General features: G+C 38.4%; 5 protein-coding genes across 5 annotated transcripts; all 5 read right to left on the bottom strand.

The window, feature by feature from the left end:
* Positions 1-33780: 33780 nt before the first annotated feature.
* On the bottom strand, positions 33781-34878 carry LOC133795218 (protein FAR1-RELATED SEQUENCE 5-like). The gene has a single exon (XM_062232674.1). It carries the CDS (start codon positions 34876-34878, stop codon positions 33781-33783), a length of 1098 nt encoding a protein of 365 aa, XP_062088658.1.
* A 10276-nt stretch (positions 34879-45154) lies between these two features.
* LOC133796597 (uncharacterized) lies at positions 45155-46122 on the bottom strand. The gene is made up of 4 exons (XM_062234179.1): positions 46016-46122; positions 45794-45934; positions 45520-45708; positions 45155-45413 (listed from the first exon to the last, which is right to left on the bottom strand). The coding sequence occupies exons 1-4, from the start codon at positions 46037-46039 to the stop codon at positions 45159-45161; spliced, it is 609 nt and encodes a 202-aa protein (XP_062090163.1). The 5' UTR covers positions 46040-46122; the 3' UTR covers positions 45155-45158.
* Positions 46122-47397, bottom strand: LOC133795217 (uncharacterized). The gene is made up of 4 exons (XM_062232673.1): positions 46646-47397; positions 46447-46531; positions 46176-46311; positions 46122-46138 (listed from the first exon to the last, which is right to left on the bottom strand). The coding sequence occupies exons 1-4, from the start codon at positions 47395-47397 to the stop codon at positions 46122-46124; spliced, it is 990 nt and encodes a 329-aa protein (XP_062088657.1).
* Positions 47398-47485: 88 nt separating this feature from the next.
* On the bottom strand, positions 47486-48632 carry LOC133795216 (uncharacterized). The gene is made up of 2 exons (XM_062232672.1): positions 48021-48632; positions 47486-47935 (listed from the first exon to the last, which is right to left on the bottom strand). Exons 1-2 carry the CDS (start codon positions 48630-48632, stop codon positions 47783-47785), a joined length of 765 nt encoding a protein of 254 aa, XP_062088656.1. The 3' UTR covers positions 47486-47782.
* Positions 48633-52265: 3633 nt separating this feature from the next.
* LOC133796596 (methylenetetrahydrofolate reductase (NADH) 2-like) lies at positions 52266-56095 on the bottom strand. Its single transcript, XM_062234178.1, has 9 exons — positions 55456-56095; positions 55025-55342; positions 54732-54905; positions 54535-54635; positions 54338-54449; positions 53691-53771; positions 53429-53606; positions 52936-53273; positions 52266-52806 (listed from the first exon to the last, which is right to left on the bottom strand). Exons 1-9 carry the CDS (start codon positions 55870-55872, stop codon positions 52723-52725), a joined length of 1803 nt encoding a protein of 600 aa, XP_062090162.1. The 5' UTR covers positions 55873-56095; the 3' UTR covers positions 52266-52722.
* Between the last annotated feature and the right edge of the window lie 15994 nt (positions 56096-72089).

The following is a 72089-nucleotide window of genomic DNA, read 5'->3' as shown; positions in this document are numbered from 1 at the left end:
TCTTGGAGATTTTTTTCGTTTTGACGTCTACACGTCGTTGGCCAAAAACGCGGTCAACAGAAACGAAGAGGTTTCTATTTTCTAACTTCAAGATGAAGGACTTTGGAAATGTTGATAGCATGTTAGGTATTAAAGTTAGAAGGAATGTTGATGGATATGTCTTAGGTCAAGCTCATTATGTTGAGAAAATACTTGATAAGTTTGGTCATCTCAAAATCAAAGAGGCAAACACACCCTTCGATTCAAGTCAAAAGCTTGAAAAGAATGAAGGGAGAACGGTGGCTCAACTAGAGTATGCAAGTGCAATTGGGAGTTTGATGTATGTTGCCCATTGTACTAGAGCGGACATTGCATTTACGGTTAGCAACTTAGTAGGTTTACTAACAACCCAAGTATCTTACATTGGAAGTTCGTTGAAAGAATATTTGGATACCTTAAAATGACCAAAGAGTTATGCCTCCAATATTCTAAGTTTCCTAAGGTACTTGAGGGATATTCTGACGCAAGTTGGATATTCAGTGTTGGAGATAATCTCTTCACAATCAGTTGGGTATTCACCCTTGGCAGGGGTGCGGTTTCTTAGGGTTCTAAGAAACAAACACGTATATGTCACTCAACCATGGAGTCCGAGTTTGTAGCTCTAGCGGCAACCAGTAAAGAGGTCGAGTGGCTAAGAGATCTCATGTTGGAGATACTGAAAACTGTTGTTGATGTATCAACAATTTTGATACATTGTGATAATCAAGCCACTTTGATTAGAGGTTACAACAAGATTTATAATGGGAAGTCTAGACATATAAGTCTAAGACATGACTATGTGAGGGAATTGATTGATAAGAGTATCATATCAATTTCATATGTGAAATCATGTGAGAACTTAGCGGATCTGTTTACCAAACCTCTTGGGAGAGATTTGGTTAGTTCCACAAATAAAGGGATGAGACTAAAACTCCTTGATATATATTTGTAATGCCCCAAATTTCCTAATAAGGTTTAAGACCTTGATTAGGAGGCCGGGAGAGGCATAATTGATTTATTGTGTTATTAAATGATTATATGCACGTTTAGGTGTATTAAATATGCATGTGAACTCATTTCTAAGTAATTGGGTGATTTTCATATTTTGGCCATTTCGGGCATATTTGGCATATATGTGATGTGTGTGTGGTGCTTTATTATTATTTGGTTATGCCAGGGTTACCCAACACGAGACAATCCTAGGAGGTAAGCTAGTGGGAAAGTCACAACGAGATTTATTCTTGACTCGGAGTGAGTCAAGGGGTATTTAGAGCATTACTGGGTTATTGGGTAATGGGAATAAATATTTGGTGATAAATTGGGAGTTAGTAAGATCAGGGGGAAATTCTGGAGGTTTTGACTATTTTGCCCCCGAGAGTGTTTTTGGGACCCTGAGCGTTAGGTTTTGTTTGAGGCTACTTAAGCTTGAAGTAGCCTTTTAAAGAAATAAAAAGAACGTTTCGTACGTTCTTTCTCCCTCTAAGTTCCCTTTTCGTCTCCCGATCATATGTTCGAAGGTAACTTGAGTTCTAGGACTCAGAATCAAGCAAGGATCAAGGCATAGCGATCCTAGGAAAGATTAGAAGCTTATTAGCCAGAGGATTTAGTTGGAAACAACTCAATTGGAGGTAATTCAAGTTTTAAGTTTTTAAAGTTCTTAAGCTTGAATTGGACTTTGTGTTTTGATGAGTTTTTGTTAGATTTAAAGCTTGGGTTTTATGGGTTTTGGATCAAGGGGGATGTTTGAGAACTTTGATTTTTGGATTTGGAGGTGTTTAGATATGTTTTTGGGAGGTTTTAAAAGGTTAAAATCGGGGTTATGGCTGGTTTTGGGTGGGGGGTCGCGGCCCTGTTCTTGGGCGCCGCAACCCTAGTTTGAAGAAGCAGGTGGAGGAGCTTTGGCCTTGCTGGGTGCCGCGGCCCTGTGTGAGGGGCGCCGCGGCTCAAGGTGCTAGGGCTGCGGCTCAGGCAGGGTGTTGAGCCCGTTTGAGTGTTTTGACCTTGGGAACTTGGTTTTAGGCCTCAGGATCATTCCTACTACCCGGATTGGTGGGGTTTGATGTCTTGGAGGCTAGGTTTTAGAACTTGAACTCATTGGATCACCATTTGTGGTTGTGACTAGGTTATCACTAGAGGCTTGGAGTAAGGATCGTGCTTGTGGCTCGTTTATTGGTAACCTGTGCTTGGACCAAAGGTAAGAAAATTGCACCCTATGTATATATGACATGCATGGTTATTCTTGATGCATGTTGGATGTTTAAATGTGACATGCATGGTTATTGTTGAGGCATGTCAAGTGATTAAATGTGATGCATGTGTTGCATGAGAAACATGTGATTAGGGCATGCTATAAATATTGAATATGAGATTGTTCAGAGCTTTAGCCTCTGTGTTTATGCATGGTCCTAATTATGCTAGAAATTGTTAAGTAAGCATGATGAATGCCCCATATTCAGATATTTGACTTATGATATATGTTTGGTAGCATTGCTTACTTGTGTATGGCACTGACTAGTCAGGGATGGCACTGGTCGCGCATCACTGACCTAAGAGCCGAAAACGGCATAAGCGTCATGAATGCAGGGCCGTTAAAAGATTAGATCTAATCGATATCAGCGTTGAATGACTCTAGAGCATTAATGTTGGACCGACCCTAAGGTCGATGAAACTTATAAGCGCTTGACTAGTCTAAGAAAGTTACTTAGAGCCAGGGCCTAAGGCCTAGGTGACTGTTTGTCACATGGCTAGGGAGCGAAATCCCATGGTTATGACTCTATGGTCATGAGGTAGGTTATGATGGTGACTAGTCATCATGCACCTATCATGTTTAAGCTAGTGAAATGATCACTTATCTATAAGCCCGGTGATCCTATCGTCACATGGCTATTGGGAACGGAACCCACCTTAGTGACTATTACAACTGTCATTCTTCTACTCAGGGCTATAAGCCTAGTATGGTTACCAGAACCACCAGTGTTATCACTTATCTGATTGAGATTGACTTGATAGTCATCCATTCAGGAGGGCAGGATTCTCTATCCTTGATACCCATCATTTCGTGAATCAGTTTGCCTGCTTGAATAAGGCTATATTTGCTAGGCGTGTGACTTATGATTTGATGTCATTATATGACTGTTCATGAGCATATTGAGTTTTCTTGCTGGGCTTCGGCTCACGGGTGCTATGTGGTGCAGGTAAAGGCAAAAGAAAGCTGGACCATCCTTGAGTTGGAGAGCTTAGGTGATGATGTGTACATATGCAGCTGCTCGACCACCACGGCCGAGGTTTGAAGAGGAACTAGGGTTAAACCCTGTTTTGCCGCTTAGATCGGCCAGTTGTAAATATTTTCTTGTAATAGACTTTTAAATTATATTTTTGGGATCCCAATGTATATAATAAACGTTTTAATGAAACGTTATATCGTAACCAAAATTTTTAATCCCTAAACCGCTAATCATACTTAGTTACACGATTTTGGCCAAATGACTCGATTAGCGAGTTTAGTACTGTTTACAAGGCACACCGTAACGGTCCCTGGAGTTTAGGGTGTTACAATATTCCCCAATGACGGCAACCCAACTAAAATCTTGTTTACGTCAAGTGTAGATTTCAATGAGTAAGAACAAGTCATTCAATAAAGGAATAGATACAACATTAACAACTTAAAAGTCTCATCAAGGGTGAGTTAAGGTTGGTTGCTACCAAAGTGAGGGTTGAGCCTAGTGATTTTAATGAAATTCAGTTGAAGAGAAACAAGCATCTCTAAAGGTAACAAAGATGTTGTAAGAATTTCACCTATGTGAACCTAGAGGTGGGTCGCCTCTCAAGAGAGTATGAGTTTTATCTCCGGATGGTACATGAATGGATCAAGCACAAGGTCACCAATAGTGCTAAGCGTGAACAGTGGGAAATACATAAGTAATCAGATAGATGTGTGTAAGACATTACTGGTTGTAACGCCCCAACTCTAGGGACTGTTACAGTGCACATTGCAAACAGTGCTAAACTCGCTAATCGAGTCGTTTGGCCATAAACGTGTAACTAAGTATGATTAGCGGTTTAGGGGTTAAAAACTTTGGTTAAGGTATAACGTTTCACTAGAACGTTTCATATATACATTGGGATCCCAAAAATATAGTTTCAGAGTTTATTACAAGAAAGTGTTTAGAACAGGCCGTTCTAAGCGGCAAAACAGGGTTCAGCCCTAATTCCACTTTCAAACCTCGCCCAAGTATTGGTCGAGCAGCTGCATATGTACACGTCATCACCTAAGCTCTCCAACTCAAGGATGGTCCAGCTTCCTTTTGCCTTTACCTGCACCACAAAACACCTGTGAGCCGAAGCCCAGCAAGAAAACTCATATGCTCATAAACAGTCATAACATGATATCAAATCATATCTGGCATGCCTAGCAATCATAGCTCTACTCAGCATGCAAATGGATTCAAATAGATGCTGGGGTATCCAGGACTTCTGATTGGAGGACTATCAAGTCAATCCTAATCAGATGAGTGTCGTAGCACTAGAGGTTCTGATAAACCATGCTGAGTGACCAACAAGCAAGTCACTGGGGCCTCAGTGCCCAAGCCATGCATATGACGATCAAAATGATCATGCAGAGCTCATAGCTCTGATCAGATGAGTGAATATCACTTGAGGTTCTAGTAAACCATACTGAGTGACTGACAACCAAGTCACTAGGGGCCCAGTTCCCATTTCCCGCAATGGCTCTACATGGCTAGCCCTTGGCTAGATAAATGCTTGTTTATATTCATCAAACTTGAGGTCGGTCCTGCATTAATGCTCTTTGAGTCATTCAATGCAGAGGGTCGATTAGGTCCAATCGACATAACTTGCACTACACACTAGGGTTGTCATGACTAGTTAGTTAGCACAATGTGACCAGTGTCCAGTACCACTGCCGAACCTGACTAGTGAGTCACGGCTTCACAGTTGATACTAACACCTTTGCCAATTCTGACTAGTGAGTTAGCCCTGTGTGACCAGTGCCCAGTACCACTGCCGGACCTGACTAGTGAGTCACAGCTTCACAGTTGATACTAGCACCTTTGCCAGATCTGACTAATTAGTCAGTGCGTGACCAGTGCCCAGCACCACTGCCGAACCTGACTAGTGAGTCACGGCTTCACAGTTGGTGCTAGCACCTTTGCCAAACCTGACTAATTAGTTAGTGCAATGCACAAGTAAACAATGCTATCAATGTGTATCATATGCCAATTATCCAAGAACAGGGCATTCAGCATGCTTACTAAACAGTTGCTAGCATAATTATGATCATGAACAAATTCAGAGACTCAAGCTCTGACCAATCTCATATTCATCATTCATGGCATGCCCTAATCACATGTATCTCGTGCATCACATGCAACGCACTTAATCATCCAGCATGCCTCAACAATAATCATATGCAATTGGGCAAGATTGCCAAGCATTCATTATGTTATCCATGTTTACATTTAGACATCCAACATGCATCAATCATAGCCATGCATGTCACATGTGGGGTGCAGTTTTCTTACCTCGGGTTCGAGCAAGAATTAGTAAAAGAACGACCCTTGAGAATGATCAATCCTTTGGTCCTTTAGCGGTCACCTAGTCATAACCAAATATGGAATCCCATCAATAAAATAAATCATAGAAAGGTTTATAATCTAAAACCTCACTCCCGGGATCCATCCCACACTCTCGGGACTCTCAATCTACCCAAACGGGGTAAAGGAACCAACTCCCGAGCCTTAAAAGCCCTCCCGAGCCCTAAAATATGCTTGCTGGAAAGTGCACTAGCGCTGGGGCGCTGCCTAATGGCGCTGGGGCGCTGCCCCAAAGTCAGAGAGCTCCAGAAACAGCTCCGCCTAGCGCTGGGCTTCCAGGAATAGCGCTGGGGCGCCATCAGCAGACCAGAAACTTTTCTGGTCTTCTCCCCTGTGATTTCCCTTGAAAAACAAGCCTCCAAATCAACCCCAAACATCATCAAAACATCAAACTCAAACCCCAAACCTCATCTACATCACACCCTCAACAAAACCCAAGTAACCACACTCAAGAACTTCCATTAATTCTCATAACTAACATCTCAAATTCCCAACTGAAAACTAACAAGAAAAACAGAGTAAAGCTTAAGTTCTTGGATGAAACCTTACCTCAAGTTGGATTTGAGTCCTCTTCAATGATTAAACTAAGTTCCTAAGCTCCCACCTTTGATCTCTTAGCTTGGTTCTTCAAGTTGGCTTCAAAAATTCCAAAGGAAGATGGAGGGAAGAACATGTATGGGAGGGAGAGAAAGTGATGAGGTTGATGCTCTGTTTTGGTCTATAGGTTTCTACAGCCTTGAATTGATATATATCTTAGGGGTGAAAAGACCATTTTGCCCCTAGGTCAAATTAAAGCTTCTAAACACTCCCAAGGGTAAAACCGTCCTTTCCCGCCTATCTCGTTAATTATAATTAACACCCTCCATTTCCCGTTATTCTCAAAATTATCAAATACCAATAAATCATATCCCATTACCCTTTAATTCCCGGTAATGTTCTAATCATCAAAATGACCCCGAGACTCACCCCGAGCCTCGAACTTAATCCCGTTATGACTAGACCGAAAAATTGCATTCCCATGACCGTCTCATGCCGAATGGCTCGAACCAATCCACATATAATGTGGTAAAATTATAATTCACCCATATGCATAAAATTACTCAATCACGCCCCCAACGGCCAAATTACGAAAATGCCCTTGCAATTAAAATATGAGCCCATATGCATGCATTCACCATCATATAATAATATAATTCACACAAACATGCATATAATCATTAAATACCATAATAAATCAATTATGGCCCTCCCAGCCTCCTAATCAAGGTCCTAAACCTTATTAGGAAATTTGGGGCATTACACTGGTTTTTATCACTAGGAATGTTGGGTTCAATCTTTTAAGAATACCTTACCATTTCAATTTAAGCTTTGTAGTGTTTTGACTAAGGTAAAGTTCAAACCCAAAAGGTACTTTACTTTATGCACTAATATCGTTGGCTAGAGAAGCGAGGATGTATTTAACCAAGTATGGGAATGTTGAGATTGGTTAAATACATGGTGAAATTGTTTAGGCACGAAGAGATGCTAATACAATAACGATTTCACAAAAGTCAACATGTGAAAGTTGACTTTCAGTATAGGCATTTATAAATCAACTTTTTGGGTCCAAAATATTTATTTGGAGTATATAAGAGCACCCAAGAAGTTTGGGAGCATTTGGAGGTGTTTTAAGACAAGTCTTGGAGTGCCAAAATAGAGGCGTCGGTGATGCATCGCCAAAAGCTTGGAACCCTTGTCTGAGACGGACTAGGTGATACATCGTCTGGTAATAGGCGATACATTGCCTAGTGCTAGGCGATGTGTCGCCTAGGTTGTTACGAAAAGTCTGTACAATTACGTAAATAACCTCCAAAACTCAAATTTAAATGCTCTAATCTCATTGGTTGAGCCTAATGAGGGTTTATATAAGTTAATTGGTGAATTGATCACTCACATGTTTCTCTCTCTAAAAGAAGAACTTTCTCTCTAGCTCCAAGATTACTAGTTTTCTCAAAGATCTTCATCAAGAAAGCTTGGCTTGTATGAAGGATCAAGGCTTGTGTATCCCAATATCATTCCATTGTTGTAGCTTCAAGCATTTCCATAGAGAAGGCTAGGAATAGAAATTTTTGGACAAAAAATCTTCATTTGTGTCAAGCCTTACAACTTTTGTGTTTTACATAAAATCATAGCTTGTGATTTTATGTTCCTAGGGTTTGTTCTTCAAGGAAGGTCCACTCTAAACTCTTGCCTTATTGTGTTTAACTATTCTCAAAGATTGATTTACTTGTATCTTTAGTCTTGAGTTGTATCACAAACCAAAGGTTATCTATAGCCTAACCCCCAACAGTGTACACCCCTACATTCGAAGCCAAACTACGTCCATTCGATAACAAACTCGGTCAAGTTCGATGCTAGACTAGATCTATTCAATAACTAACTTGGTCTATTCGATGCCAAACTAGATCCATTTGATGCCAAACTAGGTCCACTCAATGCCAGACTGGATTCTTCAATGAAAGACTCGATCTAGTAAGATGGCAAACTATATCAATTCGATTACAGACTTGCTCTGGTACGAATCAATGTTATACATGACCCATTCTATGCGAGACTTGCTCTAGTAAGAATCAATGCTATATATGATCCATTCGATACCAGACTAGGTCTTATTCGATGCTAGACTAGATCTATTGGATACCACACTGGGTCCATTTGAAGCCACACTGGGTCCATTCGATGCCAGACTGGGTTAATACAATACCATAATGGATTCACTCAATGCCAAACTGGGTCTAGTTCGATACCAAATTAGGTTCATTCGGTACCAAACTAGGTATATTTGATGCTTGACGTGATCCATTTGATTAGAGACTCGGTCTAGTTCAATTCCATACTAGATCCATTCGATGCCAGACTTGCTTTAGTTCGATGACCGACTGGGTCCATTCGATGCCAAACTAGATCCATTCGATGTCAGACTTACTTTAGTTCGATGGTCGACTAGGTCCATTTAATGCTAGACTAGATTTATTAGATGCCAGACTTGGTCTATGTTGATGTCATATTGGGTCCATTCAATCCCAGACTGGATCCATTCGATGTCAGATTGGGTCTAGTTCGATGCCATTCTGGGTCCATTTAATGTCAGATTGGGTCTAGTTCGATGCTAGACTTGATCTAGTTCGATCCCATATTGGGTCTAGTTAGATGTTAGACTTGATCTAGTTTGATGCGATATTGGGTCCATTCGAAGCCAGATTATGTTCATTCGATGCTAGACTGTGTTTAGTTCAATGTCAGACTGGGTCTAGTTTAATGCTAGACTAGGTCCATTCGTTGCTAGACTCGGTTAGTTTGATGTCGTGTTGGATCCATTGATGCCAGACTGGATCTAGTTCGATGCAAGAATGGGTCCATTGGATGTCAGATTGGATCCATACGATGCAAGACTCGGTCTAGTTCAATGCAAGACAGTCATTAAGCCCAACTAATAGGTTTGGAGCTTTTAAACACATCATTTGGAGCTTAAAACACGTGTATGTACGGTCACGTCAAACGATGTGTCGCCTGTCAATAGGCGATGCATTGCCTCCTAGGTGGCGACGCAACGCCACTTAAGCAGTTCCAACTTCTCAAAAGTGACCTTAAACACGCTCCCAAACTTTTTGATGAACAAAAAATTGAATATAGCAATATAGTTGCTAGGCAAAATAGTTATGTTTTTGTGGGGGTGTTCATTGGTTGGTTTGATCGGGTTATAGCATATTTTAATCAACCCAATGTAAAAATCGGGTTGAAAAAATCCAACTATAACCCGTCCAATTAACAAAAAAAAAAAGTTAAATTCGTCCAATGTTTTAGGCGATTTGGTCAAGTTAACCCACCCAAACCAATCTTAAGTTTTTTTTTTTTTAAAAAAGTTCAAATAATTAGAGTCAACAAACTAAAAGTATAGTATACATTGTACATACTTAGACATATTATTCTAAATTGAAACTTTAAAACATTATTCTAAGTTAATATATGTATAATATATGTAATATATGTATATATATATGAAAGAAAAACAAAAACTCTAATCGGTTTATTTGGGTGGGTTGGTATAATTCTCAAACCGCCCAATATAATAATTGGGCGGATTGAATTTTTGTTGGGTTATTCAGGTTGTATTTTTTGTCAGTTTTTTTTGTTTGATTTGGGTAGTTTATTCGGGTTTGGCAGTTTGCAAAAACTTTTGCACAACCCTATGTTTTTTTTTTTGAGATGTTAATTTGGTGAATTATGTGTGATTTTAGTTAAAATTTTTTTTTAATTAAAATCGGGTTTATGAGTATTTGAACCATTTTATAAAACTCAGTCCAAAAAATAATTTGTCAAAATACAGGTTCCAATAAAATATAATTTCCTTAAATAATTATATAACTTAGTGAGGTTAAAAAAGTTAACAAACAAAATAAAATATAATAAAACAAGTTAAAAAGTAATTATAAAACAATAAAAAAATCATAAAATTTAAATAATTAAAAGTGGGGCTGGAAAATTTGGCTAGCAACCCATTTACAATTTAAGGAAAAAGAAAAGAGAAACTAAGGCACAAACGGACAAATGTCCTTAATAACTATTCATCTATATATATAGGGAGTAATGATATGCACTTAAATATTACACAGTTTTATAAATGTTATTGGGTGAGTTAAACGATTTGTCACGTTACTATGAACATTACTCATATATATATATATTCATATATAAGAATTCTCATCAGGTTTAAGTCCATTTAAGTCCTACCGGTGAGACTCTTAGTGTTTTTGACCCGCGAACAGTTTTCGGCGCAAATTTTTTTATGACCGTGTATATTGTAACTATTTACAGCATCCTGCAAATTTTCAAAAAATTATGAATAGTTTACAGTACCGAAAACTATGTTCAAACATGTTGCACGCGTGACTAATTTTTTTTATGCACGTGCATGTTTGAACCTAGTTTTTGGTACAGTAAACTATTTAGAATTTTCTGAAAATTTGCAGGATACTCTAAATAGCTACAATATACACAGTCATAAAAAAAACCGCGCCGAAAATTATTCACAGATCAAGAAACATTGAGAGCCTCACCAGTAAAATGAAGTCCCTGTTATAAAAGAATTGTCATATATATATATATATAAATAGGCAAGTTCTTAAGTCCCTCACGGGACTTAGTCCAACAAGTGGGACCCAAAAAAATTGCCAAGTGTCAAGCTATTAGATTATTTGGTGTTTTTATTATTAAATTTTTTTACTTGATGAGCCGATGATGTAAACCGGTTGTTAAAAAATATTGAATCATGGTCTGAAAAGTATGAGCAAAATAGTAATTTGCAGGTAAAAAAAGTCTACAGTGGAGGGCAATAAGGTAAAATTAGTATTGTGTTCAAACATATTTACGAAATTGGGAAAGTAATGTTTAGGAGTCACTTAGTAATTTTTAAAGCAGTAGTCAGGAATAACGTTGTATGTAAAAGTAATGAATTTCCCAGTAACTCATCTGCATATAAGTAACATTTTGATGTCAGTAAGTAATATTAAATAGAGTGGTTAGTAATAACATAATAGTTGAAAGTAAAAAAACCGAAAGTAATTATTGTTTGTTTTTTTGAGAGTAACAAATGAATTGTCTTAGTGAATATCTCAGTTTTGTTTCACTTGTTTAATGGTTAGAAGAATGAATTACCATTGATTATGTAGCTTTAGGTTGTATAGTTAATTTAGAATGAATTTTGGCCATTATATGGTATTTGGTATGTAAGACTTTCCCTTTGCATAAGTTATTTTATAATCTCCTGATGTGTAACACAATTAGAGTATAATAATAATACCACTAAACGTACCATATTTAAGTTATAATAATTATATGGTTGCTCAATTAGGAGTCACTACTTCGTTAAAAAAAGTGTGATTAAAATATTTCTATCATAAATGGAGACTAAAAATTTAATCTCATACAATATAAAAAGATGATTAATTGATGAATCATTCATACTATACTTTTGTAAGTTCATTTTGTTAGAATTTTATATGGACTAATATAATTACAAACATAATTCCATTATCACAATCATTTTCTAGAGTGCCTACAAATAGTTAAAGACCATAATGGGATGGTTAATATTAATCTAATTGCATTTGAGGCACATGGTAGCACCCTAAAGACTATAGGTTGGCCCATTAAACCATAGTGCACCATATCTAATAATATAAGCCCAATAGGCCCAATATACCCCTTAGGGTAAGAAGGCATACGAGACATATATATAGAACATATATGTTGTTGGGTGGTGACAAGCATGTGGTTTTGGTAAGGGTTTCTCTCCATAAGTTCTTTCTTGTATTGCGATTTTCTAATTTTGTTTGTGTAGATTGTGAGAGATTCAAAGATGAACATTGGAGACTCAATGTCAGGTATGTTTATCTCTATATATTCAATTCAATACCCTAAATAAAGTTTGGTCTTGCAGATTACATGAGCATGGTTTATTGTTATTGATTTCAGAATTGATAATGTTATAATGCTCATATGTTAGAAATATTTACAATTGGTATCAGAGACAGGTTATTTGATTTTAGGGATTGATTTAAGACATAAACTCATTTTTCTCAAAATCTAATTTTTGATGTATTAATTTCGAAATAATGCTATGTTACTTTGGGTAATTATATTTGATAATGAATACTGGTTTTCAACTTGTTTTTTGGCATTTTATTTATGAAAATATCAAGCTTTTTTTTTTAAAGCTTAACAATGGAGAAACCCATTTCAGATTTATGGGTTTTTTCATCTTTTGTTGGGAATAAATGAGTAATAGGAAGAGATGGGGTGATGGGTGACGATGAATGGATGAAAACCCCCACAAAAGGCGCTTGAAATCGGCCTAAAATGGCCAAGAACCAGCCAGATCGAAACCGGGTCGAAACCAGACCCGTAGATCTGATTTTCAAGGACAGGGACAACAAAAACAACACGTCGTTCTGCCTCTATCAGGAAGAAAAAAAACAACATGTCGTTTTATAGGTATTAAAAAACGACACGTCGTTTTTCAGCATATTTGTCCTGTCGTTTTCAGAAAACTACATGTCGTTTTTATGGTTATTTAAAAAAAAAAAAAAACAGATTTTTTTTCTTGGTGCGTGGGGACATGTGGGAGGTCCATTTTGGACCATTTTTCTCCATTTCACTCCAATTTTCACACCTTAACATATTTATATGTTTATGCACAAGATTAATCAATAAAATTAATTTCATAATTGTATTTGTGTTTATTTATTTTGTGGCATGAACATGTTTTCGATGGCAATAGTGAATTTTTATTTTCTTGCCTATCGTAAGATTAAGCATGATAAACTATTTGGTTATGAGGAACATTTAAATATTTATTTATTTAAATTTTGCTTTTTCCTCTAAAATTATATTAAGATCCATATAAGTAATTAATTATCCTATCGATTATAATTATTTGGTAAGGATGCTTAATATGGTGAAGAAAATCTATTAACAATTATGAACCACAATTTTTCTATCCTCTCGATAGTAAATTATCATGTATTTGGTTATAATGTTCAATAGATTCTTCTTACCTATGAATGAGTTCTATCTTTTGTTTGTTTTAAGAACTCTAGCATATACAATGATCATTTGTTATTTTTGAGCGATCATTAATTTGTGAGAAAATAGCACAAATGTCATGAACATGTTGTAACATGCATTTAATAGTTATTGCTCTTGTTTTTCAATGACAGCTCTAAACATTCCTAGATCTCCTGCCGTCTTGACGCTGAATGCAACCAACCACAAGCAGTGGATTGAAAATATCACGATGAACTTGACCTTCATGAAAATGGACTTGGCCTTGATAATTGATGCACCAGTTAAACCTGTTGATGATGCTGATGAGAAGGATAATAAATTTTACGAGGACTGGGAACACTCCAATCGTTGTTGCTTGATGCTTATGAGATATCACATGGACGAATCCATTCGTGATAGTATTCCCAAGTCTGAAATTGCGAAGGATTTTCTTACTGCCATTAAGGAAAAGTATAAGAAATTCTCAAAGAATGAGAAGAATGAACACTTGAACATGCTACATCACACTATTTATGATGGTTCAGGTGACATTAGAGCTCACATTGACAAGCTCATGGGCCACTATCATAAACTTAAGGCCATGGATATGGACCTTGGTGAGGATTACATGGTGTGGTTGGTGATGGAGAACATTCCATCTCAGTTTGATTCAATCAGATCAAGCTACAATGCTCAGAAGGAGCAATGGACTGTTGGGGAGATGTCTGCTATTCTTGCCAAGGAAGAGGAGGACATGAGAAAGGGAAGGGCAAGAAGTATCTCCATGGTGACAAATCCCAATAATTCTCACAAGAGAAAGTTCACTCCTAGTAACTCTAGTGACCAAAAGCATCATAAGAAGAAAACAGTTAGTTCTAAAGGGAGTGGACAGTCAGTCTCATCTTCTACTGGTCATAAGAGTGAGTTTTTCAAGGGAAAATGCAACTTTTGTCAAAACTTTGGGCACAAGAAAGCTGATTGTCGAAAGCTCAAAGCTCACGTATAAAATAAAGGTAATTATCATGTGATGGTTTGTTTAGAGTCTAATATTATTGATGTGCCCTCAAATTCTTGGTGGTTAGATACTGGAGCCACAATTCATGTTACAAATTCCTTGCAGGCAGTGACAAGTCGAAGAAGACCGAGTAGTTTGGAGCAGCATGTGTACATGGGAGACGATACAAAAGCTAACGTTGAATTTTTGGGGACAGTCAGATTACAATTGATACAGGACACTTCTTGGAATTACAGGATGTTGCTTACATACCCTGTATTAGGAGGAATTTGATTTCTGTATTTATTCTGGATAGACTGGGTTATAGTCTTCATTTTGGAACTGGAAAACTTAATTTGTATCGTGACTCTCTTTTGGTTGGCAATGGAATTTTATGTGGAAACTTATATAAACTTGTTTTGCATGATGTTACTCCTATTGTTTCTACTTCTCTTAATACTGTTGTTGGTTCTAAACGTGCAAGGTTAGATTTAAAATCTTCTATGTTGTGGCACAAACGTTTAGGCCATATCTCTAAAGATATAATGCAAAGGTTGGTGAAAGATGGGGTTCTTCAAGATCTAGATTTTTCAGATTTTACTGCCTGTGTTGATTGTATTAAAGGAAAGTTAACGGCCAAGGTTAGAAAAAGTAAAACAGATAGGTGCACACGATTGTTGGAGTTGATCCACACTGATATATGCGGACCTTTTGTTCCATCTGCTATGGGTGGTTATAGATACTTCATCACCTTCATTGATGAATTTTCCCGGTATGGTCATACACAACTCATTCATGAAAAATCTGAATCTTTGAATGCGTTCAAGATTTTTAAGACAAATGTTGAGCTTCAAAAGGGGAAAATGATCAAGGAAGTTAATTCTGATAGAGGTGGAGAGTATTATGGGCGTTATGATGAGAATGGAAGGAACCTTGGGCCTTTCGCTAGGTACTTACAGGAATATGGCATTGATGCAAGATATACAATGTCAGGAACACCCCAACAGAATGGAATCGCTGAAAGGAGAAATCGCACTCTTCTTGACATGGTGCGATGTATGTTGATTCATTCTAGTTTGCCAGAGTTTTTATGGGGTGAAGCATTAAAGACTGCAACGTATATCTTGAATCAACTACCCAGTAAGTCTGTCCCAAAGACACCTTATGAGCTATGGTCAGGTAAAAAACCAAGCTTGCGTCATTTTCATGTTTGGGGGTGCAAAGCAGAAGTGAGACCCTACAATCCACAATCTAAGAAACTTGATCCGAAAACAATTAGTGGTTATTTTGTAGGCTACACCATAGGATCAAGAGGTTCTAGATTCTATTGCCCATCTCACACTATCAGAGTTATCGAATCAGATAGAGCTGTCTATTTTGAAGATGAATTTGGTTCAAGTCAAGGGTCAAGAGAAATTGTTTTCAGGGAAGAACGCATTTTTATCCTTGTACCTGTCGCTTTCGCTCCTATTGATGACCCTGTAATTGAAAAAATTCGAGTGGAAACTCATGATGAACCTCAGAATCAAGAACATGATGAAAATATTGATGTTGGGGATGATGAAGTTGTGGTGAGAAGATCACAAAGAGCTCACAGGCCTGTTATTCCTAATGACTACCTTGTCTATTTACAGGAACATGAGTTTGATGTGGGAGACATTTTTGAGCCAGTTACCTATCAAGAAGCTATGAATAGTCCTCAATCTGTGTTATGGATGGATGCAATGAAAGATGAGTTGAATTCTATGTCACAAAATGAAGTTTGGGAGTTGGTTGAATTGCCAAAAGGTTGCAGGCCCATTGGATGTAAATGGGTGTATAAGATTAAACGTGACTCGAATGGCCAGGTGGAAAGGTATAAGGCTAGGCTTGTGGCTAAAGGCTATAGCCAGAGAGAAGGAATTGATTTCAAAGAAACCTTTTCACCTGTTTCTACCAAAGATTCATTGCAAATCATTATGGCTATAGTGGCTCATTTTGATATAGAACTCAAGCAAATGGATGTAAGGACCGCTTTCTTGAATGGAGATCTATTTGAAGATGTTTACATGACACAACCTGTTGGTGTTGAGATGTCTGGGAAGGAACACATGGTATGCAAGCTCAAAAATTCTATCTATGGGCTTAAGCAAGCATCAAGGCAGTGGTATCTCAAGTTTGATATGATTGTCACCTTAAATGGCTTCAAGGAGAATGTAGTGGATCAATGTATATACATGAAGGTCAGTGGGAGCAACTTCATTTTCTAGTATTGTATGTGGATGACATTCTACTTGCATCCAATAATTCTGACTTATTATTTGAGACAAAACAACTATTGTTTAGCTACTTTGACATGAAGGATCTTGGTGAGGCCTCTTATGTGCTCGGGATTCAGATTCTTCGAGATAGGGCTAATAGTATTCTTTGTTTATCTCAAAAGACTTACATTGATAGGATCTTAAAAAGATTCATTATGAAAGGGTGATAAGTTCTCAAAGGCCCAATGTCCACAAAATGATAAAGAGAGAGATGAAATGAAGATTATTCCTTATGCGTCGCTTGTAGGCAGCTTGATGTATGCTCAAGTATGCACACGCCCATATATTGCTTTTGTTGTAAGTGTGTTGGGTAGATACTTGAGTGATCCTGGACTTAGTCACTGGAAAGCGGCTAAGAAGGTCATGAGGTATCTTCAGGGTACCAAGGATCATATGTTGACTTACCAGCGACCTGACACTCTTGATATAGTTGGGTTCAGTGATGTCGATTATGCAGGATGCGTGGATGATAAAAAGTCCACTTTAGGCTACATCTATATGATGGCTGGAGGAGCTGTTTCGTGGAAAAGTGTCAAGCAGACTCTCATAGCTTCCTCTACAATGGAGGCAGAGTACATGGCATGTTATGAGGCTACTTGTCAAGCAATATGGTTGCGGAATTTCATTTCAGCATTGGGTGTTGTAGACTCTATTTTGAGGCCGCTGAAATTGTATTGTGACTATTCCACAGCTGTAGCTTTCTCTAAGAACACTCGAAGTACTTCTCGCTCAAAGCATATTGATATTAAGTACTATTTCGTTAAAGAGAAAGTTGCTGAATCCCTCATTACCATTGAGTACACGCCTACCGCTAGCATGTTGGTAGATCCACTTACAAAAGGCTTACCTATATGTGTGTTTGCAGAACACATTACCCGTATGGGATTACTAGGGGCCTAGATTGCTGAGTTCAGTGGGAGCTATTTTATGTATTGAACATGCTAGTATTTTGTGTGGAATGCTTATGACTTGTATTTATGAAACATGCACAATGATATTTGAAGTCACTTCTTATTATTGTTGCCATATATATGAATATATATATATATATTGTTGTTTGACGAAGTGATAGGTACAAAAGAGACGAATGCGCATAGTCTCAAATTAATGTACCACATGCATGTTTGGTTTAATGATTGTTATTGTATTTGAATGTCTTCAAGACCGAATCATAAATAATATATGTATCCTATCGATATGATATTATATATGATTTATTAGACTGTCTTTTAGTGATGGACAATATTATGGTGGTTTGATTATATTGTCCAAGTGGGAGAATGTTAGAATTTTATATGGACTGATATAATTACAAACATAATTCCATTATCACAATCATTTTCTAGAGTGCCTACGAATAGTTAAAGACCATAATGGGATGGTTAATATTAATCTAATTGCATTTGAGGCACATGGTAGCACCCTAAAGACTATAGGTTGACCCATTAAACCATAGTGCACCATATCTAATAATATAAGCCCAATAGGCCCAATATACCCCTTAGGGTAAGAAGGCATACGAGACATATATATAGAACATATATGTTGTTGGGTGGTGACAAGCATGTGGTTTTGGTAAGGGTTACTCTCCATAAGTTCTCTCTTGTATTGCGATTTTCTAATTTTGTTTGTGTAGATTGTGAGAGATTCAAAGATGAACATTGGAGACTCAATGTCAGGTATGTTTATCTCTATATATTCAATTCAATACCCTAAATAAAGTTTTATCTTGCAGATTACATGAGCATGGTTTATTGTTATTGATTTCAGAATTGATAATGTTATAATGCTCATATGTTAGAAATATTTACACATTTGACATGTACGATGAAGTACATAGGTTTAAATTGCAAACCACATTGGCGGCTTAGTTGACGAGGAAATTAATAATTTGTTATTGATTGCATGGAAGATGGGGTCAAGTAATTGGGATGTGTCGATTGTACGAATATGTGTTATAGTAGAACATCCCCAATCACGGTTGTGTAATCTAAGCTTTGAACTTACAAAATTATAGTAGGACCCAATACATTTTCCAATTGTCAAGTTTTGAACAATTTTGGTGTTTTTCTTTTTTAAACTGTATTCTTGATGAACTGGTTATGTAAACGGGATGAAAGAAGTTGTGCTGGCATGACTATGAAAAGTAAGGACAATAAAGTAATTTGCAATCCAAAAATTGTACAATCGAGGGCAATAAGATAAAATATGTATTTTGTTTGAACTTATTTATTATATTGGGTAAGTAATTTTTTGATGCGGCTAAGTAATGTTTAATGAAATGGTCAGTAATAACATTTTATGAAAAAGTAAAAAACCTTGAAGTAATTTTTTTTTTTTTTTTTTTTGCGTATAAGTAACATTTTTATGCTAGTAAGTAATATTTAATTGAGTGGTGAGTAATAATGTTGTAGCTGAAAGTAAAAAAGTAAAAAATATCCAACAATGACTGGAATTGAATGAGCACACCTCATGAGCCTTAGTTGTCTCATGATCATCATAGAGAGCTTTATTCACTTCATTACTCATGTTGACAACAGTGCACTAGTAATACATTTTTAGACAAAATGAGAATTAGATAAATGATACTCATGTTAACAACATAAGAAATTTACTTGGTTCAAACAAGTATGACCTAAATCAAGTGGATGGGACTAACACTCTTTAGTAAACACAAATCTAGATGAATACAAAGTTATATAATTTGAATAAGAAGTTTGTTTTTAATTTTCAGACTCTCACCAACATAATACAAGAACCCAGAACAACATTTGTCAATGTTGAATAGAAGATGACGTCTAAGATGAGTCTATTTACTAGCTTGAGTATAAAGATCGTTTTGAACCACTAAAATTGGCAAATACTGAAACTACAGTTATTACTGCTTTCTATTGTGACAGTTGAACTGTTCTTAAGTCCAATTTTAGAAAATTTGGGAGCAAATAGTAGGTCAAGAGATTTTAACCTTACATGATACAATGATGAGAGTTTTAGTCCAATCAGTTGATGTAGAGAAATGCAGACTGCATCTAATTTGTATTTTTCATACATCAAAACTGTTCATTAGTTCACACTCTGGAAATACCCAAAAGACAATTTCACAATGTACATAATTTCAAGTCAAGTTAGTTGAACAATATAAAACTCGAAGAGAGTAATGATGAATATCGAAGATTAGGTTAAGAAAAAAGTAGTACCTGTTATGAAGATGGATTTGGTTGTCGTTGAAGTCTTTAATGGTTGTGAATGCCTTAATTGTGTTTTCCACTGATGGAAGATGTCTTATTTGTACGGCCCTATTACAAAACAAGTCCCATATTCGTAATCCGTCGCTAGAGTGTAGTATAACACATTCATTGGTACTCTAGGCAATTGGTTTTGAGAATTGGATTGGTTGTATGAGAAGTCCAACACCGCTATGCATTTTAATATCCCCATTTCTTAGATCAATAAATTTTATGAATTTATCTTCGATGTTTCCGTACAACAAAAGGTTCCGACTGGCCGCGTGGCAGTGGTACGTCTCCTGTTGAGGTTGGTTTTGATCTGTACAATTTTTGTCCACATATGTGAATAGGCATGAGAATGGGTGGTCTTCCCAGCTTGCAAATCCAGCAATTTTGTAGAAGCCATTTGTGTACATAGTTATAGTTTCATATTGATTAGAGCATCATGTCGTTGTGATGGCTACTCCATTCGATATAGCAGATGGTAGGAGTTTTTTTTCGTACAATACCTTCTCAAAACCTTTTTTTGAACACAGAAAGTTTCACCTGCAAGGCCATTTATCATAAAGTAAATTATTGAATGGCTAGATAAAATGTTGTTGAAAATGTGAATGACAATTAATAATTTGAATATTAAGGGGTGAGTTTAGCAACTTACCGAATTTGTAACAATATCATATACACCACATTGTCCTTCGTCAAAGACAAAAATTGCATGTCTTCCGTTAGCATTTCTAAATCTTGAGTATCTCACAGTTGGAAATGGCAGCGGACATGGCTGTGTGTGACGCTTTGCAAGTGAGACATGTCACAATAGGTGTGTTGGGATCTTGTCCTTCTGTGGGTCATAAGCGCAATTCTCTGTTTTTATACTGTCAATTAATTGAATTGGTTTAATGTCCTGAAAATTTGTTTCGTCGTTGGACATTATTTAATCTTGTTGAGATTGGAATGTTCGTACTTACTCTAACTTGAATAAATTAGTGATGCATTAATACTGTCAGGCAAAGAAAAAAATTATTAGGACCTATAAATTGATTAAAATTATCTCATAAGGAGGGGAATAATGTATTGCAGTGTAACAAAAAAAAGTTTTTGGATTCAATTGATGAGTATGATCTACCACACGAAATTTGTTTAGAAAATGCATTTTTTTTCTTAGCTCAGACCAGGAAGCTACTTATTTTTCTTTTATTGTGAACAACTTTGGGATATATATATATGAGCTACCAAAGTAAGGCCCACTTTGAAATTAATAGTACAGTGATTAATCAAGTCCTTTTCTGAAAAGTTTTTCTTTCATAATTTTTTGATGACACTAAATAAAATTTGGAGTTGGAAAAATACAACGAAAATTGAGATTTCACAAATGGGAAATAAAATGAAATGAAATATAAGATTTTGAAATTGGGAAATGAGGTGAGATGAAAGTGTAAAGTACTGACCAAGGTTGAATGCAGTAGATATGGGTAGTTATTTTGAAATTACTTTTTGTATTTGGAGTGGTCGCTTAGCTTCCTTCAGAAATGAGCCCAATTGATTCAGTTTCAATGGATGGTTGTTGGGCCATCAACATGACCATATGCAGCTCAATCTTACCCCAATGGAGAGGATTTTGTTTTCTTATTGCTTTGCTAATATTTATGGAAGAAGTATGTTCTGTGCAACTTGTTCTTTACAAATTGGGAGCTTTAAATAAGTTGGAGTGCAGAACCTCTACTAGCACATAGCAATTAATTTTTGTTGGCCCAATTTTTGTTTTAGTGGCCTGCCTCATTCATAAGTAATATAGGAAAGATCCAGCATACTAAGTTAATTTATGCCCCCATAGAAATAACAATATATTTGTACAATTAAAAGTTGATTCTTGGGTGATATTAAAAGTTCGTATATGTATTTGGTATTAAGTTTGTCTTGCATCCTCCAAAGTTTAATCCCATGGCACAGTGGGAAACAAATATTTGCTCAAGCATTCTATGTAGGAATGTGTATGTCGTATGTCATCCTCCGTAAACTCCAGATGCATAAGTTGATAAAGTTCAACATAAATTTAATTCAAATTCATTTTCACTATCATATTTTATGAAAACAACTATTTTCTGTCTCGTTTCATAACCATGTTTCTTAGGGTGAAATTTAGGGTTGATTCAATTAAGGATATGTTCATGTTAATAATATTAATATGATTTCATTTTGTTATTAAATACGAAATAAAAATTGTATAAGGTGTTAATTGAAGCATGTAATCGAAATCATAAACAACACAAAATTACTTTACTCTTATAATTTGAACCGATTTAAAGAGTTTCACACGAGGATGTTTTCTGTAATACATGTTTACATTACAACCTGATATAAGACATAAACTAGATATTTTTTTCCTTTTCAAAAACAGACATAAGGTAAAAGGATTTCACTTGATTAAACATCACTAGACTATACACAAAAGCAGTCTTCTCTGGACATGGCTTACTTGGTCTTAGAGGGGCGATGTGGTGGAGATGGAGAAAGAACTTCGGTATGAGCCTCCTTTGACTTGTCATTACAACAATGGCAACACCCTTTGTTCTTGATTTCCTCCACATCAGTACGCAGATTAAACAACATGCTGAAAGTCAGATTTTGGAAAGTGGTTCGGCTCATGATTATCTCTGCATCTGAAACCTCCGAGTCGGAAGATGATATGGTCACCGGCGACGCATTTCGTTTGGTCCTTGGAGCAGATGGTCCTTCGAATGCAACATATTCATTTCTTGTTGGTCGTCCTTTATTACACCGAAATAATTAAAACAAAAAAAGTAGTGACTAAATGAAGAGACTTAAATAGCACTGTGAAAAGGTCACTTAAACACCAAATCACTACTTATTACACCTAAAACTACATTTTTTGGTTTTTAAAAAAAAAGAATAAACTTTTGACCTCGCTTGGGCAAAGGTTGAGTCATACAGTCACCTTCCGATGGTTGAGCTTTTGGTAGTGGAGGAACCACTTTTTTTCCTGGCCTTCGACGAGGTTTCTTCTGTTCCATCGTTTCACAGACCACCGACGCAAGCGGATACGACTCACCTTCCTCCTCCTGCCGTTCACCGGCATTTCTTCGTCGGCGGTTAGCGAAGGTCTTGAAGCGCATATTTTTGTTTTGTCGGAATAACTATTTCTGAAGATGGAGAATATGAAATGGGAAGCCTTTTGAAATGGGTAACTGAACTAAACTTAATGAATTGCCTGAGGTGTTTACAAATGGAATAGTTGGTCTTAGATGTAAGACCCTAGGGAATGATGGCTACTCTGTGGAGCTGTCGAATCACATACCTCTTTATAATGTATGTGACGACATTTCCCTGACATAAGAAATGTATTGCTTACAACACACGTTTTTTGCATTAAATTATCTTGAATGTTGAAGTCATATGGGAGACTGCTGATGCTTTCATTGTTGGAGTTTGGAGGCTTAGGAAGAGTTTGGGCTTTAATGGGCCTAATTTGATATACATTTTTTTTTTTTTTTTGTAATGGACCCAATATGGTACACCGAAAAAATATTTTTGTATTTAAAAAATACCACTTCGAACAACATTTAACATAAATTAGTAGAAGGATTAATGTCGAAGTTAAATAAACTAAATATTTTGATTATGATTTCAATTATTACGATGTATAATTTAATTTTCTAAATGGTGACATGAACAATTATTATAATTTATTAGCATGTATATATTGTTTTATATATATAGTAAAATATCTACAAATTCATACCCGATTAATTAATCAACTCGCTTAAATTATACTATTTTCTGGTCCCGAGTCGGGGACTGTGTCGTAAATTAATAATTCTCTAAATTTATATGATAATATTTTATAAAAAAAAATACATAGGTCCCATTGAATATATAAATTAATATATTTTCAACTCCTCACAAAGATATTACTAAATGATTGATAAAATAAAATAAATTAACATATATTATAGTAAATTTAATTAAAAAATTATTTAAAAACCAAACCCAATCTCTAACCCAAATAAAAACCCAGCCATTGGTTTAAAACTCTGCTAAAACTTAAACAACTGCATGTAATTCATATAAAAAAAATAAACAGAGCATAACCTTACCTCAATTGTGTAAGTGAAGCTTTAAGTTGCTCCAAACCAAATCCCCAAAGCTCCAAGTTCAGGATAGATAAACGAGAGAGAGTGTGTGAGGTGTTGGTAAGAGTTTCTTTGGGTATCGTACTGGTAAAAGGAATTAGTGAGTAAGTCTATAACGTCCCGAATTTAGTATTAAGGCTGAGTGTCTTGTTTACGGTGCTGGAGAGAATAATTAGATTAATTATGTGGAATTAATTGAATAAATGTGTGAGTACGTCGTATACATGATTTACGTGGTTGAATATGTGGATATGTGCATGTTTATGTGTATTGCATATGCATGTGGGTTCGTTATTGTTAATAAGGCCATGTTCGTAATTTTGACTTGTTGAGGGTATAAATTTGAGTATATGTGTTAAATGATTGAGGATCTGATTATTTTGTGAATGCATTTGTGATGTCGGCTTGAGGCGATTGTAACGCCCTGGTTACTCCAGGACCGTTATTGTGAACTTTGAATCGTGCTCAACTCGCTAATCAAGCTATTTGGTTATAAACGTGGTTGTAGCTTTTATTAATAGGTTAAGGTGGAAAAGCATGCCGCGACCCGAAACAGAGACGGCCACAAATCCATTTCCCCAACACGGGGCACGGCCGTCCTTCTTCATGCCGCGGCCCAACGACCCAGCAGCTTCTCCCTCCCTCTTCAATGATGTTAGGTCGTGGCGCTCCAGAACAGATCCGCGACCCCACTTGAAACTCAGGCAAAAATCCATGTTTTTCCCCTTCTAACTCATTTCAAAACCTCTTCACACGCCCCAAGCGCAAAACTGTCCTTTTACACTTATCTCGTTAATCATAATTAACACTCTCCAATTCCCACTATTCTGAAATACCAATAAAATCATATCCCTTTACCCTTTAATTCCCGAAAATGCTTTAATCATCGAACCACCCCAAGACTCACCCCGAGCCCCGAATTGTGATGTGGCATCAATAATAGTTCACCAACATGCATGAAAATACACAATTACGCCCTCCACAGGTCAAATTACCAAAATGCCCCTATCAAGAAATGTGGACACACATGCATGCATTTAACATCATATTATAATATAATTGAGATAAATATGCACGAAATGGGAGACAAAGACTGTTTTCCCCTTGTGGGAGAGGCGAGTAGTAAACCTCGCTGTGACTACTTCGCTAATCTGCTCCATTGTGTTCCCTCGAGCCATGTACTGCAAATATATCCACATAATAATATGGTCTCAACCATTTATCACATATAACTGCATTTATTCCCTTAACGGGCCAAAATTACAAGTATGCCCTTATGAACAGTAGAGGGCCCACATGCATATTTAATAACCATAAACATTCATTTAATATACTCACATAATCATATTAATCATACATGCCATCAATTTCACACATTTAACCAAATAAACACATACATAAACCAATTATGCCCTTCCAGCACGCTAATGAAGGTGCTAAACCCTATTACCAATTTTGGGTCGTTACACATGGAGTGAGAGTGTCGTAGGGCATGAAGCTCAGGCAATGGTATCCCCATTTGTGGGATCACGTAGGAGCGAATGCACAGTAACCAGAAAAAATGTCCCCCCATAGTTCTACTACTCATGCTCCTGAGTGTGCATTTGTCTGTCAAAAATGGACAATCATGGATTGTAAGAAATGATGTAAGATAATGAGAAGGTAACAAATTGGTGGTTGATTTCATGTTTGTTGACCCATAAAAGTCAATTTGTTGATAATTGAGTGGTACAATTATTAATTTTGTACATCAAAGGCGTAATCATACAATTTATTTTGGGAGTAATGTCTCAATTTTGTTCATAACGATGATTAAAAATTTAGTTTTTGGTTCTATTTGTACAGCCTTCAACCTATATATAGGCTAGGTCAAATGACCAAAATACCCTCCATGCTTAATTCATCCTTAAAGACCCCGAAGGGCAAAACAGTCATTTTCCACCTATCTCGTTAATCATAATTAACACTCTCAAATTCCTGTTATTCTGAAATACTAATAAAAGTATATCCATTACCCTTTTATTCCCGGGAACTCTCTAATCATCAAATCACCCCGACACTCACCTTGAGCCCCGAACTCAACCCTGTTATGAGCAAACCGATAATTAGAATTTGAAGATCGTCTCATGCCGAATAGCTTGAAAAAATCCACATTATAATGTGGTCTCATCAACAGTTCACCTATGTGAATACAATTGTACAATTACGCTCTCAATGGGGCAAATTACCAAAATACCCCTGAGAGGAAATTTTGACCCGCATGCATGCATTTAACATCATCTTATAATATATTTCACATAAACATGAATGTAATAGTTAAATGAGATAATAAATCAGTTACGGCCCTCATGGCCTACTAATCTGACCCTTAGACCTCATTAGGGATTTCCAGGCATTCCGTTAGTGAATATTTATTAGTGACTTTTAGTTAGTAAATGTACTCGTACACTTCATCGAAGCGAATTTTTTTGTTTTTTGGAACTTCAGTGGTATGATTTATGTTAATAATCAGCAAAAGCTTATTAGTATGGTAGACATATGTTTAATGTGTCCACTTTATGGTTGTTGATGAGAAAATAGGAAATAGGTGTTTAATTTGTGATTAAAGTCTTAATTTCACGTGTTCACCTTTGAAGATTCAAACTAAAATTTCTTTATTGATACAAAAGTACAAGATGGTACACAGTTTAGGGTTTACTCCAAAGTGTAAAACAGATATCTCTTCTAAACTCCAATGGCTCAACCAAGTTCTGTGTGAAACCTGTAAAAGAGAAAGAAAAAACAAATTCAATTATTAAGTATCAAATGAATAAATGAAAGAGAGGGAGAGAGAGAGAGAGAGAGAGAGAGAGAGAGAGAGAGAGAGAGAGAGAGAGAGAGAAAGAAACGTTGCAGGAAATGATAATAGAGAGAGAGAGAAAGAAAACTAAGGTGTAGTGATAATGCTATAATTCATTCCCAACATATATATTTATATGTGCAAGCGGTTTGTTAGATAGTGTCAGTGGTAGTGGAAATAAAGTGTGTGTGAGAGAGATAGTGCAAGTAATTGACAGTTTTATGGTTAGTTATGCTTTATTAACATAGTAATGTATTTATATTAATAGTAATATATATTTAAAATTATTTAATTTATTTTATACATAGTTAATTTATTTGATCTTATACGAATACAAATTTTTACATGGATACGTATAGATGTATTATTATATATAAATTTAGATGATTAAAATATGGATATATAATTATCTTATAAAAAATTAATTATTAATATGTTCAAAATAAATATGATTTATTAAGTTTTTATATTTTATACTTTTAACTATCGATATTTTAGTAGAATAATATTAGTGGTTGAAATACTTATTGTTCACCGCGTTTTTGGCCAACGACGTGTGAACGTCAAAAACGATAAAACCTTCAAGAGAAAATAAACGACACAGACGATTTTATAGTGGTTCAGCCCCAATATGATGATAATAGTCTAATCCACTTAGAGTTGTGATTATAGATTTACACTCAAGATCAGATGAACCTGAGTCAACTGAGTCTCTTCAGTGCAGATTACAAGAATACAAGAATTCTCTCAAATACAAGTACTCTCTCTCTCTGGAAAATAAGAATTCAATCGAAAGTTCAAAAATCCAAAAGTCCTCCTTATGATGCCATAAGCCTTGTATTTATAGGCTCGGGATCGTACAGATGATATCCCCCATAACCGGGATATTTTATTATTCTCATTATATTTAAATTACAATAATATTCAAAATATAACAATACACTAAATTTGTGGGATAAATTGAGAGATTCCCGCATATGCCAAGACCGATTCTTGTTGAAGCCGTTTCTGGGAATCTTGACGTAGTCCTGCTCTATCTAGTCGATCCATATCACATTCAGTCTGGTCGGCCAAACCTTTCACTGGAGAGACACGCACTTAACTGAGCAGACATGCACTTGACTGGGCAGACAGGTCATGACTGGGCAGACATGCACTTGGCTGGGCATACAGGTCATGACTGGTCGGACATGGTCATGACTGGGAAGACAAGGTCATGCCTGGTCGGTCATGACACTTGACTGGCCAGTCAAAATTCTTCATTGGTCTACCGGGTCACTCCTAAGCCAGATCACTTTATCACAACTCTGAGGAGCCAATATATTTATTAACTATTAATGTGCCGTTTACGGACCATGCACTGCCACTTGTCACCTCTATTGCCACGTCATCGATCTCCAATTTTTGGGGATAACACTTATATTGCTACAAAATAATTAGTAGCGAAATATAATTAAAAAAATTATTTTTTTCTACCAAAAATCTAGTAGCTAAAAATTTGAGTTTTGCTACCAAAATAAAATGGAAGCAATTAATATATAAAGTTAAAAAATTTATATTTTGGCACCCATACATTTAGCTATCAAAAGAAATTAGTAGCTAAAATTATTCATTAGCTACTAATAATTTTGGTAGTAAAAATAGTTGGTGTTCTATTTTTAGATTTTGCAAATGAATTCTTTTGCTACCATAATTTAGTAGCAAAATATAACTAATTGCTACCAAATATATTTGGTAGCTAAAACTTTAGTAGGTAAAAATTATTTTTCTTGTAGTGCGTAAGTATAGAATAGCATGGCAGGCTAAATATATCATATCCTATCACTTGTTTTAATTGTTGAGGTCATTGGTCAACACAACACATTATGTGGGATGTTAGGTGAGCAAAAGATTGCAGCTGGAAAATGTTCATGATATAATGAACTGAAAAAATTCAATTATCCTATTGTTGTACTCAATAACTATGCCACATGTTCATCCTATACTATCAATATACTATTTTAAATAGACCCTACGCATAGGGTACATATTGGTACCATCATCCTACCTCTCTTCAGCAAACCCTCATACTCATAAAATGAAGTTCACTACTTGCAAATTTCGGCCAAAGCTATTTGCATGAATATTTTTGTTTAAATATCATATATTCATATTTAACTATTGTTGCATGTGCAATATAATGGATTGTGATTCATCAACAGACTCGTGTAATCCCTCGGTTCTCCCTGACGTACAACGACCCCAACCACACCCGCTGGAGTGGGAATAGTTCACTCATTATAGGATAACAACCCTGCCAGTGGAACCTATACAATACATCAACGATCTTCATGAGAAATTGGAGGTGAAGGCAAGAGAAATATTCTTTATAAATTTAGAGAATTTTAGGTTGGAACAAAGGACCCGTTCATTGAAAGATAGGAAATCGCAATTGGAAGCCCAGGTGGAAGAGAAGACCAAGGAATTTGAAGATCATAGGTCGGGTTGTATCATGGCTGATTATCAACGGATATCCCAGGCTATTGAAGTACTTAAGACAGAAGCCATTACCAGATACCAAGAGTTTCTGGATCTGAAAGTGAAGAAAATCATGGGTGGTGATGTGATAATGGATGGATGTCCGTGCTAAAGAGAGGACTCTGTTGTTTCATGTACATGTGGTTCTTCCTTGTTCAAGTTAGATGTGCGATCAGATGCAGTTGGCAGGTTCACGCGACCGATTATATCAAAACTTGTTGTAAATCATAATCTATTCAGTTGAGTACGATTTTGTAACATATTTACCTTATTAGTTCTACCCATGTTGATGATCGACTCTATTGTAACATATTTATCTTAATTTAATAAATTGTCTTTTAGTTGCTTAAACAAAGTGTAAGTAATTATTCTTATACTTGTTAATTGCTCAAGTTCATGTGAATACATTTATTTTTAGCCAAATGAGTAGCTACTACTAGCCTACTAAACGTAGGAGTCTACAAGCCACCTAATGCAGAAGCATCACTATACCATACACTGCTCAAGGAACTGACAGCTGACTAGACAGAGAATGGAGTTGGATGTTGACCCTTAAGTATGGTAGTTGCATTTTACTCTATATCTTTTGCTGATGTTGGTGGTCTATCAAAAAAGGTTTAGTAGCAGGATTAATTTAAATCGGCTTCGGTTAAACCATTGTGCTATGTTTACAAGGAAAATTTGTCAAATAATGCCAACTCCAATAAAGTGCTACCACACATGCATTAGTATTGGGAAAATAGAGAGGATACAAAAGGTGACATACCAAAAATATTGGATAATGACATACTAAGGTCAACTAAAAGAGAAAAGGTGATAACCCACATACACAACATTCAACTACCAGGTGATACATCTTAAGCTTTGGCTTCTTCCCTGTTGTCAGAACTCGATGTCCTCCAACTCTTGGAAGCAATGACTCATAGTGTCTATTGCGTCCTGCATTCGACCAATGTTCTTGTAGTTCAATCCTTTCTTTTCAATTTTTGCACGGACGAATTGTGCGTTCTTCATAGCCTCATCAAACTTCTGAATCTCCTCACGAATGAAACAATCAACGTCCAATGCTTCTTTCTTCTCTGGTTCTTTGTACGCTGGTTTAGGAACAACCTCCCGGGGACCCAGGGTAGTTAACTTCATTCCTGGTGCCACTTCGGTCACTTGAAGGTTCAATGACTCGGGTACATGAGGAAGGTAGGCATTCCTGCTACTATCCCAGATTGATTTCATGCGTTCATCGGCCTTTGAGGCGGATTCAGACATGTTGACATCCTTCACCTCAGTTGAATCTTTGTTGGAGCTCGCCATGACGTTCTCCAATGGGAAAATCTTATATTAACCTCTCGAAGTCAGAAAGAAAATGGGAATGGGATGCTTGTGTTGTTTACGTGCGTGCAGTTAGTGGGGATTGCAAGTTCTTTGGGCATTATATAGAGTACATCGCCAAAGAATAACTTTGTTAATAAAAACAATTCCGAATCATGGAAAAACACATGCCACCACCTTTTCATTTAAAATTATTGGTGCTTGGAAAGTAAATTTTAGCTTAGCAACTTCATTTTGATTTAAACGGATGTGCCATATAGTCTTAAATATATATATTATGTTAACCACTAGTTTGGAGTACGTCCCATCATATAGATACTGAAAATATATATGTAAGGTTAAATAGTTCATATGGTCACATTATAATCAAGTATATGATAGTGAACTAGTTTATTAAAGGGAAGTGTTAGGTGAACAAAAGATTTTTGTTTTAGTGTTCCTTAGATATTCACTTTCTTATGGAATTCTGAATATTCCACCCATTATTATGGGTGAACTTATTAAGTGTAGTGATTACTCCAACCAAATAACCAAATAATGGGTGGGGACCAATTTCTTCACTTCAGATACAACAAAATTATGGAAATTTCAAAGACTGAAGTATCACTTGTCCATACCCTGAAGATATTGCGGGCCCACATCTTCAATACCCTACGTATTGGACAATAAATGATCATGTACTCCATTCTTCAAAATCTCACCTCCTCCATATTGATTTCTCAGTTAGTTTAACATATTTACCTTCAACTCTCTTTGCAGACGTTGGCAATGGATTCTGATTCATCAATTGACTCATGTAATATTTAGGTGTTCCCCGAGCTCAACTGACAATGTCTAGACCCGCCAGAGTGGGAAGAATTCAGTCACAACAGAGTAACAAACCTGCCCCCAGAGCCTATACAGTACATCAATGATCTGCATCAGAAATTGGAGCAAAGGGAAAGCGAAATTTTTTTTATAAATTTCGATAATCGTATGTTGGAACAAAGAAACAATTTCCTGGAAGAGAGGATCAAAAAATTGGAAGCAGAGGTGGAAGTTAAGACAAAAAAAATTAGAGGAACTTCGGTCAGGTCTTCTCATGCCCGAGTATCAACAGATGTCCCGAGCAGTGGAGGAGCTTAAGAAGGAAGCGGTTAGTAAATATGAACAGTATCTTCACATGAAAGTGAAGAATATAGTGGGACGTGATGTGCCAGTGGATCGACGAACATACTGAAGCTATTCGAGAGAAATTGTAGAGCGTGTAGGTTGGTGACTCTTTGTTGAAGATTGAGAACGAGGGTAGTGGACTCGTTTATTTTTTTCATTTCAACTTCTAGTGAAAGTGAATGAGGAATCTATGTTAATGACTTAATTATTGAAGATATTACCCTTATTAATAATTTTTAATTATGTGTTTCAGAGACTTTAGTTATCGCAGATACATCCTTAATGTTGACGAATGAGTATTTTTTTATGTAGTATTTTTAGTGTTGGTATTGAGTACAAAATATCTGTAGTCCAAGTAAACTTGGATTAGCTTAATAGACATCATGGCTAGTTTTAGGTAAATGAACACCTATTACGACCCTACTGTCCATAGGTCTGTAGAAGTTACATAATTAACTGAAAACTTACATAAACATCGTGTGGCGCAATTTTAAATATTAACTGTTAATGGAGCTGATCTCATAGATGAATAGTGGGGTGGTACGATAATGTAAGTTAAGTGCCAAAAAACAATTACTCAATCATTGAAAGTGTGTGAGGAGTGATAGAGTTCTTTGTCTAAAAATATGGGCAACCAACGGGTAATCGTGTTAGGTTACTATTAAACATTGAAACATGTGACATACTCTTTTTCATATATGATTTAATTCACATGAAAAATGGATCATTCATAAACTAGGATACTGGTGTAGTTTTAATTTTCCCAGGTATATAACACTACTATAACAAAATGCTTACATGAAGTGACTACTATCATCCTAGTTAGGCCCAATATTAGAACTAGTGGGAATATCACTATACCACTGATGGAATTGAAGATTTTTGTCTCCGGTGAAGCTCAATTGAGACTGCATGAGGTATAGCCACGGTTCTGCTTCAGTGGTTGGACTATTACAAGAAGGTTCGTAATCTTTTTCTATTGTGTGAGCTGCAGGATTAGATTTGCAAGTAGCCTTATTATGCCCTAACTGGTTGCAGTTGCGACACCTATTTTTCCTGGATCTCCCATTTTCTGTGTCCTTCTCTTTTGATTTTGACTTGTTTGTTTCCCTCCCCTTCGTTCTTACCACAGTTGGGTCTCGGATTCCTCTGTTGGCGGGGTGATCGCGGCTGTTAGTAGGAGCCACATTTGAAACTTGGTCTACAGATTGGACCTCCACTGACATTGACTTAAATTTTTGTTCCATACGTGACATTTCATTCATTGCCTCTTCAAAATTTTCATTATGTTTTGTGGCATAGTATCCCATTGCATTGAAACGCGAAGTTAAAGATCCCCATCTTGTACAAACTAGCACATCCGGTGGCACCCTTGAGTGGGATAAATTTTTTAACCCAATCGTGTTTTTCGCATCCTTCTTCCACCGGTCCTTATAAAGAGATTCAGGAATGCATGGTATGTTGAGGTGCTTCATAACTGCAAATATATGTCGACATGGAATTCCATCCGACTCGAACAACATACACATACAGTTTATATGACCATCGACAATATGGTAGCGCACCTTACTTTGTACAAGTCCCTTTGGAAACTGCGTCAGTGAGTAGAACCTGAAGTCAATGGATACGTTGGTGGAGTCCACTGAGTAAGCCAGGGCACTCGTGATCTGTTCCTCAACTTTTTTGTACATGTTCCTTGTCAAAATCGAAGCCACCTGTTCATAGTACTGTCGGAGGATGTTCGATGGTAATTGTGGCGTACTATGGTTGCTGATGAATTCGTCTTCCCGTTCTGTGTGACGAATACTTTGTATGGCCTTGTCTACTTGGCCAACCAGATCTCTAAGTTTGAGTTTGCTCGTCAGGAAGTGGGACAAGTAGGAATTAATTGACTCTGATCTTTGAGTAGTTCTTAGTCCCCCAAAGAAATGCCCTCGTAGGAAACATTCTGCCTAACTCCTCCTACTATTGTAGGTAGTTGTTGCCCATCGACTATCCTCAAATTTGAATTCTGAAACCATTCTATGCCATGTATCCTCGAAATCTTCCTCGGTACAGTATTGCTAAAGTAGTTCATTGAACTTGGACTTGAATACAGGATGAGGCACATTAATAGTTACATTATTCTGAAGATGCCAAGCACACAACCGGTGAACAGAAGTTGGGAAAACTTTTTGTATTGCTTTCGCCATAGCATGATCACCGTCGGTGACCACCACAGGAGGTGGTTTGTTTTTCATGCACTCTAGAAATTCCTCTAAAACCCAAGTATATGTCTCCTCGGTCTCGTCATATAGCGAAGCAACTGCAAAGACTATTGTCCTGTAATGGTGATTCAACCCGACAAAGATAAGCAGGGGCTTATTGTATGAGTTCTTCTTGTAGGTGGAGTCGAAAGCCATAATGTCCCCAAAACAAGCATAATCACGACGGGAAATTCCATCAGCCCAAAATAGGTCTGCCAACCTATTTTCTACATTAATTGTGTGTGTCTCAAAAAAGTCAGCATCAGAGCGGCCCATACATGCCAAGTACCCCAATGCTCCTTCAGCGTCAGTTTCTTCTTCGTCTTGAACTAGTCTTTGCCGACCAATCCAATTGTAAAGATCCTTTTTCAGGAAGGGTACATACTCACGTCCTCCTCTTTCTTGTGCTAGGTGGTTGAATATGTGGCAAGTGCGTATACCTAATCGTCGCATCGACATTACCTGGGCTCCGATTGACTCTGGTATGGCTCGATTAGATCGCAAGAAGTGCAATTCCCTTTTCGAAGCTAATTCATGATTATGTTTCGGATTGAAGTATTTCGCCACCCAAGTGTTTTTCGTCCTATCCAAGTTCACGCGTAGAAGTGCGAGACACCCCGTTCTTGTGATAGGTCTTGGTTTTTTCTTACGGTTTAGAAGGTTTGTCCACTTGTCGCGTCGAAAACATTGGTTTGAGCAAACCCATTTACATTGCCACGGGTTGTTTTCATGGTCACGTCGAACATCTTCCTTGCGAACACTAAACCCCATCCATTTTGAGTATTCGGAAAAAAATTCTTCCCATTTATCGAGACTTTCCAGGTGTTTGCCTATGATGTCTTCTTTTGACAGATCATGTGGCTGCTTGTTGTAAATTTGAATTTCTGCAAGTGTTGTGACCATTTTATTCTCCATATCTTACATTTGTATTTGTCTGCCTGAGTAATTCAAAAATTAATAATTGATATGGTAATCAGTTAGAATTTTTGGGGCGGTAAATACAACAAGCATCAAGCTGCATTAGGTGGTTACTTTTGTTTTTCTTAATAATTAATAAAAAACCAAAAAGATGTAAATGAATACACTGACGAAATTTTTATTTTCATCTTCGTATATTTTGGCCAAATAACTTATTTTATTTAATTGCATCATGGGACATGTTATATACAATATTATAATTCAAGGGTTTGACCTACCATTTCACTGCCTCAAAGAAAGAGTTATTTAAGTGTACATTAATTAACATTAAACTTAATATGGTGGATGAGGTAAATATACTGTGTACTTATTTTATTGGAAAGTTGTCCTTATGTTTACAAGGCAAACATATCTTTTACTTGACCTTACTATAAAGTTATTGTAAAACAATAGAAATAAAGGTCCTTCTAATTTTTTTAAAAATGACCATTTTTGGTGGTCATTTAGTTAATCTATATAGGCAGACCCCATTCTTAGTTATGTCACGTAAAATAAAAACAAGGGGTTTGAAAAAGAGAGTTCAATAACATAGTTGAGCCATGTACAGAATGCATAATATGAAATATACATTCATCAAACTTTTAAGGGCATTGATCAGTACGACCATATAATTAAGACATTGACTTCAAAAGACCTTCAATGGGTACTTCCATTACCGAAAACCATTGATTATGGTAATCTCAGTACCTGGAGGTGATAGATACTTAAGCTTACGTGAAAATGCTTACAAGTATTAATAAGAAAGGGGAAATGGACTTAAACATACTACAACATGAAGATGGGACTCATAGTAGTCCAATGTACTAAGGTACTAACACATAACAAAATGCAGTACATGTAGAAAAGATTAGTCCAAGAAGATGATGTCTATGTCGTTTGGTGACTGATTATTAGCTTCAACACATAACTCACTACTTAGTGCCTCTTGGCGTTTCACCATGGAACCAACATGGTCTATGATTTGGCGCTGCTGAAAAAGGAAAGAACTAATGTCCATTGAATCCATCCTTAAAGTGTTGCTTTTCTTAGCAACTACATTTTTTAAAGTTGTTAGCTTCTCAATCTTTAAGTCCTTTTTGAAGCAGTTTTTGCACTTCCCTCTAAACCCGGCCCTTGGTGTTTTCTTCCTTGCATGAGTTGGTGAGATTATGTCCCCCAGACTTACTGAGGACTGATTTTGGTGGGGTGTGATTTCACTAGTTTGTGTGGATGGAAGTGGAGTGGGTATGGAATTAACAAGGAAGGGAATTGAAAATTGTTTGGTTGGTGATTCAATCTCTGTTTTCACTTTAACATCACCAGGGAATAGATTCACGCATAACTTAGAGGGTGACATGGTTTGGTAATGGTAGGAATGAAGATAGTAGTACGTGGGGGTATATTTTCTCTTAGACTGGTTCACTTAAGCAACTTATAAATACATATATACACATATATATAGTGAGCATTGTGAAAGATCCAGTGTGTTCACTAAATTCCCGCCAAAACACTACCTATGGATCGAGGAAATAGTGAATGAGAATAGATTGATTAACCCTTAATAATGGTCGATTCTTCAATTAACTCTACTAATGTATTGTTTTTTAAAGATGTTATATGCAAAACAGATGAAAAGTTGTAATGGTTTCACACATTATCAAGTGGACACCTCACTTGTCGCCTAGGTCATGATTGGATAAAAGTATGGGAACAGTAAGAGAAACTCTGACTTGTATCTCAATGTGGCCCCATGCAATCTTCAATGTGGATATCGGCGACACTATTACAAACTGAGGCTATAATTTGGCGCCTTAACACTTAGTGGAGGGTGTACAGTAAATCATGGAAATAGAGTTTGAGAACATCCTGCAACAAGAGAGGAGGTGATTTTATGTATAAAAAACTAAGAGAGTAGTTCAATGCACTTGTGTCATGAATACGTCCTCCTCGTAGCTTAACATTTTTGCATATGCTCAAGATCAAACCATAGGTTTACTTAGAAAAACTGCAATGAAAATGGCATTTTCATCATACATTTAGTTAGCTAAAATTAAAAATATGATAACTAAAAAATGGAAAAGTATAAGAGCTAGCGAAAGTGTAAGGTTTGAAAAAAAAAAAGCGAAACCAACATAAGTAAGTGTTTTATGCAGCAATGGTTTTTGATGAAAGTTGGTGACATATACCTCTTAATTTATCTTCAACATCTTACAAGTAAAACTGAAGAATAAAAAACAATGGGGCTTCCTATCACACTGCATCAACAAAATCAGAGCAATGGGTTAAGCTAGTGTTTTTTGAGATTGAGTTCACGCATGTGACACCTATATATACAATTTATCTTCGTCATTTAATGAGATGGTTGTTGTTTGTTGTGACCTGTTATGTGGCATTAATAATTCATTGAATTGGATAGGCTGATGTATTGGGTGCATTTATTTAAGTAAATAAGTTGAAAAATGTATTCTAAGTAATTTATATAAATTGTTGTAACGCCCTACTTCCTTAGAGCCGTTACTTAGTGAGTTTTAAGACAAATTAGTGTGCAAAGATCTCGCTAACCGAGGTTTTGAAACGAAAGTGTGACTAATTAAAAGTTAAGGCTGTAATATTAGAAAAATGCGTTGTTTCAATAAAACTCCTAATATTAAACATTGGGATCCCAAAATAAGGTTTGAAAACTATTTACATCTTAAAAATGAGTTCACAGTTGATAAATCATAAAAATCATAGATTATTACAGCCATTTTCAAATAAACCCCCAACCAAAGCAGTCGGGCAGGCCAAACATGTACGCGTCGCTTCACGCTCTCCGTACTCATGGTTGGTTGACTCAGCCATTGCCCTACCTGCAACACAGAGCACCCGTGAGCCGAAGCCCAGCAAGAAAACTCATGCAGAACATAACATATGCAATGTATACAGTTTATCATAACAGATAATCCACAAATAAACAAGTCAATCATTAGACTAAGCAAACACGGCCATGCCGCCCCAGGACCCTTACCAAAGCCCTGGGGTATCGGTTCTCACCGCGAGGATAACTCATGTATCCCTTGGGTCCCACCCTGAATATAGCATCCCATGTGCTAGGTGTTACTTTCGGCCCACGGCCGCCCCGGCTTACGCCGTACTCGGCCCACGGCCGCCCCGGCCTACGCCGCACTCGGCCCTTGCCGTTCATTTCATCATAATCACACATATAATATAACACAACAACATGCAATCAAATATTAATTCATTTAATTCTGCACCCTAACATGTGATGCAATATAGGGCCGCGCCCCGCAATCATACTATGGGCCCACGCCCTATCCTACGGGTGTTATAGTTTTCTTACCTGAATTCCGAGCCTCCTGATGCACTATAGCCACGAGCACGGTCCTCTAGCACGAGCCTCACCAACAACCTAGTCACAACACACAAGAAACATCCCTCAATACTAATCAACCCAAAACCACTTCCCGGGACCAATCCCGCACTCTCGGGACCTCTAAAACCTTAAAACAACACCCCGGAGACATCCTCCGAACCCCCGGAGCAAAGGCCTAAAATTGCCAAAAATGTCAACCTGAAATTTGCCTTGTGCCGCGGCACAAATTTCTTGTGCCGCGGCACCCATCAGACAGGGGCTCCCTTGCCGCGGCACGAAAAACCTGTGTCGCGGCACGCCATCGCAGACCCAGAATTCTGGGTTTTCTCCTGCGTTTTCTCCGAGCTAAAACCTTCCCAAATCATACCAAACCAATACCCAAACCCCAAAACCAATTTCAAGCTTCATATGAACAACTTAACAACCTATAGGCACTAGATACAAGACCAAAACATCAACACACTCAAGAATCCACCCCTTGATTCCTAATTTCAGCATCTCAAACCAAACACTCAAACACACTAACTCAAGCTCTAGGTTTCACAATTCAAAACAGAAATCAAACTTAAATGCTCATAAAATCCATACCTCAAGTGGAGAATCCACCCAACAAGCTCCCTTGATTCACCTCCTAAGCTCCCACTTCAGCCCATTTTCCTCTTCTTCTTCTTCTCTTCCTTGCCCTAACTCTCCTCCTCTTCATTTTAGCAAAGCCAACATATATCCCAAATGCCCAAACCGTGACCCACTAAAAACCCAGCTGAGAATTGCCTATAACCCTTGCCAAATGACCATTTTACCCTTTCCTACTAATCCTCCTTAGCTAAACCTCAAAGGACACTTAAGTCTTTTCATTTCTACCACTTTTTACCTTAAAACTTGTTACCCACAGCAGTAACTAATGGTTACCTAGGTTACTAAATCTCCAATAACCATTACCCGCTAAATCTCAACTTAGCCATAAAATTCCCGAGATACCCCTAGGCTCCTCCCGAGCCGGGTATAGAAATCCCGTTGTGACTCTTAAGTTAACTAGCTCTCTAGGACCGTCTCGGCACGTGCATCACAATAATACAACCACACCCACGTGGTACAATTCACAGAATACAATTATCACATATCAGTACAGTTATGCCCAACATGGCCAAAATTACAATTACGCCCTTCTAACACGATCCGGGCCTACATGCATACTAGTAAACATAGCCATGCATCTCAGTTAAACAAATAGCCAAATAACATGCTTTAAATCATAACCATGCATTTAACTCATAAAATCACACATAAATCCCAACCTGCCCTCCTGGCACACTAATCAAGGCCCTTAAGCCTTATTAGCGAAATTGGGTCGTTACAATTGTGTTAGATGCTATTTTGAGTAAGTAAACATGAAAAAAAAAACTTGATTCTTCATAACAAACAATCACATTAAATACTTACAGTAGTTACATGACATCATATATTAGGAAGAAGTAAACATTGACCATGGACAAGGGTTGCAATGGTCTTACACATCAAGGAAAAGAGTCTTCTGAACTCATTAAAACAGACCAGCAACACTAGGAGTTGCGAACCCAAAAAGAACATTCTACTAGTGTGGTTGTTCGAGCCATGGACCCAAAATCAAATATAACACATACACACCAATACAACATGCGTAGTATAAAATTATAAATATGTAACTACAGCATGGGTGCCTTCTGACTTGGGACGATAGTTGTGTTCTTTGCCATGTACCCGGTACGGAGCTCCTCGATCATGGCAACCATGGCTTGGAGGTCTTTTCTCCATTCACTTGCCATTTCCATGGACTTCTTCTGCATCACCCCTAAATCCATTTCTAGCCCATGTATCTCTGAATTTAGCGTAGAGTACTGCATGTTTGTGGCGTTGTACATATTCTCCAACTCACTCCGCTCGGTTGCCAACCTCAAGTTCTCCAACAATATGTAGTTGATGTATTCCATTTGCTCAAGTCGTAATTCATCAAAGTATGGGCACCCAAATACATTACTATCTCCAGGGGGTGTATGATCCATGGTAGATAGAAAACTAAAATTGAAAAGAGGAGAGGGTAATATGATTCAGATAAAAGGTGAGCATAACTGTAATGCCCCGGATTCCCTATTATGGTTAATGGCTGGATTAGTAGGCCGGGAGGGTCATAACTGTTTAATTATGCCATTAAATGTGTTTATGCATGTTTATGAGAATTATATTATAATATGATGTTAAATGCGTGCAAGTGAGTCCACATTTGTTTACAGGGGTATTTAGGTAATTTGGCACGTTGAGGGTATAGTTGTATATTTGTATGTGCGTTAATGATATATTGTGAGACCACATTATAATGTGGATTGGTTTGAGTATTTCGACATGAGACGTTCTTTAAACATGATTTATCGGTTTGGTCATAACAGGTTTGAGCTCGGGGCTCGGGGTGAGTCTCGGGGTGTTATTAATGATTATAGCGTTACCGGGGATTTTAGGGTAACGTGATATGAATTGTTGATGTTTGAGGATATTGAGATTAGCGGGGATTGGGAAGCGTTAATTATAATTAACGGGTTTAGCGGAATGTACCAATTTTTCCCTTGAGTTGGTTTAAGAGGCTTTAGATGACACAAGGGTATTTTGGTCTTTTTGAGAGGATATATGTGACTTAAGAGGCTTAGAAGGCTGTAGAATAAACAGAGTAAAAGCAGAGGCAATTCCCTTCTCTTCCCATACCTTCTTCTTGCTTCATCTTCTTCACTTCTCTTTGAGGGTTTTGAGTTCTTGGTGGAGTTTCAACCAAAGGGAATTGAAAGGCTGGGTTGGAGCACTTGTGTTAGCTTGTGTGGGAGGTTGTAAGCTAGTTTCAAGGTGAGTTTTGGTCATATAACACAGCTGGTACTCTGTTTTCCTTTTAGTTTTTAATTCATGGATTTTGATGTGGGAAGTGAGAATCAAAGGGGGTTTTGGTGTTAGTTTGATTGGGGTTTGATGTGAGTAAGCTAAGGGAGTTGTTTGGGGGTTTAATTGTGTGTTAGGAAGAGGTTTTATGTGGGTTTGAAGGACTGGTTTGAGAGGGAATCGCACAGGGGAAAAATCTGGTTCGTGCGTGACTTTGTTGCTGAACTGGGCTGGGCGCCGCGGCGCAGCAGGGGTGCGCCGCGGCCCTTGGCGTCTGGCAGATGGGGAGCCTCTCTGTTTGGGGGCGCGCCATGGCGCAGCAGAGGGGGGCCGCGACCCTTAAGGCCAATTTTGCTAAAATGTGGTTTTTAGCTTAGGGATTCAAACCATAGGCCTCGGGGTTGGATCTAGTACCCGGTTGGGTAGTATTTGATGTCTCGGGGGGCTGGGATTTGGTTTGGGAACCCTCGGTTATCATTTTTATTGATAAATTCTATAATTTGGTTATGACCAGGTGACCGTCAAGGATTTTAAAGGTTGATCGTTCTCAGGGGCCGTTCATATAATAGTTCTCACTCGAACCAGAGGTAAGAAAACAGTGTATGAATACAGTTGCACCCTGTACAGGTATATGACATGCATGGTTGGACATTTGAGGCATGTTGGTTGATATATGTGGACATGGATTGCATATTAAATGCTAGTGAACGCTGATTACCTACTTGAGACACTGACTAGTCAGGGACCGACTCTAAAGTCGATGATCACACATTGAATAGCTCTATGGCATTAATGCAGGACCGACCCTAAGGTAGACGAACTTATAAGCGCTTGCTTGGTCTACAACCAGATGACTATAGCCAAGGTATATGACCCCGGTGACCGTTTGTCACATGGCTAAGGGACGTTGTCCATAGTTTCGACTCTAGAGTCGTGAGGAAGGTTATGTTGGTGACTAATCACCATACACCTGTCCTGACCAAGCTTATGAAAGAACCACTTATCAGTTAAGCCCTGGTGACCCTATCGTCACATGGCTAGAGGGAGCGATGCTCACTATTGTGACTTTTGGCTATTGTCACCTATTTGTTGGACTGATAGTCCTGAATGGTTATTATGATCGTTGTTGATATTATATCATGCTATATTATGTTTTCTTGCTGGGCCTTGGCCATGGGTGCTACGTGGTGCAGGTAAAGGGAAGGAAAAAACTTAACCAACCCTGAGTGGAGAGCTTGGGCGATGTGATGTACATACAGGGCCGCTTGACCGCCACGGTCAAGGAGTTCTCGGAGGGACTAGGGGTTTACCCTATTTTTTCCGCTTAGGCCGGCGGGGATTGTAAATTTGAAACTGTAGCAACTCTTTTGTATTACGAACTACTTGTAAACATTTTGAAAGGCTCACGAGCAGTTTATTTACTTAATGAAATGTACCCTTTCCTTTTTATTGGTTTTTCACCTTAACCTGATAATAATACCTAGATCACGTTTTTTAACCAAAGGACTCGGGTAGCAAGTCAAACTTCCGGTTCACCGTAACTGTTCTGGGGTAACCAGGGCGTTACAATAACACAAGGGCTACACGTATATATATATATAACTTGTGGCCTACGGAGTTGATGTAGTGCATGCTAGTATATGGTAACGTGTGTACAAGTTATACTTGGTAGTGATATTTGATTTATCAGTAAACGAGGCACCATATATTGCATATGATTTGAATTAGGTGATAACACACAGGTAATAAGTCAGTTACTTGAATATTTAACATGTTGACTTGTCTGTATGTGTTACTTACTTCCATAAGGTATGACATTACTTGACATAAAAATTCTGAAACACGTAACCCGTTATGGGAGTGAGTCAAACGTTGATTGGCATTTAACTTTTAATATGTACAGTTAAAGTAATTAGCACACCGTTAAGTTTTTTTTTCTTATATAAAAGGCTGCCCTTATGGACCCAATATACATAAAAATGGGCGTTAAATCTCTTCTCTTCCATCATTAAAATAAATTCTAAATAACACCACATGGAGGCAGACATAGTTGGGTCCACCCAGCCAATAAACTAATATGGTTCTATGTGTTGTATCTTTCTCCCCCTTAACAAGTTACATGTGCTATAAGAAGAAGTTCAATAGTACACAAGGGCCCACGTAATGGATCTAATTGAGATGTGTCATCAGATTCATCATTACAAGATATAGAGCAGGTAGTTGGAGTAGACCCTTTATTGAACATTTCTCACTTGATAAAAAGAATTTAATTTCGGAACTAAATATCAATATTATTTTTTTGTTTTAGTTGCAGGAATTGGTTATGGATTGTTACTCTACTGTCAATTCGTGCAATGTGAAGGTGGTAGCCGACTTACGATGGGGAGAAGCATATCTCCCGGATTTGGAACAGTCAAGTGAGTACAGACTCACAACCCTCCCACCTGACCCAATCAGATACATTAATAATCTAAAGAAGACATTACACGAGAAGGAGCACGAGATTTTCTCAATCAACTAGGACAAGCACCTATTGGAGGAACACAACAAGTCAGTGAAAGAGAAGATATTGCAGTTGGAGGCAAAGCTTGGTGAGAAGACGAACAAGCTACAAGAATTGATCCATGATGCAGTGTACTCATATGAGGAGTGGAAGATAGATTATGAACGACTTTCGCAAGTGATCCACCACCTGATGGAGGAGCCTATAAATCGATACCAAGAATACCTAGAGCAAAGAGTAAATAACATTGTCGGCCATGAGGTGTCCATGGATAATGGAAGGGGATAACCACAAATATTATCTACCTCGGGATGATTACTTTTTTAATATTGAGGTAATTAGAAATACTTGGTAATCTTATTGTTGTTTGTTAAGTCCTTACTTTAAGTTAGATGTTGTAACTAAGTTATTGTAAATTATAAATTAGTCTACAACATGGAGTTTTAGGACTACTATAGGACGGTCTTGAAGTGGTCAGAGTACGATAATGAGCTATATTTTTTATTAGGAAGACAAAAATTAGATTTTGGCTAGGTCATAACTTATTGAAGATGAGATTTTTTTTTAGAAATTTTTAAATTTTTTTTTTGGAGTAGTTCATTTGCCACCTTACCTTGTACTGTTCCAATTTGTAGCACATATCAATACATTAGGAGGCTATTGTAGTAGTGGGTGGACCTAACACAAAATAACAAGGGTTTATACTCAATGTCAGGAATATATTTACTCTTCATGGTGTACCTGATTTTGTGGGATACACTAGAAAATCAATGGATTTGGGTGCAAATCTAACATTTTCATATTCTTCTGTGGGGGCCACCAAAGTGATGTACAATTGAAGGACAAATCCTTCATACTACACGTTTACCATGTCAAAAAAATTAAAAAATAAGAAATTTTAAGATATCAATTTTGAGTCAGAGATTGAACCCTCAATTTTGTTATATTATCTGGTATAAAATCTTACAAACTCTTGTGTTTCGGATGGAACCAATAATAACTGTTTTTTATTAAATTTTATTATTGTTCATTCATATAAGCTTAACTAAAGAAGTGGTTTGTTTTGACTTCAAAAATTAAAATGCAAACATTACCATTATTAAAAGTTAAAGAGACGAATGCCTTGCCATTATAATTTCCAAGAAGTTCCATATTATCATCACATAACTCCAATCTGGGCCATTTCTTCAACTATAGGCATTGTAGGAGTCAAAGGAGGTCACCTATATTGTTAGATTTTGTTGATGACCTCAATTCAAATATTGTGACATTCTTCTTTATGCTCATTATCCCTCCCAGATTTGTGAAGGAAAAATATGTGCAGGAAAGAATAAATTGTTTGTAAACAAATACTAAAGTAATAAAGTTTTGAATTTGATGGTTGCACCTATGAAATATAGTTAATTTAATGGTAAATGAAAGTAGTGCCAAAATTGTACAAGGAAGGCGGATGGTGGTTAAGTTCAATCAGTTCTTCCTCTTTCTCTTACCCAACTTGGACCAGTGTTTGTCTCTAGCCTTTTTCGTTGATAGCATGGGAGGTACAGCCGAAGCTTTTGGAGAATAACAAGACCGTTCTTTTAAGTTAGGGGATTTCTCAACGCTACTTAAACAAGCTTTATAATAAGTCGCTGCGTTATCTTTCACTCCCAATCGAAGCCTATTGGACTCACAGGTCAAGATATCGATTGCAATGTCGAGTCTAGCAGCATCCTCAACTTTCTGCAAAATCAGAACAAGGCGCTTAAAAACTAAAATCTAAAACCGCTATTTTAGGACTTATTTAATAAAGCGTTTATAAAATATTAATTAACTAGTAAAAACTTACATAGGACTTCGGGGGTGATTCCCCATCCACAATCCACTCCATAAACTTCATGACAAAAACACCACAGTCATGACCATTATCTTGCTGAGGTACTTGACCAGAGGGCACTACACTAAAAAGGGAAAAAACAGGACCACCAACACGAGCACTACCCATGGTCGTATGAAGCAACATGTCAAGCTTCTTTAACTATATCAAAGAAGTATATATAGATTTAATATAATGAAAAACAACATGTCACAAGACTATTAGTATACTCAGGAGACACCCATACCAGTTCGCTTAGTATATGTGTCCTGACCCGTGTCCTATATCGACCAGACACTGAGTCCCACACGCTTGCACAACCTTTCTGGCAGTGTATAACGGCTAGTATCCAATGATTGTTTTCGACATCCTTCATTGGCACTAGGATCTAACAAGAAGACAATAAAACTCAATTAGCTAACTCACTTTGAGAAGGCACTAAGTGGTAAAATAAATCTAATATAACTACCTTCTGCACTTTCTTGAGCAGCATATCAAGATTTACATTGGTACTAAGAAAGCCAGTGTTGCCGGTGTCCCAAAAATATGCACCATTATGACATCGTTGTTTCAAGTTATTTTATTGAAATAACTTTTTAAATTCATAACAAAAAAATGGAATATTGAACCCAGGAAATTCAAATTTGTATTACAACATACCAGGCTGGGCCAATAGGTTGGGAAAATTAAAGTTTGAGCATCGTCATCTATTACACCATCAGGGTTGTCTCTATATCTTAATACACACCCAAAAGCATCAATAATCTGCAAAGCAGTATGAAGTGTCAAATATTTTTCTCAACTTCTTCATATTGAAGAAAAAAAGATTTGGGCAATGTGCTACAAGATCATAATTTTGTTACTTCAACAAAGGTGAACTTTAAATAGAACAGTATTTACCTTCATGTCCACCTCAGCTTTAGGTCTAAGGCTTCTGAAGTACCACCGCTCCAACTGTCCCATTACATTATCGACCAACACGTCTCTGAAAATTATTGACTTCATTAATGAACAAAAGTGTCCTAACATGATTGAAACAAAGGAAAAATGGTGATGTCAATAGCCAAAAAAATTATTCACATAAGAATTTATCACCTACCGCAACGACAAACTAAAGTCAAATAGGAAAAGTCCAAGTTCGAACTTGGACTGTGGTAGGGCTACTTTCAAATTGAATGCACCAATCTGCCTGCCTTTGCTTTTGTTATACTTAAGAATCATATCCTGAAATGATTTTTCCATTTTGCAAAGCTCTTTGTCTCTCCTTAAAATAGTAGGATCGATCTTCACGTTGTCATCGTCCTCTATTTTGTGAATAACAGGAGTGTCTGTGGTACCATACACACTGGCTTCGTATGGAATGACATCTTCTGGTACAATTTCAAAATTCAAAATCCCCAAGTCCTCCTTCTCCTTCTCCTTCCCTTCCATGCGAAATTTAGAAGCATCATCTTCCAAACCAATCTCATTCTCAACATCTATCTTCTCATTCCCTGAACATGATAGTACACCATCAACATTCTGGATATCATTGTAAGGCCCAACATCAACATTGTACTTGTCTGAGGGTAAAACAGTCGGTTCATAATCATTGAAATCATTTTCTATTGCCCCTTTTTCCCTCTCGATATTAGAAATTGAACCATTTCTATAAGAATCTTCAAACTCATTTGGACGACCTATGCCACACTCCAAAAGCATGGGGTCAATTTTCATCTTATGCTGGCTCAACTTTGTTTTCTCATGCAAGTAAATGGTTGGCTCGATTGGGTCTTTAGTCAACTTCCCAAACTGCACACACTTAGCAACCTCTTCCTTGCTAATATGGGGGGAAGCATTCCCGGGAACCATTGAACTTATCGTAGTATTGAAACTTTGATGTTAACGTTCGAATCCTTTGTCGAAATACAATTTCATCTCCCCTTTAAAATTTTCAATTTGAATGACGTGATGATTTGGAGTACTCAAACTTTGTTGTAAGCGTTGAAATCCCATGTCCAGTTCAATCTTCATCTCCTCTTTAAATTTATCCATTTCATTCTCCTTAGCAATCAATTTCTTCTCCAAAGATTCAACCATTACACACAAAGACGATATCGTGGCGGGTAACTTCAATTGATCGACCCCTTCTTGAAATTCTAACATGGGGATCTGAAAAAAAAATTACATAATATTATTAACTCCGACATATTATAGACTTTGCCATCATAACAACAAAGAAAAAAATTACTAAATTTTATCCCATGCTTACTGTATTCGACTCAAACCCCCCTTCCTCTTCAACCCAGTCAAGCAAAGCCTTGGTATCATCGTCACACCAAAAACCTATAGGGCATAGGGACCTATCTACATACCCTTCCTTCCAAATAATATGGTGACAGTAAAATACCTACAAAATGCACAGACATACAAAATTATTATGCACCATTCACCAATGCCAACATTATTGCAAAAAACAAAAAAGAAAAAAGTACCTGTAAAAAATAGACGCATCCTCCAACGAACTTCGATGCTTTGCCATGATACCGTCTTATGCTTTTCCATATATGCGTATATGCCATTGATGCCCAATTAACACGACAAACAGCGGCAACGTCAGTTAAGGACATTATAGGACCCTCAACCTCTCGAGCAACATGTAGAGACGTATTAGGCAGCAAAAAAACACTAACAAAAAATAACAAAAATTGCCGAACAAAGGACATGTCGACCAATTCACGACGCCTCAATTTCTCCTCCAACAAACTAACAGTATTCTTCTCACCTTTCTTGTAAAAAGGTTGTTCAACAGGGTTACCATGTCTTTGTAAATCTTCGACACCATCATTAACACCCATGGTAGCACTAAAAACTTTACTATCCAGTTTGAAGTGCTTCCCATGAACATCCAAAGATCCATCATCTACGTTGAACCTACTCAACAACCAAAATATAAGATTTTTTCTCAAGTTACAATCTCTCATCCCTAATAGTGTCCCGAATCCCAATTCTTTGAGCATCTCTTTTTGACCCCCATTCATATGGGAAATAAGGGTGAAGATCCTATGAGGAGAGCATCTATAGTCTAATTTATCAGGTTCAGCCATTTTGAAATCCACTTTAGAAGAAAATGTTCACCTGCCATTAAAATAATAAAAGAGAACACAATGATATATGGCAACAAAATTCTTTTCAATTAATGGGGAAAAAATAAATAGACAAAGTACCAATGATCTACAGTGGAAATTAATTCAAACTCAGGTACTGCAATTGGTTATCATTAACTTGTGTATATATATTGCAAACATTGAAAAATATAACAACTATGGCAATCAAATATTTAATTTCAATCTCACGTAATACTTACTAATATACAAGTAATCAAGTAATAGATTCTTACAGACAAACACAGTCCTTCTCAAGTAACAATGACTAGTGTACAAGTAACCAGTCCACTTCGCTAGATAACAAGGTTGAATATAAAAGTAATAGATTAATATGGACAAATACAGTCATTCAACTATATCAATGCTTCATTCCATGAAATCCCACAAGTAAGAACGACTAGATGTTTTTAAATCCTACAAGTAAGACTCAGTCCAGTTTAAATCCTAGAAAAGTTCATAGTACTGAAAGTGTACAGTTTGAGGTGGAGCGTAATGGAAAACTTGAAGAAGAACAAACTAGAAGTTGGTTACTTGGAGAGGAGGAACCAGATAAAGAGCAGCAAAGAACTGATAGCTATTGGTTAGCACGTGATAGAAGCAGAAGAGAGATTAAGCCTCCTAAAAGATATGGATATGCAGATTTAATTGCATTCTCTTTGATTGCTGCAAGTGAAGTGCTAGAAGAAGAATCAAGAAGTTTCAAGGCAGCTTTAGCTAGTAAGGAGAGGCATGAATGGCTTAAGGCTATGAATGAAGAAATAAAGTCCCTGCATGACAACCATAATTGGGATTTGAGTGTAAACCCTACGAACTTTAGAATAGAAAGCTGCAAGTGGATTTTCAAAAGGAAGGAATAGATTCCTGGAGTTGAACCAGCTCGGTTTAAAGCAAGACTTGTTGCTTGTGGCTTCACTAAAAAAGAGGGTATCGATTTTAATGATGTTTTTTCACCTGTGGTTAATCATAGATCAATATGAATTATTTTGGCAATGGTAGCAGAATTTAATCTACAATTGGAACAGATGGAAGTAAAAACTTCATTCTTATATGGTGAGCTTGATGAAAACATTTTAATGGCTCATCCTGAAGGATTTAAGGTCAGAGGAAAAGAAGATCATGTATGCAAGTTAGATAAGTCCTTATATGGATTAAAGCAATCCCTTAGATAGTGGAATAGGAGATTTGATGACTTCATCACCAAAATCAGGTTTCAGAGAAGCAGGTATGATAATTGTGTATATTTCAAGTTCCTTTCTAACAATGATTTTGTTATATTACTGTTATATGTTGATGATATTCTAATAACAAGTAATAGTAAGTATGAGATAGAAAAGGTTAAAGAAAAGCTAAGAAGGGAATTTGAGATGAAGGATCTTGGAGCGGCAAAGAAGATCCTGGAATTGAGATTAGCCGAGATAGGGAAAGGAAACTACTGTATTTGTCTCAGGAAATATATCTCAAGAAGATCCTTAGTAAGTTTGGTATGTTTAATTCCAAACCTGTAATAACTCCAATATCTCAGCAGTATAAACTGAGTGTGTATCAAGCACCAAAGACCAATGAAGATAAGGAATATATGGATAGTATACCATATGCAAATATTGTGGGATCTCTAATGTATGCTATGGTTTGTACTCGTCCAGACATAGCTTATGCAGTGAGTATTGTCAGTAGATTTATGTCAAATCCCGGAAACTCTCATTGGCAAGCTCTAAAGTGCATTCTTAGGTATATCAAAGGATCACTTGGAAGAGTTTTAGTTTATGGTGGAGCTACAGAGAAGAGCAGAACAACTGTTATTGAAGGGTTTGTCGACTCAGACTATGCTGCCTGTCTTGATACAAGGAAGTCACTCACTGGCTATGTTTTTACTGCTTTTGGCACTGCTATCAGCTAGAAAGCAAACTTGCAAAAGGTTGTAGCCTTATCTACCACTGAGGCAGAATACATGGCACTCACCGAAGTTGTTAAGGAAGCTCTATGGTTAGGAGGCATTGCTAGAGAATTGAAGCTGCAAAACCAAGTCATCACAGTTTATTGTGATAACCAAAGTGCCATTCACCTGTCCAACAACCAAGTCTATCATGAAAGGACAAAGCAGGTACACATTAAACTACACTTTGTCAGGGAAGTTATAGCTCGTGGATCAATTATAGTTTAGAAGATTTCTATTGATCATAACCCTTCAGATATGATCACCAAACTTCTTCCAAGCAGTAAGTTCTTTCACTACTTGGATCTGATTCAGCTGAAAGGAGATTAAGCCCTTTAGGGGGCTTGAAGTGCAGTCACTAAATCTGTAAGTGTTACTGATCCAAGGTGGAGATTTGTTACTTATTTGGCTCACTCAACATTCTGTTATAACAACCTTCTATCATTTGTAAATCTTTTTTTACAGTTAATAGTCGGTTGCTACTACTATATATATAGCTTTTATTGTAGAGTTTTATATGATTTCCAGAAACAGAGAAAAAACTTGTAATTTGAGACATTCTATACTAGAAGAGAGAGAGTAGTGGCATCTGTACTCAAATAAAGTTGAAGATCAAGTTCTAATAAAAGTGACTGCCCCTGGATGTAGGTTAGAGTTGTTTTGGCTCTAATTCCAACCACGTAAAAGACTGTGTTTTGCATTGTGTTTTTCCACCTTTGTTTTACTGATTGGTTTGTGAGTTATTGTGACTTTTAACTTGGTTGTTTAGTTGTGATTCTTGGAGGTTGGTTGTCTGTGGTGAACTTCTTAATTGAGCCCTACAACCTTAGCATTATCGAACTCCGAAAATGCTTCTCAAACTTCACAACTAAAAAAATTTCATAAATTGAAGCAATGCCCACTGCAAATTTCACTAATTTCTACATTTCAAGAAAAAAAATTGCCCGAATAAATTCCAAACATCAGAAGTTTCATAAATACCCAAACTCAAGATTCATGCAAATATCTTAACTAGTAATTACAAAAAGAGGATTTTTGCCAAAAAAAAAAACAAAACAACACCGAGAGAGATAACAACTTACCAGTAACAGAACAGCTGTTTTCTCCAACTCCGACACTGCAAAAGGCGAAACTCACGTAGCCGAACACTTTAAACAGTAGGTAACCACACTCCACCCACAACCCACTCCAACAATATAGCAATGGCAGAAAGAACCAGAACGTTACTCAGTAAAACTTGGTTGAAGAGGAAGAAGTTTTTTTTTTTTTTTTTATCTTGTTTGCTTAAGGGTAAATGGCAATCGGTACCCGGTTAAAGGAGGTCCCTAAGGGTATATGTGTAATTTTGTATCATTCAATCAACAAATTCAAATCCAACCATTCACTCTAAAAACTAACATATCATATGGCTCACAACAATTGTTGGACTAAGCATTGAAAATGGCAATGAGGGACTAAAGAACTTCCCATATAAATATACCATAATAACCCATAATCAATAAAAATATTCAAAACCCAGTCATTATAACCCAATACATATATCTATTTATAAATGTGAAGAATAGCTATTCTGATTCTCTGAATAGAAATCGCTTCTAAAAAAAAGTAATGAAAATAAAGCAATTGATAGAATGCATTAATTCAGTCAATATAAGGCTGCACTTTGTATTGTCCAATTGTCTTTGGCTTTTCGAGAGCTACCACTGCTGCGACGAAATAAAGCAGCATAATGAATACAATACAATACAATACAATGGAGAGTGACTTAAGATACAGATCAACTTAACTTTGTATAGAACCATATATATATATATATATATAAATATAAATTGCAATGACATTGAATAAGCTAGACAACAGTCACAGAAATTGGGTTTGGGTTTCCTGTTACTGTTACCCAGTACAAGTCATACGCTCCATGATCTTTCGGATTGCAGGGGAGGTACCAAAACCCCCCATGCCACCAAAGTTATTATTACACAATTCACAAAGGACAATAGAATTATAAACCAACTAAAGAGAACAAAGCATCATTTCCAATAGCAACTAATAGCGAGAGGGCTTGTTGAAGATTGAAAGAGAAAGAAACAGCACTTCTCAGAAGTCATTAAAAACGGCGAAAAGATCACCATGGATGTAATCATTATCAACCAAGCTGACCAAGAAGTAGCTATTCTCCACCTGAAAAAACAAGATACGCATGCACGCACGCACATACACAAACACATGAGTTCATGTCAAGATTAGTGAGTGAAGCGGGCAGGCTCATGCCTAAACAGAACAGAACAGAACAGGGAAGAAAGAACCAACCTCTTCAAGTACTTTTCTAGAAAGGTCAACCTCAGGGTACAAGCGAGCCCATCCTCTTGACCAGATTTCAAATGCCTCAGCCTTCCATACCGTAAAGCTGGCAGGATCCACAACAGTTGGCTGGATGATCTCCTTTCCTGGGAACACTCCCCATGTTACAGCATTGACAGAAGTTTGATCAACATTTGCCAACCAGTGCCCTTGTTTGTTCACAGCCATGTAGGTTAGAGATGGGAAACCCCTGCTGCATTTTTCAACAAGGGCGTCCAACGAATCCTTCGTGCAAAAAAACTCTAGATACGCCTTTTGATAAACATATCCTCCTGGCCCACCCCATCCTATATAAACAAACTCATGTTAGCTATGGGGGTAAGTATTAAATCACTAAAATACTAGTATAGAAAAAAAATCTCAACAGTCTGAGATCAAATATACCTATTATCTGACAAACATACTATATCATTTAAATCATCAGATAATATTAATTGCTTACCAACTATTGGGGAATCAGATCTTTCCCCATTTATTGCTGGTTGGCTATTTACAGTCAGGAAACCCTTTCCGTTTATTTTCACTAGCTGTTCATTTATGATCTTTGTCTCAGGCTGGAGTCCATCTAATTCGGACCAAGGACTGCTTTTCAACTTTCCAAGGCATAATTTCTTAAATTGCTGATAAGTAAATAACACACAATATGTTAACATTTATTAACTCACAATAAGTAGCAACAATTCATTCTGCTATGGGAAACACACCTCGTGAATATCTTCAACGTTCTTCAAAGGGATGCTCCATTCTTCTAGAAGTTTTTTGTCACGTGAACGTGGTCGCATAAACTGTTGAGAGAAAGGATATATATACATAAATGAACTAATATGCAGGGAAATGCTCAACCTGTGAGTAAATATGTGCTTCAGATACACATAGAAGACAGAAATAGAAACCATGATTCAAAAAACAAAGCAAACTAAAGAAACCAAACCAACCATCTAGACAACGTAACCAGTCTTTAATCTTTATCAGATTTATAATAATACCACATTATCCACTCCACCAAAAAAAGAGTCAAATACTAAATTAGTTGGGTGAGGTAAATCCGCTGAATAATATGAATTCAGCATACAGTTTTATCGCTCAATCTAGAAACAGAAATGACCATGTGGTTTCCTTGTATACAAGGCCTTGAGTAAAATAACTAATCCTGTAGTGATTGATACATAATTTATACACGAAATCAGGTAAACGTACTACAAAAATACAAATGACACGACCAAACCAAAAGACAACAGATGGGGCACGTTTGGACGGGTATTGGTGGACAGAGATATATCTAACTGAAGCAAGCAATTAATATTTGTGGCAAAGTAAAAATTGGTACTAAGAAAGAGTTTCAGGCGCATACCTGATAATCAGTTAAAGCCCCATACGAAGGATTGCGAGAATCTCCCCATCGTCCTTGTGGGTACTGGTCCCAGCCAGTAGTCCTTGATATATAGCTCTTTGGGCGGTTTGCCCTAACATTATTGGAGAGAAAGAAAATAGTTTCAATATCTGACGACTGACCCCTTAGCCAAATGGGAAGTTGGATAAACTACATACCAGAATATGGGACGGACATCTTCTCTGACTCGGAAGACATTAGCAGGACGTCTCCAAGGAAGGGGCCTGGATATTTTGCGTTCTTCAATCAAACCAAGATTCTGCCAGGATAGGATACTAGGGTATTAATAATCTGGGGTCATAGTAATAACATCACAGGCGTCCAAACCAAAACCATGAGAATTGAGAAAATTAACCGTTAGTATGGCCAATGCTGATTTCTCCATGTTAAGAGTGTAAAGGTGCAATGTTTTTATGCCACTGGCTAAAATCTTCTTGCACATTTCAGTTCCAAGGTGAATTCCATACGCTCTCACAGCTTCATCATTGTCCTTAATAGACTCCAGGGCAGCGGTGACCTCAGATGGTATCTATGATGAATCAATAAATAAATACATAAGTCCAAAACATCACAGGCATTGCCTTGGCACTTTAGAAGATTTCAATTCTAATAGCAAGAGCAATAGCAATGGCAATAGCAATAGCATACCCTTGTTTTGCAAAAGCCAGTCATGCGTATGAAGCCTTTGTAGTTATTGATGGGCATAATTCCGGGAACAATGGGACAACTAATTCCAATTTGGCGACAGTCATTGACGAATTTGAGGAAAATATCAGTGTCGTAGAATAGTTGAGTGACTATCAAATCAGCTCCGGCATCGACCTTTCTCTTCAAATAAGTAAGGTCGTTCTGGTATGCTTCCGGTGAAGCGAGGCCATCAGGGCCGATTGCGTCCGGATGAGCCTCTGGATAACCAGCGACGGTGATGCCGAAGTAGTCACCATACTTAGCCCGGATATGCTGGACCTGAAGGAAGAATATAAAGGAAGATAATAAATCTGGAAAATGAAAGAATTGAGAATATGATGATAGATCAGGGATCAGAGATAATATTAGATTAGATGAGGAGATAGACATACGAGATCGAGAGCGCAGGCGAAGCCGCCTTGGATTTGGACGAACTTGTCCTGGCCGTGAGGTGGGTCGCCGCGGAGAGCGAGGACGTTCTGGAGGCCGTTGGACTTGATGGTGGAGAGGGCGTGGTCGATCTTATCGACAGGCATGTTGGTGCAAGTGAGATGCATCATGCTCTCGACGCAGACGGTGTTCTGCATTCGGTTGGCGATGTCGAGAGTGAGATCGGCGGTGGAGCCTCCAGCGCCCCAAGTAATGTCGCAGAAGGCGGGGTTGTGAGCCACCATTCTCTCCATCCTCTCGAACAGGTTCTCCACTCCTTCCTCCGTCTTTGGTGGGAAGAACTCGAAGGAGAACACCACCTTCTTCTCATTATCATGCTCTGCCCCAAGGGCCTCCTGGATCTTCTCTATCACCTTCATCTTCTTCTTCTGACTCTGGTTTTGGTTCTGTTTCGGTTTCTGTATAGAGAGAAAAGAAAGAAAGAGAAGATAAGAGACTGGGGATTGGGGATTGGATATGCTAAATATAATAGCTTTGTGCTTTGTCCTTTGGCTTATTACTATTATACTTCAGTTCTTGTTCTTGTTGTTGTTCAGATCTATTCTAAACCCCTCCTCCTCCGGACCTCCTCTCCTAGTCCTCTCGGTTGGTAGGAAAAAAATAATAATAAAAACAAGTCACTGTCTTACCCTCCTCCGTTGTCCCCACTATTACTACATTACTCTCACACCACCTACAACTACAATCTTGAGTTGAACCGAACCAGTTGGGGGTTGGTATTGTGGGCCCATCTCACCTACCCTATTCTTCTTTGCTTACCTCATAGCATATTTTATAGGGGATTTTAAAAAAATATGGTCATCAATGTATAAAAGTATGGGGTTAAACTTTCTTTAATTTGTATGAGAAAATTTAGTTAAGAAAAACTTAGAGGGTGTTTGGCACCTTAATTAAAAAACTGTTTTTTGTTTTTAAAAGCTAAAAACTGTTTTTTGAAAACAAATGAGGGTGTTTGACATTGTTTTCATAAAATTTTTAAAAACAAAGTTACAAAAAATAGAAAATTTTGAGAACAAGAAAAAATTGTTTTCTGTTGTTCTCAAATTTTCTCACTTCTTATTTTTCATCATTTTTTTTTAAATTATTTTATCTCATTATTTATTACAAACTTTTAAAATATTTTTCTCTTTGTAAATATATTTGTTAATTTTTTATTTAAGATTTAAAAAAAATAAAACTAAAAAATTGTTTTTAGAAAATATTAACCAAACACCTCTTGTTTTTTGAAAACTACAAAAACAGTTTTCTGTTCTCATTTCTGAGAACACAATTTTGAAAACAAAAAACAAAAAACAATACCATATTGGAAAACTAATCCCATATTGGAAATCAAAATTAATCAAAACAAATGAGCAAAATGTGGGGTATTATGGTAATTAACATAGCCAAAACTCCTTCAGCCAAGTCCACCTTCTCTTTCATTTTGCCCTAGCCGCCTCACCATCTCCACCATAGCCAAAACTCCTCCACTCGGCTGCCTCACCATCTCCACCATCATCTCCGGCCACCCACCCTCACTACCTACCAAGAACACCCCAGCCGCACCTTCGTGAAACCCAGCCACTCCTCCACTCGGCTGCCTCACCATCTCCACCATCATCTCCGGTCACCCCCTTACCACCTGCCAAGAACACCCCAGCTGCACCTCCGTGAAACCCAGCCACCTTCACCACCTTAGGCGCGCACCTCCATGAAACTCAGCCAAGAACACCCCAGCCGCACCATCGACGAACACAAACTCAATCTGCGCGATTCCATTCGCGAGCCCCCAAATCCAAAATGACGGGGATAGGCTGAGGTGAGGGATGTTCTAGTGGTGGTCGGAGGCGAGGAAGAAGGGTGGCGCTTGGGCTGTGTGCAATTTGTGGTGCTCGGAGCTGTGCAAAACAACGGAGATGGCTGGGTTTGCGACGGGGTTTTGCGCGTAGGGGATGGGGGTTTCTGGTGGTGGTCGGAGGCGAAGGAGGAGGTTGGTTCGTGGTCAGATCTGGTTTTTTTTTTCTATCTTGAGATCTGTGGTAACTGGTTACCTTCACGTTGTTTGTTTGTATATTTTAGGAGGTAACTGGTTACCTTCACATTCTGATGTGTGTGTATATTTCTGGGTTCTATATGGTAACTGGTTACCTAGGTTACTAAATCATACATACTCTTCTTCTTTTTTTCCTTCAAATGTGATGTTTTTTTTTCATTTCTAATATGAGTGACCCGTCAACTTCTTATGATAATTGGTCACCCCTCTTATGGCAGTAAGTTACTAATTGCACTGTAACTGGTTACCCCTCCTGATACATGTTATTTAACCTCTAAGATTATTTTTTACATAAATGTGAAAAAACACAAACAAGTAACTGGTTACCCCTCTAGATAAATGTTATTTAAGCTAGCTGTAGGATTTTTTTTACTTAACTTTGAAAAATTAATTAAGTAACTGGTTACCTTACCCAGGTTTTAAAAAAAACGTACAACCTAAAAAAAAAGGAAAAAATGTTTACAATAAATAAAAAAATAATAAACACAATACATATTACGAAAAAAAAATTTGCAAAACAACCATGAAAAAATTTAATATAAAAATATTTATATAATTAATATAAAAAAAATAATCAAATTACAAACATACCCTTCCAAATTCATAAAACTTGATTAAGAGTGAAAATATGGCATAAACAAACTTTTATACAAAAATATGAGAAACTAAACCCATAAAAGTGAAATTAAAACAAAAAATCCATAGATTAACTTTTCTTGAAAAAAATGCCATATTTTTTCTCAATCTATTAAAATTCCCATATAATATGTAATTTTCACTATTTTATAATGCTTTGTCTAAAATACCACTTTTTTTAATTAAAAATCATTAAAAAAAAATTTCTATTTATACCTTTGTGGTCTCGTCGATCTCTGATTCTCTTGTTTAAAAAACAATCAAATATTAGCATTACATTCCACAACAATTAAAACAATAATTACAATAACGCTCGTGAAAAATAATCCAAAATCAAAATATTTATTTAGAGCATTAATGATGATAAGACATACCTCGCATATTCTCCATTTGAGTTATATTGCACTATGAATCTCCAAATTAATCAATAGAAACACAAAATTTATGAGTGATTAAATTGAGAGGAACCAATGAAGAGCAACCCTTCTTTTTTCACCATACCATTAATTAAACACCCATTTAATATTAATATATCACACACCCATCTATCCCTAACGGATTATTGGGCTAATACACATTATTAATGGTGGATCATAATTTAATGGGTCAATTATAGTCATAAGGGTGCTCTCATGTGCCTCTAACACAATTAGTAACTATTAACCATCCCATTATGGTTATTAACATTATTAGGCACTCTTATATTAATAATTGTGGTTCTGATATTATATTTATGATTATATTAGTCCACATAATATTCTAACATTCTCCGACTTAGACAATATAATCTGCCATCATAACATTCTCCAACTCATAAAGCAATCAACTAAATCATACACAATATCATATTGATAAGATACGTATATTACATATGACTTAGCTTTGAATACAATAACAATCATTAATATTTGTCATACCAGACATACATGAGTTATAGTAAATTGAGACTATGCGCATTCATCTCTCTTTATCCCTGTCACTTCGATAAATAACATATATACAAATATGTCAATAACAATATGAAGTGACTTCAACATCATTATGCATGTTCAGAACACAAGTCATAATCATTCCATACAAAATACTAGCATGTTCAATACATAAATAACAAAACTCCCACTGAGCTATTTTTTGTTTGCCTTTACGAGTTGAGTAAACAAAGAAAAAAGCTTTCTCGTTATTTAAGGTTATACCACTCAAATGACAAAGCGTCCGTTCACGTCAGAATACCACTCTATCAATAACAAGAATTAAGTAGCAATTCAGTTTCAAATGGTTTGAGCTTCAAGGGCATATTTAGATGGGGTGGCGGTGAAACTAGGCAAGGCTGCCCCGTCCCAACAGCTATAGTCTCTCTGTTGATTTTTCGTGTTCATTTTCCACGTAGGGAAGCATAAAAGTCAAGCTAACGCTTCCCTTGTGACCTCTATTTCCCCCCCCCCCCCCGTAATAGAACTTTCCACAGATAGCAGCTCGCACTCGGTAATAAGACTGGAACATGGATTCTTTCCTATCGACCTACCTATCGGCTTTCTTTTTTCGTGGTGTTGTGGTTGGTGAAAGCTAATTTTTAAGTAGGCCTCGCTTTTCGGAGCAGCTCCCTGCGGATTAAAGAAAGGAGGAAGTAAAAAAAAAGACCTATTACCAGTGTGATTTCTCGATGAGGTGCAACAAAGGAAGGGCAATCCAATCTTCCGTGTGTAAGGCGGAAGCCCTCTAAAATGGTTTTCAAAAAATGGGTGATCTAAGAGTTCAGGGCTAATAGGCCCAGTCTGATAGTTATTGGCTGAGAACATAGAGCGGGGAAAGTTCTGACTTTGTGGTTCCCTAAAAGACGGAAAGATCTGAGAGGACCGACCACCGCTAACGAACTCTTGTCATGTCGGATTGTTTGCAGCACGTTTCTAGTGGGTCAGAAATTAATTCTCGGCAGGGTTGGTGCTCACAATGTCACTGAGTTCCGCGAGCCCTGCCTTACTTTTATAGTGCGGTCCCGCGATGCTACCTTCGCACACCTCCGTTACTCTTTAGGAGGCATCCGCCCCAGATAAACTACCCACCTCGCAGTGTCCCCCCCCCCCCCCCCCGAATTATCGGTGCGGCGGCCCCTCTTCATTCTCTACAGGGTTCCAAACCTTCACAAAGGCTTTTGGTGGTCTTATTGGTGCATACCACGGTGGGGTCTTCGACTGGGGTGAAGTCGTAACAAGGTAGCCGTAGGGGAACCTGTGGCTGGATTGAATCCTTCGCGACCAAAACTGAATGGTTCCACCTACTCAAAACTAAGAGGCCAACTTAGACAACGAAAAAGGGACCCGATACTTCAACTAGAGGAGCGACCAGTTGGTTCACCAAACCCCGACCCAGTGTTACACGTTCTCCAGGTCCGAAGGGATCTAGTACCCAACTACCGACTCCTCCCGGAATTGTGTTATTAATACCTTCCTTTAGCTTTCAAAGGTAGGGGCTGCATCTGAATAGGTCCTAAGTTGCCCGGATTTAGACTAATAATATTATACGTGTTACGAATGGAGGCGGGCGCCGTCTTAGCCTTCCCTGACCAGGATCGCTCCCACACCCGTAGCATTCGTGATCGGCCTACTCACCGGCGCTCGCCGGATGTATCACTCATCCTGCTCCTAAGGTAAGGAGCCTTCTGTGTGTTATAATATTTATGGGCACCCTTCTGTATAACCTATTCACATTAGTGAAGCGGCTGGATGCATAAGGGAAGTCAACCCACAAGCTAGGCTCCTGACAATCCCATTCGGGCAACGTGCTCCAAAAACACACATATAGGTAAGCCTTTCGTTAGTGGGTCTGCTAACATGCTAGTGGTAGGCGTGTACTCAATAGAAATGAGGGACTCATCGACTTTCTCTTTAACAAAATAGTACTTTATATCAATATGCTTTGAGCGAGAAGTACTCCTAGTGTTCTTAGAGAAAGCTACTACTGCGGAGTTGTCACAATATAATTTCAGCGGCCTCGAAATAAAGTCTACAACACTCAATGCTGAAATGAAATTCCGCAACCATATTGCTTGACAAGTAGCCTCATAACACGCCATATACGCTGCCTCCGTCGTAGAAGAAGCTGTGAGTGTCTGCTTGACACTTTTCCAAGAAACAGCTCCTTCAGCCATCATATAATGTAGCCTGAAGTGAACTTTTTATCATCCTGCATAATCGGCATCACTGAACCCAACTATATCAAGAGTGTCAGCTCGCCGGTAAGTCAACATATGATTCTTGGTACCCTGAAGATACCTCATGACTTTCTTAGCCGCTTTCCAATGGCTAAGTCCAGGATCACTCAAGTATCTACCCAACACGCCGACAACAAAAGCAATATCAGGGTGTGTTCATACTTGAGCATACATCAAGCTACCAACCAGTGACGCATAAGGAACGACTTTCATTTCATCTCTCTCTTTATCATTTTGTGGACATTGAGCCTTTGAGAACTTGCCACCCTTCACTATTGGTGCCTTCCCAGGAGAACATGCATGCATATTGAACCTTTTCAAGATCTGATCAATGTAAGTCTTCTGAGACAAACAAAGAATACCATTAGCCCTATCCTGAAGAATCTGAATCCCAAGCACATAGGAAGCCTCACCAAGATCCTTCATATCAAAATGGCTAAACAAAAGTTGTTTTGTCTCAGACAACAGGTCAGAATTATTAGATGCAAGCAGGATGTCGTCATCATACAATACTAGAAAAATAAAATTGCTCCCACTGACCTTCATGTATATACATTGATCTACTACATTCTCCTTGAAGCCATTTATAGTGACAATCATATCAAACTTGAGATATCACTGCCTTAATGCTTGTTTAAGTCCATAGATAGACTTCTTGAGCTTGCAAACCATGTGTTCTTTGCCAGACATCTCAAAACCAAAAGGTTGAATCATGTAAACATCTTCAAACAGATCTCCATTCAAGAAGGCGGTCTTCACATCCATTTGATTGAGTTCTAGATCAAAATGAGTCACTATAGCCATAATGATTCGCAACGAATCTTTGGTAGAAACAGGTGAAAATGTTTCTTTGAAATCAATACCTTCTCTCTGGCTATAGCCTTTAGCCACAAGCCTAGCCTTATACCTTTCAACTTGCCCATTCGAGTCACGTTTGATCTTATACACCCATTTGCATCCAATGGGTCTGCAACCTTTGGGTAGTTCAACCAACTCCCAAACTTCATTTTGTGACATAGAACTCAATTCTTCTTTCATTGCATCCATCCACAACACAGATTTAGGACTACTCATGGCTTCTTGATAAGTGACTGGCTCAGAAGTATCTCCCACACAAACTCATGTTCCTGCAAATAGACAAGATAGTCATCAGGAATAGCAGACCTGCGGGTTCTCTGTGATCTTCTCACCATAACTCCATCATCCCCAACATCAAGATTTTCACCTTGTTCTTCATTTTGAGGTTCATCATGAGTTTCTACTGGAATCTGTTCAATCATAGGGTCATCATTAGGAGCTAAAGCGACAGGTACAGGGATGAAAATGCGCTTTTCCCTGAAAACAATTTCTCTTGTCCCTTGACTTGAACCAAATTCATCTTCAAAATAGACAGCTCTATCTGATTCTATAACCCTGGTGGTGTGAGATGGGCAATAAAATTTGGAACCCCTTGATCCAATGGTGTAGCCTACAAAATAGCCACTAATGGTCTTCAGATCAAGTTTCTTAGACTGTGGACTGTAGGGCCTCACTTCTGCTTTGCAACCCCAAACATAAATATGATGCAAGCTTGGTTTCTTACTTGACCATAGCTCATAAGGCGTCTTTGGGACAGACTTGCTGGGCACTTGATTCAAGATATAAGCTGCAGTCTTTAATGCCTCACCCCATAAAAACTCTGGCAAACTATAATGAATCAACATACATCGCACCATGTCAAGAAGAGTGTGATTTCTCCTTTCAGCAATTCCATTATGTTGAGGTGTACCTGGCATTGTATATCTTGCATCAATCCCACATTCCTGTAACTATCTAGCGAAAGGCCCGGGGTTCCTTCCATTTTCATCATAACGCCCATAATACTCTCCACCTCTATCGAAATTAACTGCCTTGATTTTCTTCCCCTTTTGAAGCTCAACCTTCGTCTTAAAAATCCCAAACGCATCCAAAGATTAAGATTTTTCACGAATGAGCTCTATATGGCTATAACGGGAAAATTCATCAATAAAGGTGATGAAGTATCTATAACCACCCATGGCAGGTGGAACAAAAGGTCCACATATATAAGTGTGAATCAACTCCAACAATCATGTGCACCTGTCTGTTTTACTCTTTCTAACCTTGGCAGTTAACTTTTCTTTAATACAATCTATGCAGGCAGTGAAATCTGAAAAATCCATATCTTGAAGTACCCCATCTTTGATCAACCTTTCCATTCTGTCTCTAGAGATATGACCTAAACGTTTGTGCCACAATATAGAAGATTTCAAATCTAATCTTGCACGTTTAGAGCCAACAACAGTATTAAGACAAGAAGTAGAAGAAACAGAAACAACATCATGCAAATCAAGTTTATATAAATTTCCACATAAAGTTCCATTTCCAACTAAAAGGGAGTCACGATACAAAGTGAGTTTTCCAGTTCCAAAAAGAAGACTATAACCTAGCCTATCCAAAATAGATACAAAAATCAAATTTCTCCTAAAAGAGGGTATGTAAGCAACATCCTGTAACTCCAAAAAATGACATGTATTCAACTGTAATCTAACTTTCCCCAAAAATTCAACTTGGACTTTTGTATCGTCTCCTATGTACACATTCTGCTCCAGACTACTCGGTCTTCTTCGACTTGTCACTGCCTGCAAGGAATTCGTAACATGAATTGTGGCTCCAGTATCTAACCACCAATAACTTGAGGGCACATCAATAATATTGGATTCTAAACAAACCATCACAAGACAGATACCTTTCTTCTCTAGGTGAGCTTTGAGCTTTCTACAATCAGCTTTCTTGTGCCCAAAATTCTGGCAAAAGTTGCACTTCCCTTTGAAAAACTCATTCTTATGACCATTAAAGGATGAGTTGGACTGTCCATTCCCTTTAGGACTAAGTGCCTTTTTCTTGGGAGGTTTTTGGTTACCAGAGTTATTGGAAGTGAACTTTCTCTTGTGAGGATTGTTTGGGTTCGTTACCATGGAGATACTTCTTGCCCTTCCCTTTCTCATGTCTTCTTCTTCCTTAGCAAGAATATCAGTCATCTCCTCAATAGTCCATTGCTCCTTTTGAGCATTGTAGCTTGATCTGATTGAATCAAACTGGGAAGGAATGGTTTCCATCACAAACCACACCATGCAATCCTCACCAAGATCCAACCCCATAGCCTTAAGCTTTTGGTAACAACCCATGAGCTTGTCGATATGAGCTCTAATATCACCCGTATCAGCGTAATTGGTGCGATGGAGCAAGGTTAAGCACTCATTCTTCTCATTCTTTGAGAACTTTTTGTACTTCTCCTTAATGGTAGCAAGAAAATCCTTTGCATTTTCAATCTGAGGAATACTATCACGAAAGGATTCATCCATGTGATACCTCATAAGCATCAAACAACAACGATTGGAATGCTCCCAATCCTCATAGGATTTCTTGTCCTTTTTAGTGGCATCATCAGCGGGTTTAGGTGGTGCATCCATTCTCAAGGCTAAGTCCACTCTCATAAGAGTCAAGTTCATCATGAGAGATTCAACCCACTACTTGTGGTTGGTTCCATTCAGTGTCAACATGGCAGAGGTTCTCGGAATGCTTGCAGCTAAATGAGAAACAAGAGCAATTACTATTAAATGCATGTTATGATAAATCATGTCATTTGAGCTCTTTTCTCATCAATATATGATCGCAAAATAACAAATGATCATCATGTATGCTAGAGTTCTTAGACAAACACACAAAATAGAACTCATACACAGGTAAGAACAATCTATTAAACATTATAATCAAATACATTAATTTACTATCGAAAGGATAGATAAATTGTGATTCATAATGTTTAATAAATTTTCTTCACCATATTAAGCATCCTTACCAAATAATTATTATCGATAGGATAATCAATTACTCATATGGACCTTAATGTAACTTTGGAGGAAAAAACAAAAGATTTAAATAAATAATTATTTAAATGTTCCTCATTCACTAAACAATTTACATGTTTATTCTTACGATAAGCAAGAGAATAAACAATAATTGTTGTCAATATATAATTAGATTTATGCCACAAAAGATTGAATACAAATAGAATTATAAAAAATAAAATTGATAGGTTAATCTTGTGCATAATCATATAGAAATGATAGAGTATTAAAGTGTTATCCCAAAAATCAGAAGTGAATGACATGGCATGCATTAATTACACGTGGCTGACACCTGGCAGAATCTGTGCTCGACTATCGACCAGGGGGATATTCGGTATCATGCGATCGGTTTCTCTATACGACCAGTCTAGTCGTATGCATATTATACGCGGAGGAAATTTTAGGTAGTTATGATGGAATCCGAGATTATCTCCCATGATTTCCTGAGTATCCGATTATTTAGGAAAAAATATCTATAACAAATCAATGTAAATCTTCCTTGAGATTATAAATAGAAGAGGGGGGCTCAGGGAAGGGGATCTTTTTTTCTTTTCTGACTTCTAGATCACTTGAGATTAGAGTTATCAAATTAGTCATATTGTATTATTCTTCAGAGGTTGGTGAAACTCATTGAACCCCAGTTCTTTGATCACTCCTTTGGATCTTACATCAATAACAAGCTAAGTGGACGTAGGTTATTACCAGATCCTGTGGCCGAACCACTATAAAATCTTGTGTTCTTATTATTTTCGTCATCATGTTATTTTCAACGCATTCATCCACGTCAAGCGTATTTAGACTCCGTGTCAGTTGCCCAAAATCAGGGTCAACATTCTGGTGCTTTCATTGAGAGCTTGATATAGCATCGTTGAGAAAACCAATGGTGAAAACTACCAGGAAAACTGGACAGGTGGCCGGCGCTGCACCATCTAACCCGCCTCCTCCTCCTCCTCCCAATGTGGCTGAAGATGAGCCACATTTGGAATTTGATGAGGAGGAAATGGATGATGCAACGCTGAAGAGCACTCTAGGGGCGCTGCATGAAGAGCTGGCCAGTCTAAGGGCCAGTCAGGAAAGTGCTGCCGAAATCATGGCGCGGCAGCAACAAGAAATTGAACGGCAGCGCGCGGAGCTAAGTGAAAGGCAGGCGGAGATGGACCGTCGCCAGAGTGAAGCCATGGCAACCCTTGAGGCAGCCTTACAATTAGCTAGGAATCAAGCTGCACCTGCCTCGCAGCCTGATCAACCTGCGAATGGGCCACCCCACAGGGGTCCCAATCCTAGCCCGCCTATCCAACCCTCGAGCCCACAAAGGCCTGAGTAGCCACCGGCGCCTCAGGACGTGTCCCGCTAGGCGACCTTGAGGCACACCCTCCATCCGAAGCTGGTCGTGACAATCCCCCGCAGCAGAGGCAGAATAGGACCGGTCAGCAGCCTCGCAGTCCTACACGCCATAGGGGCGACGAGCCAAACCCTCCGAGCAGAGGACAGTATCCTCCTGGCAACAGGAGGAACTCAGAGTTAGGCTCTGCAGTCCGAGGCCCCCCACAACATGGTAATGCATGGGGACCTAACGACCAACGCAGACCACCCTCTAACGCTCGGGAGTTTCCGGCCCGAGAGGGCAATCGAGGAAACAGTCAATCCCACCATAGCCAATCAAGATTAAAAGATGGCCATGGTCATAATGAAGCCGACTCAGGCAAAGGGAATGCCGGTCGGAGGAATGAAGAAAGAGGTGGAGGCAGGAGCCAGCCACCTCAAGATGACCAACCCGACAAACAGAATGCTAGGGGGCAGCCCAGACAAAATAACGTCTTCGACCGGCTCGGAGCTAGCGAGCAACGGAGGAGAGACGAGGACTTGAGAGATGTACTCAACGATTGTCGCGAACGGCACGGCGAGTACGTCCCCCCAGCACCAGGGCCCACGACGATTCCTAGCGCTGTGCAGGCCCAGATAGATGCCCTCAACCAGGCAGTGCAGCAACTGTTCGGGGGAAGAACATCTTACATCGACCACGATAGGAGGAAAGACACTCCTTTCGTCCAAAGGATAGCTATGGCAGAAACTCCTAGCAAGTTTAAAATGCCTACGCTTCCAAACTTCGATGGATATGGTGACCTGGTATCTCGCGTCAACAAGTTTGAGATACAAATGGACATTCAGAAAGTGTCCGAAGACGCTCGGTGCAGGATCTTCCCTGCAACACTTTCTGATGCCACACAGGAGTGGTTTTTTAAATACCCTCCTACAAGTATAGTTTCCTGGGAAATGTTCGTAAAGGAGTTCTACGGACAGTTCTACGCGGGTCGTGTGCACCCGACTGAGGCAAATCAGCTGGTCGAAATACGCCAGCAGGATGGAGAACCACTGAAAGACTACGTCCAGCGCTTCATGCGAGCAGCTGCTGGAGCAAAGACAGTGGGAGACGAAGGCAAAATGATGGCCAGAACCGCAGGGGTTAAGAGCCGCACGCCTCTCTGGGAAAGCCTCTGAAAACATGGGGTTAGAACTACCCAGGAATTCTTAGACCGAGCTGATCGCTACATCAAGCTCGAAGATGCCATCGCCGATGAAGAGCAGCCCCCAGGCAAAGGCAAGGGGATTTCTGAGACCGCCAAAGCCGCCAATGTGTCCAAGCCCAATGGCAACGGCAAAGGCAACGGCAACAGCAACAGCAATGGCAAGAATGGGGGGAAACGACCACACAATGAGCCTTCCGCCTCTGACAATAAACGAGCCAAGGGTAATCGTTATGAACCTCGGTTCACTAACTATACTGCCCTAGTTGAGTCTCGGGGAGAGGTTTATCAGGGCACGAGTTCCAGCGTGCCTTATAAAAGACCTGCCCCCATTCGAAAGGATATTTCAAAAAGAGACACCACCAAGTTCTGTCATTATCATAACGACTACGGACACGATACCAACGAATGTAACCAGCTGAAGGATGAAATCGAGTTCCTTATTAGACAAGGACAATTGAGAAGATATGTACGGGCCTCAGGAAATTCCCAACAAGAAGCTCCAGGTGGCAACGAGTAGGCACCCACGCGCCAACGCTCGCCACCTTTGCAGCCTGCTTCCGTGACTGGCACATTGTTAACCATCTGCGGAGGCCCGCACTTCGCGGGTGACAGTGGAAAAGCCAGAGAACGATATGCTCGGACTCTACGCCACGACCAGGACATCGAGATGATGACTGTGGATGACCGCGCGCCGAAGAAGGATCGGTCAGAAGAAGGCGAGATAACCTTCTCTGATAGTGATGCCCAACATGTTTGGTTCCCACATTTCAATCCGCTAGTCGTGGATATCCAAATGGCCAACATGATGGTGAAGAGAGTGTTGGTCGATATAGGAAGTTCGGTGAATATCCTGTATAAGTCTTCGCTGGAACGCATGAAGTTGTCCGTTAAGGACCTGGAGCCCTGCAACCAAACAATATACGGCTTCTCCGGTGAGGGACTCACCCCCGCAGGATCAATCAGACTACCAGTGACGACGGGTACAGCGCCTGCTACCAGGATATTACTCGCTACTTTTATAGTAGTCGATTGTCCTTCGGCGTACAACGCCGTCATTGGGAGGCCTATACTGGTTGATCTACGGGCCGTCACCTCTATGTGGCACTTGGCCATGAAATTCTCGACAGACGCAGGGGTAGGACGCGTGTTGGGAAACCAGAGGGAGGCCAGGGAGTGCTATAATGCCTCAGTCATGAAGGCGAAGAAGGGAACGTCAAAGAGCACTACCTCAGATAAGTTGCAGATGACAATAGATACACAAGCCCAATCTGGTGATGAAGTCACCAAATAGGGTGTTGCCCAAAGTGAGGATAGAGATCTAGATCCTCGTTTTGGGGATTTTGAAGAGAACGTTGGACCCGTCGAGGACCTGGAAGGGGTCCAACTCGACGAAAAAAACCCGACCAGAGTCGTGAAGGTCGGGAAAAACCTAGAACCAACCACGAAGCATGCACTGGTGGAATTTTTGCGGAAGAACCAGGAAGTCTTTGCCTGGTCGCACAAAGACATGGCTGGGATAGATCCTGCAGTTATCAGCCATGTCCTGAACATAGACAAGACTTTTCCACCCGTGCAACAAAAAAAAAGGCTGCTCGATAAGGATCGATCAAGAGCCTTAAAAGAAGAAGTTGAAAGGTTAAAGGAGAATGGGTTCATCAGGGTGGCGTTTTATCCATCATGGGTCTCCAATCAAGTGTTGGTTCCCAAGCCTAACGGCAAATGGCGAACCTGTGTGGATTTCACAGACCTCAATAAAGCCTACCCAAAGGATTGCTTCCCCACTCCCAAGAATCGACCAGTTGGTCGATGCTACTGCAGGACACGAGATCCTCTCCTTCATGGATGCATATTCAGGCTACATTCAGATTAGCATGCATCCCCCTGACGAGGATCACACCAGCTTTCAGACCGATATGGGCTTATACTGTTATAAAGCAATGCCCTTCGAACTGAAAAACACAGGTGCGACTTACCAGCGGTTAGTTAACCACATGTTTAAAGAGTTGATCGGAGTAAACATGGAGGTATACGTGGATGACATGCTGGTAAAGTCTAAAAAGGCAGAAGGACATGTGAAGGATTTACAAGAATGCTTCGATGTATTGAGCAAGTACCAGATGAAACTAAATCCTCTCAAATGTTCCTTCGGAGTTGGATCAGGGAAGTTTTTGGGGTTCATTGTAAATTCAAGAGGAATCGAGGCCAATCCCGACAAGATAAAAGCCCTGATCGACATGAAATCGCCAAAAAAGATCAAAGATGTACAAAGTTTAACCGGGAGGATTGCAGCCCTAAGTAGATTTATTTCAAAATCAACGGACAAATGCGTCCCTTTTTTCAATCTACTTAGGGGCAATAAGAAATTTGAATGGACAGGAGACTGCGAGCAAGCTTTTCAGGCCTTGAAAGCCCATATGGCATAACCTCCCATTTTATCAAAGCCAATTGAAGGAGAAAATTTGTTCATCTATCTGGCGATCACTGAAGTTGCTGCTAGTGCGGTACTAGTACGAGAGGAAGAAGGCGTACAAAAAGCGGTTTACTATGTAAGCAAGAGGATGATCGGAGCAGAACTGAGATATCCACCCATTGAAAGCTTAGCGTATTGCTTAATCTTGGCCTCAAGAAAGCTACGCCCTTACTTCCAAGCCCACCTTATCACAGTCTTAACTGACCAGCCCCTTCGGCAAGTCCTCCAAAAACCAGAAGCGGCTGGGCATCTATTAAAATGGGCAGTCAAACTAGGGCAGTTCGATATCACATATTCACCGTGAGCAGCAGTAAAATGGCAAGTCTTGGCCGATCTTATTGCAGAGTTCACTGAACTTCCAGACAGCGAGCAGTGCGAACAGCCTAGTGCACCTGAGCCCCAAGATGAAGCTCCTTCGTGGAAGTTATTCACAGATGGGTCGTCCAACGAATCCCACACAGGAGCGGGAGTGATATTGATAACGCCAGAAGGGCATCGATTTCACTGCGCCATCAGGTTCGACTTCACCGCGTCAAATAATGAAGCCGAATACGAAGCACTCCTCGCTAGATTGAGGATGGCAAAAGACATGAGCATAAAGGTGCTTGATATTTACAGTGATTCACAGCTGGTAGTGAATCAAGTTCTAGGGGAATATCAAGCGCGAGGCCTAAAAATGGTGGCCTACTTGAATAAAACTAAAGACCTGTTAGCCCAGTTCACAAAGTATACCCTCTAGCAAATACCGCGGGATCAGAATTCGAATGCAGATGCCTTAGCCAAACTCACGAGCGCAAAAGATGCTGACACTTTGAACATTGTGCCAGTAGAAAGATTGAGTGAGCCAAGCATACGAGTAATTGAAGCCAATATGGAAATCCGAATGGAGGATACATGGATGGTGCCTTACTTGGAGTATCTGACAAATGGTGTGCTACCAACAGATAGGAACAAGGCCAGAACTCTACAAAGACAGGCTGCTGGAAACATACTGGTCGATGGTGTTATGTACCGAAGAGGATATTCCATGCCACTACTCAGGTGCATTACGCCAGAAAAAGCTAAGGAGCTGATGAATGAGGTACATGAAGGCTTCTGCGAGGATCACGCTGGGGGGCAAAGTTTGGCAAAAAAGATTCTAAGGCAAGGCTACTTCTGGCCGACTATGAACGAAGATTCGATGGAATTTGTACGAGAATGCGATAAATGTCAAAGGTTTTCCAAAATTCCACAAGTAGCTCCAAATGAGTTAAAACAGATGCAGAGTCCTTGGCCTTTCGCAGTATGGGGTATAGACCTGATTGGATCCCTGCCAACGGGAAAAGGCGGAGTGAAGTACGCAATTGTGGCAGTTGATTACTTCACCAAATGGGTCGAAGCTGAGCCACTCGCTACCATAACGACCAAGAAATTTCTTGACTTTGTCATCAAGAACATTGTTTGCCGCTATGGTTTGCCCCGAAAGATTGTCTCAGACAACGGAACCCAATTTGACAGTGACTTATTTACTGATTTCTGCGAAAGATAGGGGATCATTAAAAGCTTTTCTTCAGTTGCGCATCCTCAAGTGAACGGGCAGGTCGAGGTGGTGAATAAAACGCTTAAAGACACTCTGAAGAAAAGGCTCGAAGATGCTAAGGGAGCATGGCCAGAACAGCTGCCTGAAGTCCTCTGGTCGTATAGAACTTCTCACCGAATAACGACGGGTCATACCCCATTTTCCTTAGCCGATGGATATGAGGCCATGTAACTGATGATGGAGTCGATGATGGAGTCCCTAGACTCAATTGACGA

Source organism: Humulus lupulus, chromosome 8, assembly GCF_963169125.1.
Source record: "Humulus lupulus chromosome 8, drHumLupu1.1, whole genome shotgun sequence".
NCBI lineage: Eukaryota > Viridiplantae > Streptophyta > Magnoliopsida > Rosales > Cannabaceae > Humulus > Humulus lupulus.
The sequence above is the reverse complement of the archived record's forward strand: the minus strand, read 5'-3'. Positions and strand labels throughout refer to the sequence as shown.

Excerpts from the sequence above, each read along its gene's own strand:
- LOC133795217 (XM_062232673.1), bottom strand. The coding sequence starts at position 47,397 with ATGGTTCCCGGGAATGCTTCCCCCCATATTAGCAAGGAAGAGGTTGCT. Across the intron at positions 46,532-46,645 it reads GACTTTAGTTTGTCGTTGCG|AGACGTGTTGGTCGATAATG; the intron begins GTAGGTGATAAA and ends AATAATTTTCAG. Across the intron at positions 46,312-46,446 it reads AAGCTGAGGTGGACATGAAG|ATTATTGATGCTTTTGGGTG; the intron begins GTAAATACTGTT and ends ACTGCTTTGCAG.
- LOC133795216 (XM_062232672.1), bottom strand. The coding sequence starts at position 48,632 with ATGGCTGAACCTGATAAATTAGACTATAGATGCTCTCCTCATAGGATC. Across the intron at positions 47,936-48,020 it reads GATGCGTCTATTTTTTACAG|GTATTTTACTGTCACCATAT; the intron begins GTACTTTTTTCT and ends TGCATTTTGTAG.
- LOC133796597 (XM_062234179.1), bottom strand. The coding sequence starts at position 46,039 with ATGCTGCTCAAGAAAGTGCAGAAG. Across the intron at positions 45,935-46,015 it reads TGCTCAAGAAAGTGCAGAAG|ATCCTAGTGCCAATGAAGGA; the intron begins GTAGTTATATTA and ends TCTTCTTGTTAG. Across the intron at positions 45,709-45,793 it reads CACATATACTAAGCGAACTG|TTAAAGAAGCTTGACATGTT; the intron begins GTATGGGTGTCT and ends TCTTTGATATAG.
- LOC133795218 (XM_062232674.1), bottom strand. The coding sequence starts at position 34,878 with ATGGAGAATAAAATGGTCACAACACTTGCAGAAATTCAAATTTACAAC.
- LOC133796596 (XM_062234178.1), bottom strand. The coding sequence starts at position 55,872 with ATGAAGGTGATAGAGAAGATCCAGGAGGCCCTTGGGGCAGAGCATGAT. Across the intron at positions 53,607-53,690 it reads ACGTTGAAGATATTCACGAG|CAATTTAAGAAATTATGCCT; the intron begins GTGTGTTTCCCA and ends TTTACTTATCAG. Across the intron at positions 53,274-53,428 it reads ATCTGATTCCCCAATAGTTG|GATGGGGTGGGCCAGGAGGA; the intron begins GTAAGCAATTAA and ends TTGTTTATATAG.